This window comes from Lynx rufus, unplaced genomic scaffold (assembly GCF_022079265.1).
Source record: "Lynx rufus isolate CCGP_SWC_20201006 ecotype Redwood Valley unplaced genomic scaffold, mLynRuf1.p SCAF_6, whole genome shotgun sequence".
Lineage (NCBI taxonomy): Eukaryota > Metazoa > Chordata > Mammalia > Carnivora > Felidae > Lynx > Lynx rufus.
The window spans coordinates 2,227,706-2,299,794 of record NW_025814878.1 but is presented as its reverse complement, the minus strand read 5'-3'; the positions used below and the strand labels follow the sequence as shown (position 1 = coordinate 2,299,794).

At 43.8% G+C, this 72,089-nt stretch overlaps 1 long non-coding RNA gene across 3 annotated transcripts; it reads right to left on the bottom strand.

The window, feature by feature from the left end:
- Positions 1–31,244: 31,244 nt before the first annotated feature.
- Positions 31,245–52,913, bottom strand: LOC124528279 (uncharacterized). Of its 3 annotated transcripts, XR_006966139.1 has the most exons (4): positions 52,540–52,913; positions 50,933–51,224; positions 41,397–41,516; positions 31,245–31,423 (listed from the first exon to the last, which is right to left on the bottom strand). It is a non-coding gene; the product is annotated as an uncharacterized LOC124528279 (long non-coding RNA). The 3 variants fall into 3 exon arrangements; XR_006966140.1 differs by lacking the exon at positions 50,933–51,224; XR_006966138.1 differs by lacking the exon at positions 52,540–52,913 and having other exon boundaries at positions 50,933–52,396.
- Positions 52,914–72,089: the final 19,176 nt, after the last annotated feature.

Sequence of the window (72,089 nt, the reverse complement as noted above, 5' to 3'; positions counted from 1 at the left end):
AAGAATAGAGACCTTTTCATACAACCCCGAGCCTCTGTTTTTAAATTCCTCAGGAGCTCCCAGGAGGAAGGCACCGCGGCAGCTCTCCTCCACCCAAGCAAGAAAACAAGAACTCTGCGCGCTGGACACAAGCACCCCCGTAAAATGGAGATCTTAACCTTATTCATCATTTTTAAAGCATGATCTTAAAAATCCTCAGAAAACAGAGCTAATGGACCATGTGGTTCACCTTCATCATTAGAAGAAATACCAAAAAGGAGCATCTTTTGATGAAAAACCCTTTGAGTTTTGGGGGCTTCATAGCACTGGTGTGGGGTGGGGGGCGCTTCTCTGGTGGATCCTGCTGTGGGACCGCGGAGCTTCCAGACACACATGATGACATCATGGAAGATCCAGCCGAGAGGAAGCGGAAATACCACCCAAATACCCTGGCATCAGGCTGGGTAGACTTTCAAATGCCAAGCGATGATTGAGGCAGGATCACCAGAGTTCCCAGAACCTCACTCACCCTCATGATTGGGGGTGCAAAACAACCTGTGGGTCAGGAAGGACACATGAGCTCATATCACAGTAAGAATTATGTTTAATCATTCAGCGCTGTAATAACGTCATGATTACTAAAAGCAGGGTTCAAATCAAATGAACCCACTGCTGTAGAAACCATATCTGCTGGCTGAAATACCCTTTTAAGTTATCAGTTTCTAATTTAGCATTACTTCTTCCCCAAATCACTCAAGTTGGAAGTTTGATTTTGGCTAATCAGTAACTTCCAAAGGAATTATGGGCATAATGCCCTTATTTTCCAAAAATGCCCTGACACACCCCACGTGTCATTCAATCAACAAACATTTTTGCACATATCCACCCTACCTAGGAGACTGAGCCAAGGACAGAGTGATGTAAACAAAATATAAACACATGAAAATTTCAGTAACAATGCCAAACAATGAACACTGGAGGTTGCAATAAGAAGTCTATGTTTTGGAAGGAAGGGAGGGAGGGCAGGAGGGAGGGCGGGAGGGAGGGAAGGAAGGAAGGAAGGAAGGGGAGAAAGAAAGAAGAAAATAATCTATGTTTAATTCGCGAATAGAGCTGGAAAAGACACAGCCTTGAGTTCAGTGTGGGAAGTCAGCAATGTTGCCTGGAGTGGTCAAAAGTCTTTAGAGACAGGTGAGTCTTGATAGGAGTTGTAAAATAAAAATAAAAACAAAAACAAAAAAGAATTTGGAAAATCAGAAAGGCTAGTAAAAGACCTTCCAGGACCAAAAAAAAAAAAAAATGATGTGAATAAAGTCAAGAAATCTGAACAGTGCCAATTAAGTTTCTTAAAGGTAAGTTTCATCACCTGATACCAGAGCCAACCAGTGATGAAATTAATACGTAGGAAGAGTTTATCTGCTGCCCTACCACCTGGCCTCTCTGTTTCACTGCCCCAGCTTCCCAGCATGCAGAACCAGGTACGGAATTTGCGGAACCCAATATAACATGAAAATCAGAGCTCCAGTGGAGAGGGTAAGTAAGCCTCCCTTTCTTTGCAACCCCAAGGGATTGCAACCTTTATGCAGAAATGGTACTGGGGTCCCTGGACCAAGCAGTAAGAGGCTCCACCCCACCTGGGTGTAGCAAGCCCAGGGAAGGATGGCCACTGCCTTGCCCAGTCTGAGGGACTGAAGATGTAAAGGGCAGCAGCAGAACAAGAGCTTCCGTATCCTATGCCCCAGGACACAGGAGGCTCCAGGAGGCAGGGTGCAGGCGACTGCAAAGGTGTCTTAAGGAGGCAGTGGGAGGCCTCTGCACGTGCTGCATCATCCCATGGGATTTCACTTAAATAACATAAACTCAAATAAAATGATTAAGAATGTCAAGATGGTGGGGCACCCGGGTGGCTCAGTGAGTTGAGCATCCGACTTCAGCTCAGGTCACAATCTCACAGTTTGTGAGTTCGAGCCCTGTGTCGGGCTCTGTGCTTACAGCTCAGAGCCTGGAACCTGCTTCAGATTCTGTGTCTCCCTCTCTCTCTCTGCCCTTTCCCCACTCATGCTCTGTCTCTCTCTGTCTTAAAAATAAGTAAAACATTTAAAAAAAATTTTTTTAAGAAAAGAATTTCAAGCTGGCAACCACAGAGCAAGGATCTCTGAGGGCCAGGCCCCATGTGACTGCACAGGTCTCCGGTCCACGAAGCCAGCCAATCTTGCACTTTCTTGAATTTTCTGTCCACTCCCCACCCAAAGTTGTATTACAATCACATTCTAAACTAATCTGAAAAGCGCCTGCTGATCTTTTATGAGCAGAGGTCCCCACCTGTTCTTACGCTACATTCACTATGGGAGTCAGACCTGCCCAAGGGTGTCTGCAAAACCAAAAGCAACTTTGCCCAGAGTCTTCCCCAGAGAGAATGAAGAACCTGCTAGAAAAGAACATTTCTTGGAGAGCTGGGTGGTCCAGCAGCAACGCACCAATTTCTGGGAAGAGGGAGCCCCACCATCAGTGCCAATGCGTTTGCCTGCAGCATCCACACTGACCAGGGAAGGCTCAGACAATTATTCTTGCTCAAACTTAGGTCACCCTGAGAGTTCCAAGCAGCTGGGTGACACCTTGAAGGGAGCCGGAGTTCCCACAAGTTCACTGGTAGTGAGCAGGGTCAGAGAAATAGAGTTGGTAGTGAAACAATGACCTTACTCTCACCCCTGGCTTGTGTGTCCGGGGGTTTCTGGAATTCTAGCTTACCCACATGCCACTTCACGTTGGCTTTCTGGAGGCAAAAGTCTTCTAACATAGAGGGATGACCATTTATGGGACCTCAAGGCATTATTGCAGTTTGGACAGGAGGATCATCTTTTTAAATAAACTTTTATACTCCATCATATTATAGCAGAAGGAGGTTCCGGGGAGAGCAAGGTTGATGGTATATGACACAGAGATACATCATCACCCAGGTGCAATTCCTCTCTCAGTCACAGAAGAAGAAACTACAGGACAGTCAGGCAAAGACGGTGGGGGGTCAAACTGCCTTTTCAACACACGACACAGGTGGGTTCTGGTCATCCCCCTCTCCTCCAGACACGACCAGAACGGTGGCTCTCTCTGCCCGGCTGGCCACATCCTGTCGCTCTGTAAGAAATAAGCCTCTGTTTGATGATGACAGACAACATCAAATGCTTTTCATACATCATCAAGTGATTTAATGTGCAAAGGCTGTGCTGATAACATCAAACCTCAGCTCGATCTGTCACAGTTTAAGTAACTTTGAGAATTTTCCCATTTCTGTGCCTCTCCTTTTATGCCACCTGCCGGAACAAAAGGCCAACTATCATATTTGGAACAAAGAGTCCTTGAGAAAGGAGTATCAGTCTTTTTCAGCTACTTCTGTCACGTCATTCAGTTATTGGTGGATTGCTCCATTTTTAAGCAATATTTCATATCTCCCAAGAAAAATGTTCATCACACCTGAGAGAGTTCTAGAATTCGACTGTGTGTTTCAGTCATCCAGACAGAAGAAGGGGGGCCCAGGAGCTTCCTCAAAGGGGAACAGAGTCCTGATTCATGAGTCTGGGGTCACCCGACACAGTTCCAAGAGTACCTAGAAACATGTCTGAAGTTCCACAGAGGCCGGGTCCTCCCTGAGAGGCTCTGAGGGCTGAAGTCCCTTCAGGGACAACAAGTACCATTCACCCATGAAAACAATACCTCAAGTTTTCCACAGCAGGAAAAAGACACAACTGCGACATGCAAATTATGCTCTGGGTTGTTGCAAAGACCTCTGACTAACCTTGAAAATACACAAAATATACATATGGGCCAAAGAATGCATCCTATTCCTGAATTAACCAAATAGTCTACAGTTGAGTCTCTCATCCAAACCTGCCACTAGTCCTTTAATCTCACAACAGAAAGTTTTTCTGAAGGCAATTTGAAATCATACAGTATTTTTTGGCTAATTTTTTTTCTAACTTTTTATTTGAAAATGCTTATGCCTACAGTAAGATGACAGAATTGATGCAGTGAACACCTTACACTTTCCACCTAGAAGTACCGACTGTTAACACATGGTCACTTTTGTTTGATCCAGCGGTATTTAACCAGGTAGTCACCCTTGGAAAGGGTGAAATGAGCCTCCCTTTCACCAAGACACTCTTGTTTCATCTGAGAGCAGATATTTGCCTCCATTAGGGGCAGTAAGATGTGGATGGGCCTCTCCCCAGTGGGGTTGGACTGCTCTTCATGAATTCAGAAGCAAGGGAGATTAGTTGAGGAAAAGCAGGAATTGCACTTACGCTTGCATACTTAAGAAAGGTAGGGGCGCCTGGGTGGCTTAGTCAGTTAAGCATCCGACTTGGGCTCAGGTCATGATCTTGTGATCTGTGGGTTCGAGCCCCGCGTCGGGGCTCTGTGCTGACAGCTCAGAGCCTGGAGCCTGCTTCAGATTCTGTGTCTCCCTCTCTCTTTGCCCTTCTTTCCCTGCTCATGCTCCTTCTCTTTCCCACAAAAATAAACGTTAAAAAAAAAAAAAGATTTTTAAAAAAAGAAAATGTCAATAAATTCAGCAAATATAAAGTTTCTTTTCATTTACTGGTGTCCGTTATAAAAGCAAAACACTTCTTTAAGTATTTTCAAGGATCATACATTCATTCACCAAAAATACATGAAGCTCCTGCTCTGGGGGTGCCGGGCATTATGCTGGACGCTGGGGACACAGCAGTGCACAGAGGAGGCTCAGATCTCACGAGCTCCCCCTAGAGGGGGCGAGGACAAACAACGAACTAGTACAGAAATATCCCATCAGGGATCACATTAAGTGTATAGACTGCTTTGGGTAGTATAGACATTTTAACAATGTTTGTTCTTCCCATCCATGAACATGGAATGTTTTTCCATTTCTTTGTGTCCTCTTCAATTTTTTTCAAAAGTGTTCTATAGTTTTCAGAGTACAGATCTTTTCCCTTTTCGTTAGGTTTATTTCTAGGTATCTTATTGTTTTGGGTGCAATTGCAAATGGGATTGATTTCTTGATTTCTCTTTCTGCTGCTTCATTATTGGTGTATAGAAATGCAACAGATTTCTGTACGTTGACTTTATAGCCTGTGGCTTTGCTGAATTCAAGTATTCTAGGTCTAGCAATTTTTGGTGGTGTCTTTCAGATTTTGTACATACAGTATCATGTCATCTGCAAATAGTGAAAGTTTGACTTCTTCCTTGCTGCTTTGGATGCTTTTTATTTTTCTTTTTTCTTTCTTTTTCTCTGATTTTGAGACTAAGACTTCCAGTACTATGTTAAATAGTAATGGTGAAAGTGGACATCCCTGTCTTCTTCCTGACCATAGGGGAAAAGCTCTCAGTTTTTCCCCTTTGAAGATGTTATTAGCTATGGGTCTTTCATATACGGTTTTTATGACATTGAGGTATGTTCCCTCTAACCCTACTTTGTGAAGGGCTTTTATGAAGAATGGATGCTGTATGGGGAACCCGGGTGGCTCAGTCGGTTGAGTGACCGACTTTGGGTCAGGTCATGATTTCACAATATGTGAGTTCAAGCCTGGCATTAGACTCTATGCTGACAGCTCAGATCCTGGAGCCTACTTCGGATTCTGTGTCTCCCTCTTCTCTCCGTGCTCTGTCTCTGTCTCTCTGTCTCTCTCTCTCTCAAAAATAAATAAACATTAAAAAAAAAAAAAAGAATGGATGCCGTATTTTTTCAAATGCTTTTATGCATCTATTGAGAGGAACGTATGGTTCTTACACTTTTATTAATGTGGTGTATCATGTTGATTGATTTGCAGATATTGAACCACCCCCATCCCAGGAATAAATCCCACTTGAAATACCACCAGCACTTTTCACAGAGCTAGATCAAACAATCCTAAAATTTGTATGGAACCACAAAAGAGCACAAATAGCTAAAGTAACCCCGAAAAAAAACAAAACTGGAAGCATCACAATCCCAGGCTTCAAGCTGTATTACAAAGCTGCAGTCATCAAGACAGTATGGCACTGGCACAAAAACAGACACATAGATCAATGGAACAGAATAGAAACCCCCAAAATGGACCCACAACCAAATGGTCAATTAATCTTCAACAAAGCAGAAAAGAATATCCAATGGGAAAAAGTCTCCTCAACAAATGGGTGTTGGGAAAACTTGTCAGCAACATGCAGGAGAATGAAATTGGACCACTTTCTTACACAATACACAAAAATAAATTCAAAATGGATGAAAGACCTAAATTTGAAATAGGAAATCATCAAAATCCTAGAGGAGAACACAGACAGTAACCTCTTTGACCTTGGCCAGAACAACTTCATACCAGACACATCACCAGAGGCAAGGGAAATAAAAGCAAAACTCAACAATTGGGACTTCATCAAGATAAAAAGCTTCTGCACAGTGAAGGAAACAATCAACAAAACTAAAAAGCAGCCTATGGCATGGGAGAAAATATTTGTAAATGACATAGTTGATAAAAGGTTAGGGTACAAAATTTATAAATAACGTATCAAACTCAACACCCAAAAAAACAAATAATCCAGTGAAGGAATGGGCAGAAGACATGAATAGATACTTTTCCAAAGAAGACATCCAGATAGCTAACAGACCCATGAAAAGATGCTCAACATCACTCAACATCAGGAAAATACAAATTAAAACCATGGTGAGATACCATCTCACACCCGTCAGAATGGCTAAAATTAAGAACTCAGACAACAGATGTTGGCAAAGATGCAGAGAAAGGGGAACCCTCTTGCACTGTTGGTGGGAACGCAAACTGGTGCAGCCACTCTGGAAAACAGTATGGAGTTTCCTCAAAAAGTTAAAAATAGAACTACCCTATTACCCAGCAATTGCATTACTAGGGATCTACCCAAAGGTACAAAAATTCAGATTTGAAGGGGCACATGCACCCCAGGCTAAATAGTAGCATTATCAACAATAGCCAAACTATAGAAAGAATCCAAATGTCCATCAACTGATGAATGGATAAAGAAGATGTTCGGGGCACCTGGGTGGCTCAGTTGGTTGAGCCTCTGACTTCAGCTCAGGTCGTGATCTCATGGTTTACAGGTTCAAGCCCCACGTCGGGCTCTGTACTGACAGCTCAGAGCCTGGAGCCTGCTTCGGATTCTGTGTCTGCCTCTCACTCTGCCCCTCCCGCACCCCCCCCCATGCTCTGTCTCTCTCTTTCAAAAATAAATAAACATCAAAAAAAAATTTAAGAAATTAAAAAAAAAAAAAGAAGATGTGGTATAGGGGTACCTGGGTGGCCCAGTGGGTTAAGCATCTGACTCTTGATTTCAGCTCAGGTCATGATCTCACAATTAGTGAGTTCAAGCCCCACAATGGGCTCAGGGCTGACGGTGCAGAGCCTGCTTGGGATCCTCTCTTTCCCTCCCTCTCAAAAATAAATAAACATTTTTGAAAAAAGGTAATTAAGGGTGCTTGAGTGGCTCAGTCAGTTAAGCATCCAACTTCAGCCCAGGTCATGATCTCATGGTTCATGGGTTCAAGCCCCATGTTGGGCTCTGTGCTGACAGCTCAGAGCCTGGAGCCTGAGCCTACTTTGGATTCTGTGTCTCCCTCTCTCTCTGCTTCTCCCCAACTTGTGCTCTTTCTCTGTCTCTCTCTCCCTCTCAAAAATAAACATTAAAAAGTTAAAATGTAAATTTTTAAAAGGTGTGGTATATATATATGTGATGAAATATCACTCAGCCATCAAAAAGAATGAACTCTTGTCATTTGTGACGTCATTAATGGAGCTAGAGTGTATCATGCTTAGCGAAATAAGTCAGTCAGAGAAAGACAAATACCATATGACTTCACTCATATGTGGAATTTAAGAAACAAAACAGACGAACATATAAGAAGGTAGGGGGAAGAGAAGAGAGGGAAATGAGCCACAAGAGACTCTTAATGACAGAGAACAAACTAAGGGTTGATGGAGGGAGGTGGGTAGGGGGATGGGCAGGATAGATCATGGGGACTAAGGAGGGCACTTGGGATGAGCACTGGGTGTTGTATGTAAGTGATGAATCACTGAATTCCACTCCTGAAACCAATGTTGCACTGTATGTTAACTAACTAGAATTTACATAAAAATTAAAAAGAAGAAAAGAAATGTCACATCAGGGCAAGTGCTCTGGAGGGAATGAAACGGGGTAACATGCAGGGCGAGGTTAGTGACTGCAGCTGATTCCTCTGGGGCCACAGGAACAGCAAGTGCAAGGATCCCATGTGAGCAGATCAGGTCACAGATGCAAAGAGGTTGCCTGTGCTGAAGAAAAGGAACAAAAGGGAAGGATAAGAGATGAGGTCAGAGTTCTTGGAGCCAGATATGTGAGGACGCCTTGCCCCTGATGCAGAGTTTGGACTTTATATACTAAGTTCAGGGGGAAGTCGGTAGAGGTTTTTATACAGAAGAAGGGCATAATCTGAACTGGGTTTCAAAAGGTGCCTCTGGCCACTGCATAGAAAGGTGATTACAGGGCTTGTATTCACGTCCTAAAGCCGCAGTAGCAAAGTTCCACAAAGTCAGGGGCTTCAAACAGCAGAAACTGATTGTCTCACGGTGCTGGAGACCGAAGGTCCCAAATCTAGGTGTTGACAGGGCCACACTCCCTCTGAAGGCTCTAGGGGACGATCTCTTTTTTTTTTTTCCAGTTGCATGGTCTCAATTTATTAGGTGTTTGTTCTTCTGCAGACCTCAGCTCAAAAGGTTGTGATTTTAACTTTGTTTATGGCACATTATCATTACTGGTCTGTGCAGTGTATCTAATTATTAACAACGTTTTACGTAGCACTTTACAGTGGAAGGATGCATCTACATCCATAAATTATGGCAAGATGGGATGTTCCCGTTGATGCTAATTACTAGGACAGAATTCCAGCCACATTGAATACAATATTGAAAGACTCGGGGCGCCTGGGTGGCGCAGTCGGTTAAGCGTCCGACTTCAGCCAGGTCACGATCTCGCGGTCTGTGAGTTCGAGCCCCGCGTCAGGCTCTGGGCTGATGGCTCGGAGCCTGGAGCCTGTTTCCGATTCTGTGTCTCCCTCTCTCTCTGCCCCTCCCCCGTTCATGCTCTGTCTCTCTCTGTCCCAAAAATAAATAAAAACGTTGAGAAAAAAAAAAATTTTTTTAAATAAAAAAAAAAAGAAAGACTCAACTACATTTTCTTACTTTCTTTTTTTATATACAAAATGTAGGTCTTTTTAAAGTTTTTTGTTAATTCCAGTTGGTTAACAGTGTTATATTAGTTTCAGGTGTACTGATATATATTTATATATTAGTTTCAGGTGTACTGATGTTATATGCGTTTCAGGTGTGCAATATACTGATTCAGCAATACCAGAGGAGGGTCTTCTTCAACTTCCACTCCTGGTGGGCCTGGTATTCCTGAGTTTATGACAACATCACTCCAAGATCTGCCCCCGTCTTCACATGGTGTCTTCTGTGTGTGTGTGTGTGTGTGTGTGTGTGTGTGTGCGTGTGTGTGTGTGTGCGTGTGTGTGTGTGTGTGTGTGTGTGTCCTCTGATAAAGACACCAGAGGAGACCAGACTGGACTGGGGCCAGCCCTGAGGATGTCATCTTAACTTCATTGCACCTACAAAGACCCTATTTCTAAATAGGGCACATTCAAAATTCCCAGGGGTTAGGACTTCAACATATTTTGGGGCTGGGAGCACAGTTCTACCCACAGCAGGGGCACAGGAATAGAGGCAGGGGCTGTTTGGGGCAGCTGCAGGGTGCAGGCAGTGGAGTTGGCTTGGGGAACACAGAGCGAAAATGCGAGAATGCAGGTAAGATTTGGGTCATGTTTTGTAGCTCTACCCACAGACTTATGAGGATGAAGGTGAGCAAACATCAAGTGTGACTTTCAGAATTTTGGAGAGTCCAACTGGGAAGATGGGAAAGTTAAGAGAAAGATCAAGTCATGAGGGCAAATCAGTAGCTGCATTAAGAACGCGTTCCAGGGGCGCCTGGGTGGCGCAGTCGGTTAAGCGTCCGACTTCAGCCAGGTCACGATCTCGCGGTCCGTGAGTTCGAGCCCCGCGTCAGGCTCTGGGCTGATGGCTCAGAGCCTGGAGCCTGTTTCCGATTCTGTGTCTCCCTCTCTCTCTGCCCCTCCCCCGTTCATGCTCTGTCTCTCTCTGTCCCAAAAATAAATAAACGTTGAAAAAAAAAAAAAAAAAGAACGCGTTCCATCGGAGATACTTCTCGAAGTGCACATAGAACTGCCAAGAAAGCACTCGGGTACAACCTGCTGGATATCAGGTGACAGATCAGAACTGGACATTTGAATTTGGAAATAAGCAGCATATGGATCCTCATTTGAAACTGAACTTCATCGCTAATAAGGCCGTTGACATTTTGAATGAGGGAATAATTTTCAAATAAATGATAAAGACTATTTTAATCATCTCTTATGTTTCCAGAGAGTCATGACTTGAGGCTTCACGTTGCCGGAGCGCTTCTGGAGGTCATCTGCTGATGGCGGAGTTCACATGGGGAGTCTCAGGAAGTGAGGCGGGCTGTGTTGCTGGCTTTGTCATCCACGGACTTCCAAACCCTGGAATTGGGTTATCAGTTAAGGATCGGTAATCTCTCGGGACGCCTGGATGGCTCAGTCGGTTAAGCGTCTGACTTCAGCTCAGGTCATGATCTCGCGGTCCGTGGGTTTGAGCCCCGTGTCGGGCTCTGTGCTGAGGCTCAGAGCCTGTGCTCAGAGCCTGGAGCCTGTTTCAGATTCTGCGTCTCCCTCTCTCTGACCCTCCCCCGTTCATGCTCTGTCTCTCTCTGTCTCAAAAATAAACATTAAAAAAAAAAAAAAAAGGATCGGTAATCTTGTCTGATGTGACAAAATGTTTCCGTATTTTGAACAACTGTTCTTAAATCCAAAATAAACCTATAATTGAAAGTATGGCTCCCTTTTTTGATGTTCCCTCACGGCTTTTAAGCCTCCCACCTCCCCACTGCCCCCCACCTCCGCCCACACCTGAGGGAGCTGGCCTGCTTGGCCCTGGTGGGAGAGTCAAACCTTCACCCCAGCTGTCCCCTTAACTGTCATGAGCCCTAAGCCAGGCCCTCCCTCTTCTCTCCAGACATTTCAGGCAAGCAAGGGGAGACTGCCAGCTCTCTCCAGAAGCCTCCAGACGTGTGTGATCAACGTTTCATATACCCTCTGGGTGTCAGTGTGGCATCATCCGCCGTCTTGGCATCCAGATCAAATTTTGGGTAGGAGGCCGTCCTGCTTCTTCAAAGTGGCTGTAAACAAAACCCAGGACTCAGTCGTAAAGTGCTGTTTAGGAAAGAAAAGAAAGGCTTAGCGCTGCAATCGAAAAGATGAAAAGCAGTTTGGAGGACTGATGAACAGGGACCCATAAAACAGCTGGTCCCGGACAGAGGCACCCCTCAGCCCCCTTCTCGAAGGAGCAATGGGGTGCCATCTCCCCCAGAGCCGCGCCAGCGAAGCAGAAGCATGACTTGAGGCCGGCTGGGGGCAATTCTCCCCCACCACCATTAGTATGCTAAACGGGAAAGGGAAATGTTAGTACATTACAGAAACTCGTCCCCGTGGGAGCCAGAGGCTGGGTCGGGGAGGACGGGAGGACAGGAGACCAGGAGTCGGAGGAAGGGCTGGGAAGCAGGGGCCAAGGTGGAAGGTAGGCAACAGCACCCTCCAAGTTGCCAGAGAACAAGTGCAGCTGCGCTTTGAATAGCGGCTTCTCCAAACCACGCCCATTTTCAGGGTCAGCCCTCTTCGGTCCACAGTCCAGGTTGTCGGATTCTACACCCTGCTTTGTCCTTGTCTGGAGGGGGCGCCGTGGCCTGGCCTGTGGGAAGGCCTGGTGCGTGAGTCTCTGCAGAGGAGGTGAGCAAGCACGCCCTTGGTGCGGGGGGGGGGGGCTCTGGCTCTGGGTGACACCGCCGACAGCAGTGGGGGAGGCACCGCACCCCTACTCCTGGCCGTGGAGACTCGTCTAACACCCCGCCTTCTCGGTTTCTCCTCCATGAAAACGAGGTTAGGTGGATGATTGCCGAGGTCTGAAATCACCACGGTTTTAATTCCGTCTCTAAGCCTAAGGCAGCAGGCTCCGCAATTAGAAAGGGAATAGGGCGGGGTGCCCCAGTGGCTTAGTTGGTTAAGCATCTGACTTCGGCTCAGGTCATGATCTCCTCGTTTGTGGGTTCCCAGGAGGGGCTCTGTGCTGACAGCTCAGAGCCTGGAGCCTGCTTCAGATTCTGTGTCTCCCTCTCTGCCCCTTCCCCACTCGCATTCTCTCTCTCTCTCTCTCTCAAAAATAAACATTAAAAAAAAATTTTTTTTTTTTTTTTTGTAAGAAAGAAAGGGGCCATGGGGCAGGGAGGGCACGTGGCCAAAATCAATTCTTCTCCAGCGCGGACTTTTTGGGTTTTTTTTTTGTTTTTTTTTTTTTTGTTTTTGAGAGAGAGAGAGAAAGAGAGAGAGAGAGAGAATGCTGGGGGAGGGGCAGAGAGGGCAAGAGAATCCCAAGCAGGTTCTGAGCTGTAAGCAAAGCACCAGATGCAGGGTTAGATCCCACCAACCCTGGGATCAGGACCCCAGCGAAAATCAAGCGCCACTTGGGGTCCCTGGGTGGCTCAGTTAATAAGCATCCCACTCTTGATATCGGCTCAGATCATGATCTTGTGGTTTGTGAGATCTAGCCTGCAAAGGGCTTTGTGCTGACAGTGTGGAACCTGCTTGGGATTCTCTGCCTCTCATTCTGTCTCTGTCTCTCTTTCTCTCTCTGTCTCAAAATAAATAAATAAACTTAAAAAAAAAAAAAAAGAGCCAATTAACTGACTGAGCCACCCAGGCACCCTGACTTTTGTTTTTTAAACCTGTGAATCCATCTCAGTGAGACTCCAAGTCTCCCACCCTATGAGACCCCCCAGTAAACCCTGGCGGTGGGGGGCACAGACACTGTTACTTCCAGGGCTGGCAGTGGATGGGGCCACTTCTGGTCTTGCCCCACACAACCCTTGGGAAAGCACCAGTCCCGAAACGGCTGGGAAACAGCTCGGTCCTTCCAGCTCCCGGGTATGTTGCTCACGGTTTCTCCACGCAGTCCACCAAAGGCACTGAGCCCTTTCCCGCAGGTTCCCATGGCCACTCCCTTCCAAAGGGAGACAGGAACAGGACAAGGGAGGCCGCGAGGCCTGCTGCAGCCACCGGCCCGAAGCCCAGGCCAGGCCACAAGATGCGCACCAGGGAAGGAAGGGCTGGTGTCCTCCCCACTCTGAAGGCTTGCAAGCAGCTCCTGAGAGCTACTGAGAGTGAAACGAAGAATACTTTGAAGAATACGTTTTTTAATGTTTTTTACATCATGCCACTGGCTAGCAGGCCACTTGGAACATCTGGTTCTAGCTCTGAAACCGTCGTGGAAAACACTGTGGCCAACGTTCTGTTCCCGGAGCCCTCGCTCAGGCCACCCCCTCACCTCTGGGACCATGTGAAAACCAAGACAAAGGTGGCTGGCCCGCTGGTGAAAACCCAGCTAGGTTCTAAGACTCTGCACTTAATTCACATCTAAGTGGCATTCAGTTACACCAGGAAATAGACAAGTTTTCCTCCTTGACATTATGGGTTTCTCTCCTTCGTGCCGAATGTCATACACCTTGTCCCTGAGCCATGCTGACCTCCCTAGTGATGGGTATAGTGCTGTGGAATTAGCTTTCCCTTCATCTTTGCAGTAGAGAGGCCTTCTCCCTCCCCAGTTTTTAAACCCTTTCATCCCCTCCTGTCATAAAGGTCTTCATCCACCTAGAATAGGGTGACAGGCCTGGGAAGCTGAAAGACACCATGCCTGGCTGAGAGAGAAATGACATTGTCATTTCCAGTTGTAAAGTATGCCCACAGGATTAGTACTTCCCTCCTGCTGTTTACATAACGTTATGAAACAGTCACATACAGAAAGGGCGCTCAGTGTCCAGGAAGAGTGAGAAGGACCCTCTGGCTTCTTATCTCTGATAAGAAGTTCCCCTTCCAGCAAGATTGGCCCCCCAAAACACGTGTGCACGTATGCGTGCACACACACACACACACACACACACCCCACTTTGACACACACATCAGTCAGGAAAAGAAGTCCATGCCCTGGACGTGAGTGGTAACAGCAAAACATTCAGCAACAAACGATGGCGGCCACTCCCATTTGTTCTGGGTATCACCAGCTTGTCGTATTGGTTGATTTCCACTCTGGTTCCAGATTCTTCACCTTGGTCCACATCTTTCCTTCCCCTCCACATATCCTACCCCAAGCCCTAAGACCCATACCCAAAAGTGCCCTCTGATGGATATCAGTGCATTTCTATTTAAAAAAAAAAAAAAAAAACAGTATTACTGGGCGTCCCACATATTTGGGACCAATTCTTCTAGGAAAACAGCGGTCATCCCAAGAACAGTAACAACAACAAAAATCAATGAACAATGCCATTTAGACTTGCAAATTGGTGATAACCTTCGCTTTTGCAGAGTCTTTAAGTCACATCAAAATATACCATCACTTAATTCTTACAACTATTGCCAACCCCATTTCAAGGATGGGAATATTGAGACAATAGTGAATATAACTGTATAGCTGCAAAGATTTGTCAAGTGTGAGCGTAAGACTGTGTTCCAGCCATCCGACTTTCTACACCTGTAAAACAGTGCACTACAAACAGAGGCTGATATCACCCATCACATGCTGTCTAACCCACACACCTAAGAAGAGTTATAATATAATGAAGGAAAACTTTTATTTGCTGAACAGCTGGAGCCAGGATTCTCTGGAGGGAGGAAAGTACCCTGACATGTTGCTTCGAGTGGAAGGTGAAATATGTGCATGGTGTAACCTGAACCACCGACAGATGCTGTGCTGGAGGACGCGGGAGGAACCAGAAGTGCTTTGCTCCTGTCCAGGGGAGGAGAGACAGGAAGAAGGGAGGATGTCAGGAGGAGGGAGAGGAGGGCAGTGATGTGGCACAGGGGTTGAGGCAAGCCTGCGTGGAGCAGAGCCGTGAGAAACCCCCGTCTCTGGTGGCTGAATAGGCTCTAATGATAAATATGTCCAGGGGCTCCCGGGTGGCTCAGTCAGTTGAGCATCCAACTCTTGATTTCGGCTGAGGCCCTGATCTCACAGTCTGTGAGTTTGAGCCCCATATCGGGCTCTGGCTGACAGTGCGGAGCCTGCTTGGGATTCTCTCTCTCCCTCTCTCTCTGCCCCTCCCCCATTGGTGTTCTCTCATTCTCTCTCCCTCTCTCTCTGCCCCTACCCCACTGGTGTTTTCTCTCTCTCTCTCTCTCTCTCTCTCTCTCTCTCTCTCTCTCTGTCTCTGCCCTCCCTAGCTCATGCTTTCTCACTCTCAAATAAATAAACATTAAAAAATAAAAAATTTAAAAATTTTTAAAAAGTAAAAAAATAAATATGTCCAATGTGATTTCTAGGTTCAGTGCTGTGGTTCTAAGATTAAAATTTACATGAATGTTTCAAATGTTACTTCCTTTCTTTCTTATATCACCTCTCCCCTGACTTTCTAATCCCATTCACCCTTGATGGTGCACACTTGAATTTGCCAAATAGGGTAGCTCTGTCTTTCCTGGTGTGAAACTTGGTCTGTTTCACCTTACAACCGTCTCTTTACAAATCTTTCCTCACCCCCGCCCCCCGTCTCCTCACTTTCTCCCTAGTGGCATCTCGCGGGTGTGTGTATGAGTGTGTATGTGTGGGGGTGTGTGTTTATGTGAGTGTGCATATGTGTGAGTGTATGTGTGTGACTGTCAGTGTGTGTACTGTGTGTGAGTGTGTGTTTCTGCAGGTGGGTGTGTGTTTTTGTATGTGAGTGTGTATGTGTGAGTGTGTTTCTGCAGGTGTGAGTGTGCGTGTGTGTGTGTTTCTGTAGGTGGGCACGTTTCTGAATGTGAGTGTATGTGAATGTGTGTTTCTGTATGTGAGTGTGTATGTGTGTGACTGTCAGTGTGTGTGTGTGAGTGTGTTTATGTGGGTGTGGGTGTGTGTTTCTGTATGTGAGTATGTGTGTGTTTCTGTAGGTGTGCGAGTGTGTGTGTGTGTCTTAAGTGGATGGGAACACCTGTTCTGGTCATCATCGCTGCTACGCTGATGTCTCAATGACATGCTTCTACCCCCACCAGCAGCTTCTCAGAGTTCTTAGTGTCTGATGCACGTGGTGAATCTCGAGCTGGATGGCGCTGATTGGCTGGCAGGGGCACCGCCGGACCTCCCCATCAAGTTCTCTCCTCTTTAACCTCCCTAATGAACCTCCTTGGAAGCCTTCCATTGCCTGCAGAATCATGAAAGACCACGAATGAAGACCAAACAAAGGCTGAATACCAACCCCGGGAAAATGAACCCCGAACGGTCCCCTGTTACTACGTGTGGTGTAACAGCCCCCACCGGCAAGGGATGAAACTAAACGCAAGTAAATGACTAGCGGGTCTTGGTGTAAGTGTCTGTCCGGCTGAGCCCTGAAGTACGGGAGGTGCTTCTTATCGTGAACGCTTTGAGCTTGGAGGCTGTCCTCGCTGTAGAGTTACAAAGACACTCGTCTCAGCGGACTAAGATTCCACGTGTTCCACCCTAAGGTGTAATCTCAGCTAGAAACCAGAGCTTGGATATCTATCACTCTGCAAGCCCAGAATGAGAGTCTATTGCCAAAACCCTGGTTGGGTTTTCCAGAGAGAGCCCGTTTGAAGGTTTATGGATGCCTCATCTTCCTCTGATCGCCTCCTAGCCTCTTCCCCACTTCACTCCTCCAGGTCCTTCCAAAAAGGAGGAAATGACCAGAGCGAGCCTACTCATGTCTTACCCAGAGCAGGCCTGTAGTAAATGTTTGTGGCTAATAAATATGCTGAAACCTGCCACCCTGGGCCAATCTCCCCCTCGTCAGAACCAGGGGAAGAAAAGCGGAAAGTACTAACTTTAAGGTATACAAGCAGTGCTGTGCAGCAACAAAGCATAGTTTCTTTGTTCGTTATCTCTGTGTTACCGAGGAGAGTATGCACGCTCAGAGAGGCTCTTTAACAAGTGCACGAGCACAGCAGTGGGAAGGCTGTGGTTCCATAAGTGTTCTGACCCAGCAGCTTATGCTATTTCCATACTATCCATCACTCTGCGTGTATTTGACTCTGAGGCAAATGAGAACAGAAGACATTTTGTACAGACTGCTTTATCAGGTTGAGGAAGTCTCCTTCTGTTCCTAGTTAACTGAGAGATTTTATCATAAGGGGATATTGAATTTGGCAAATGCTCTTGACAATATGGTTTAGTTTTTGGTATGCGTGTGTGTGTGTGTGTGTGTGTGTTAGTTTGTTAACATGGTGAATTACATATGTTAATTTGCAAGTTTTAAACCAACTTTGCATTCCGGGGATAAATATAGTATATTCCTGGCCATGATATATTATTGTTTATATATTGTTGTATACAATTTGCTCTAAATTTAAGAATTTTTACAACTATCCCCATGATGTTAGCCTGTAGATTTCTTTCCTTATAATGTCTTTGTCCGCTTTTTTTTTTATCATTTACCCGTAATGTTTGGGGCACCTGGGTGGGTCAGTCAGTTGAGCTTCCAACTTTGGCTAAGGTCATGATCTCGTGGTCGATGTGTTTGAGCCCCGCATCAGGTTCGCTGCTGTCAGCAAGGAGCCGGCTTCCGATCCTCTATCCTCCTCTCTCTCTGCCCTTGCCCAACCGTCCTCTCCCTCAAAAATAAGTAAAACATTTTTTAAAAAAGAGATAATGTTAGTGGGGCGCCTGGGTGGCTCAGTCGGTTAAGCATCCGACTTCGGCTCAGGTCATGATCTCGCGGTCCGTGAGTTCGAGCCCCGCGTTGGGCTCTGTGCTGACAGCTCAGAGCCTGGAACCTGTTTCGGATTCTGTGTCTCCCTCTCTCTGACCCTCCTCCGTTCATGCTTTGTCTCTCTCTGTCTCAAAAATAAATAAACGTTAAAAAAAATTTTAAGGGGCGCCTGGGTGGCGCAGTCGGTTAAGCGTCCGACTTCAGCCAGGTCACGATCTCGCGGTTCGGGAGTTCGAGCCCCGCGTCGGGCTCTGGGCTGATGGCTCAGAGCCTGGAGCCTGTTTCCGATTCTGTGTCTCCCTCTCTCTCTGCCCCTCCCCCGTTCATGCTCTGTCTCTCTCTGTCCCAAAAATAAATAAACGTTGAAAAAAAAAAATTTAAAAAAAAAAATTTTAAAAAAAAGAGATAATGTTAGCTTCATAAAATGGCTTACAAAGTATCCCCTTTTCTTCAATTGTCCACAAGAGCTTGGGTAAAATTGATGTAAGTTTTTCCTTAAATGTCTGGTATGATTCATCAGTGAAAGCATTTGGGTTGGAAGTTTTCTTTGTGGGAAGATTTAAAACTATAAAATCAATGTTTAGTTTTAATAGGACTTTAGGTCTATCTCTTTTTGAGTGAGTTTTAGTAGTTTATATCTTTCAAGGAATGTGTCCATTTCATTTAAGTTGCCAAATTTATTAAAATAAAATTTGTTCAGAATAGTCGTTTATTATCCCTTAATATCTGTAGGATCTGTGATGATATCATGTCTCTCATTTTTTTTAAGTTTGTTTATTTATTTTGAGAGAGTGCAAGAGAACAGGGGAGGGGCAGAGAGAGCGAAAGACTGAATCCCAAGAAGGCTGTGTGCTATCTGCGAAGAGACCAATGCGGGGCTTGAATTCACAAACTGTGAGTTCATGACCGGAGCCAAGATCAAGGGTCAGATGCTTAACCGACTGAGCCACCCAGGTGCCCCAACTCTTGTAAACTCCTAAGGGATAAGAGCACAAAGAGCATCTTTTGTTCTAATGAGGTGACTCTAGTGGGCTCCTGGATGGGGGCTGGTCACCAGAAAGACCAAGCCATTGGAAATTCCAGCCCACCTTTCACTCTCCTGAGGGGAAAGAAGGGCTAAAAACGTAGTTCATAATTGACTATGCCTACTTGAGGAAGCCTCCCTAAAATCCCAATAGTGCGGTGTTCAGGAGGCTTCTAGGTTGGTGAACATATCCACACTAGGAGGGTGATGCCCCCCAACTCTGCGGGAATAGAAGCTTCTGCACTGAGGACCCTCCCAGACCTTGCCCTATGTACGTCTTCATCTGGCTGCGTATCTGTGTTCCTTTATCACATCCTTTGATAAACTGGTAAACGGAAATAAGTGTTTCCCTGAGTTGTGTGAGCTGCTCTAGTAAACCAATTGAACCTGAACTACCAATCTGTAACCAAACTAGACAGAAGTTTGGGATAACCTGGGGACCTACTGCTTGCATCTGGCACCTGAAGTGGCGGGGGCAGGGGGGCGCAACCTGTGGGACTGAGCCCTTACCTGTAGAATCCGAAGCTTTCTCCGGGCTGATGGTGTCAGAATTGAGTTAAACTGTAGGTCACCCCGCTGGTGTCACAGAGGATCGCTTGGTGTGGGGAAGAGCCTCCACACACTTGATAACCCAAAGTGTCAGAAGTGAAGTGTGCCATGCGGGTGGTCAAGGAGACGTGCAGGAAAGCCACACACAGGCGGCAAAACCAAGCCTTTCCCTGCACACTATAGTCTTTGACTCCACCTCGAAGTGGGGTCCCGCCCTCCCCGTCCCCACTTCAATTAGGGTAAATAGAGATGGGACTAACCCTATTCTCCCACCCCACTCTACCCCAACAGGAGTACTTGTCCCACCTTTCTGTAAGACTCCGCTTCCTGCTAACTTTTCAGACCCGCATCACACTCTGCATACCAGATACTTATTGCCCTGGCACTGGTCTGGCCTTCAGAGATATTGATTGGACCACCCGCGGTATAGTTACATCCTTAATTTCTATAACTTTAAAAATCAGGAGTTTTTTTTACATTCAACATATCGATTCTCAGCCTCTCCTGAAAAACCAGAAGCTATGACAACACTGCATTGGCCTTTCTCAATGGCAGCTCCCTTCAAATGAGCCCTTGTGTCCAGGTGGCCGCAGCCTCCACCTGTTGGCTTCGCTCACATAATTTACTGCTCGGTCCACATAGGCATTTGATATTGCCACAGATGGAAACTTGTGCAGGATAAATATGGGCAGACGCTTTTTCTCCCCTCTCTGTGGAAGTCACAAACATAACGTCCAGATGGAAGAATCATTTTCAAGACAGCAAGAGGATTAAACATTTGTACTAAATTATGACCTGTAATGACACTGCATTGAGAAATACAACTTTAAAGCCTTTTCCTTGAGGCTCCTCACCTGCCTTAATTCTAAGAACTATGATTCAGTCTTGTGTTTATTCTTCAGGGTTTTTTACTCTTAAAAGATTTGTTTTAAAACACTTACATACTGACACACGTTTTTGGCCACAGTATTGTCATTCTCTGCTTTTAAATCAAAATGGTATGGAAAGTACACCACAAGAAAATTTTGAACCTTAAGAAAATGCACACTTTAGCACATGTTTTCAATTACGTTGGAATGAATTTGAAGCTATGGAGACCCAGCTTGGCACAGTGAACAAGTGGCCTGGTGACCATCTTCACATCTTTCATCATGTGATGTGCATGAGCCTTCCAAACAGAGCTTTCTGAAGTCAGCCTCCAAGTGTTATCTGGCCCAACCCAGACCTTTTAGGAAAAGAGGAAGATATGTATTATCCACCCCTCGAGCTCATACACCAGTGAGTAAATCAGGACATGAGATTCTGACGTTTCATTTGTCCTGAACACTGCATCTCAGAGATGCCAGCCTGCCTTCCCACCGTCTTCCAAGTTTCATTTTCCATTTGAAACAGAAAAGCCAGTTAGGGTAAAACTTCGTTTTTCTCCACATGTTGGCTTAGAAGATGATTTTCTCTGAATGCTCACCTGGGTTGAGTGAGTCTTCTGTGAGTCAGAATCGGCACAGTGTTATTTTATGGCCAAATGTCATATTTCTTTGATGGCAAGAGGGTTCCAAGGGTCAACACTAGGCTTCAGGGATACTTGATTAGTCCAGGACGGGTCTAATTCACATGGATCAGGTAGATTCCAAAGAGTCACTCCTTTCTTTTTGTTTGTTTTTTAAATTTTTTTTAACATTTATTTATCTTTCAGAGACAGAGACAGAGCATGAGCAGGGGGAGAGGCAGAAAGAGAGGGAGACACAGAATCCGAAGCAGGTTCCAGGCTCTGAGCTGTCAGTGCAGCTCTCACAAACCGTGAGATCATGATCTGAGCTGAAGTCGGATGCTTAACTGATTGAGCCACCCAGGCATCCCAAAGAGTCACTCCTTTCAGCGAAAGGCCTCCCAACCATTTCTTAAGAGGCAGACCGTTCCACAGAAGTGCTCATGCACGGATCCAAGAAGGAAAAACCAAGAGTGAAGGCCCAGTTGCCAACCCAGTTTTCGATTCATCCATCTTAATATTCGCTTACTGAGAGTAGTATTTCACTTGAAGAAAACTCTGATGGATAAAAAATTTGAAAACCACAGCTTAAGGGCATTTGGGCAACCTTTGTTTTAATAAGTAGCACGCATGATCTACTATAACTATCCCTCACTCTCCAGAGCTATTTGCTTCCTGAACTTAGTATCAGGAATCCAGATAGACACAAAGGCCACTTCTATTGGGTGACCACTACAAGGCTCACGTTGGCAAGCTGGCATTGAATCTTCACTTACTGCTATAATTTTGAGCCTTTCATGTTTTCATCACTAAACCTCAATCATGAAGATTAGGAAGGATTACTGACATCAGAAAAAGGATGTGACCAGACTCCACTCATTTGACTCATGTTCAAGTCACATCTAATACTCAGACCCCCTCAGATCATCATTCTTTTTTTTTTTTATTTAAATTCGTATTAGTTAACATATAGTATAATATTAGTTTCAGGAGTAGAATTTAGTGATTCATCACTTACATACAACATTCAGTGCTCATCCCAACAACTATCCTCCTTAATGCCCATCACCCATTTAAGTCCATCCCCTCACCCACTTCCCCTCCAGCAACCCTCAATTTTTTCTCTGTATTTAAGAGTCTATAACTTATGCTTTGCCTCCCTGTCTTTGTCTTATTTTTCCTTCGCTTCCCCTATGTGCCTCTGATTGTTTCTTAAATTCCACATTTGAGTGAAATCATAATATTTGTCTTTCTCTGACTTATTTCACTTAGCAAAATACACTCTAGTTCCATCCACATTGTTGCAAATGGCAAGATTTCATTCTTTGTGCTGGCTAATTGTCCATTGTATATATACACCACATCTTCTTTATGCACTCATCAGTCAATAAACATTTGGGCTCTTTCCATAATTTGGCTATTGTTAATAGTGCTGCTATTGCGGTGCATGTGCCCCTTCGAATCAGCATTTTTGTATCCCTTGGATAAATACCTAGCAGTGCAATTGCTGGGTCATAGGGTAGTTCTATTTTTAATTTTTGGAGGAACCTCCATACTGTTTTCCAGAGTGGTTGCATCAGTTTGCATTCCCGCCAGCAGTACAAAAAGTTCCCCTTTCTCTGCATCCTCACCAACATCTGTTGCTTCCTGATTTGTTCATTTTAGCCATTCTGGAATGTGTGAGGTAACATCTTATCATGGTTTTGATTTGTATTTCCCTGATGATGAGTGATGTTGAGCATCTTTTCATGTGTCTGTTGGCCATCCGGATGTCTTCTTTGGAAAAATGTCTATTCATGCCTTCTGCCCATTTCTTAATTGGATTATTTGTTTTTTGGGTGTTGAGTTTGATAAGTTCTTTATAGATTTTGGATACTAACCCTTTATCCGATATGTCATCAAATCATCATTCTAATGAAGAAAATGTTAACAACATTCACATACCTTTGGATTTCTGAGCATGTCTGTGACCCACAATTAAAAACACAGAAACCGGGGTGCCTGGGTGGCTCAGTCGGTTAACTGTCCGACTTCGGCTCAGGTCACGATCTCACAAACATGAGTTCGAGCCCTGCATTGGGCTCTGCGCTGGCAGCTCAGAGCCTGGAGCCTGCTTTGGATTCTGTGTCTCCCTCTCTCTGTGTTCCTCCCCTGCTTGCTCTCTCTCTCTCTCTCTCTCTCTCTCTCTCAAAAATAAATAAAGATTAAAAAAACACACACACAGAAACCCTTGGTTACCCCTGAGTTGAGAAATTGGCTTACCTGCTATAAATGTGAACCCTCACGCAAGCTCACCCAATAAGCCATTTGGACCACTAGCACCGTAGGTAAGAGGGTGTGGCAACAAGCTGAGCTCAGGTCCTCAGGGAATGGGATATCTCAGGCCAATGGGTCCCCACTATCCATGTAAGCCTACATCCATGTTTCCCAAGACTAAAACTAGAATTCATGATCAAACATGCTTCGGGGAACATTTACACCAAATCTTTAAAATGAGAACTGTTTTAGAATGTCCTGATTGCACACTTGCCAAAAGCCCTGAGTCCCTGTGTGGAAGCCAGAAGAGAAACAAAGCAGGAAGGGGGGGCCTGGGAGCTGAGCAGGCCCACACTTGGCCTCCCCCTTTGTTCATCATGAGCCCCAAGTTTCACAACCGCTTCTCACAGGTGGTGAAACAGAAGCCCAGGAGGTTACTGCACAGGTGTTGGCTAAGTTGGGAGCTTGCTCAGGACCATGAGCAGGAACTTGTGTTTGGAGCCAGTTCTTAAAACTCTTCCACAACCCAGAAAATTCTATGTGGTTTTTCTTTGGAAACAAAACCAATATTTCTCACTCTGCTTTCCTTTTACCAAACATACAGGTTTCTTTTGAACATCTGCAATCTGACCCAATGCTGGTTAATCATTATCAAGTATTTTCAGATCAACTTCACCAGACACTCCCCATACGCCAGCATGAAGCAAGACCATGCACATGAGGTGGGTTGAGAGGGGCACAGGAGCACATAGGAGCTCAGGAGAAACTGAGACCCAGGGGGTGAACACTGCCAGGATGACCGCGGTGAGAAGGAAAGGTCATGGGCAAAGGAAAGCCCTTTCCCCTATCCTCCACCAGTCACCAATTTCAACTTATGTTTGAGGTTGTTCATGCTTTTATTATTATTATAGACAAACAAGTAAAGATTGCGTCCTTGAATCCGATTCATTTCACCCTTGACAATTAGTTTCTCCTTCTGGGAGTAGACATGAGTGTCACAGCATCTACAACTGGGACTGTGGGGTGGATGTCTGTGTTGAACTAGAGAATAGTCAGGTAGCATGACTTTCTTAAGTCATTACATGGAGTTGTCAAACTTTGTCACTAAGAAGGGGCACCTGGGTGGCTCAATCAGTTGGGTGTCCGACTTTGGCTCAGGTCATGATCTCACTGCTCGTGGGTTCGAGCCCCACGTCAGGCTCTGTGCTGACAGCTCAGAGCCTGGAGCCTGCTTCGGATTCTGTGTCTCCTCCTCTCTCTGCCCCTCCCATGCTTGTGCTCTGTCTCTCTCTGTCTCTCAATAATGAATAAATGTTAAAAAAAAAAAATTAAAAAAAAAAAACCTTGGCACTAAGGAAACTAAGATTTTGGTGAAAGTCCAAGGGAGAAAAAACATCAAAATGTAAAAATTCAATTTTTCCTTTTTTCTCCCATTTTATGAAATCATTTGTTTTCTCTCTTTTTGTCTTTCATTCTGGGATCATTTATTTAATCACCATGTACCCCCCACCCCCATGGCGAAGCCAGAAAACTACAGAATCTAGCATGAGGGTGGGAGTTGACATATAATTTCCAGACATCCATGCTGGACCCAGAAAGGCTGCCAATATGTCTAATTGCCCCATAAGTCATATTTATGAAGCCCTGAACCCTTATTTCCCATATCCAGAAAGTGAATTTTGTCAAGAAAGTCTTTCCAATACCATCATTAATTCTCTTCTCCAGTTTAGCCAAACACTAAACTCACAAGGTTAAGGGCTGAGTCTCAGGGGCTGGCGATGGGTGAAGAAAACAACTTAAAAATCGGTAGAGAGAAAGAGGGTCCACTTCTCATCAGCCCCAGGCTCTCAGGCACACAGCTATTGGGTCACAAAGGGACACAGCTGAGTGTTGTTAATGGTCAAAGGGAAAACAGAGCAGAGGAAATGAAATTAAAACAACCAAAGTGTTATCACTGTATATAATCACATGAAACTTAGGGAGATATGCTCTCTTTCCTGATTTTGTTAAGTGAAATGCTTCTGTAGCTAATGTTGCATTTGCTTTCTTCATTTCCTTTTTCCTGTTGGTATTTCGATTCTCTGGATTAACGTAGGGGTGCTAGACCAGTGCCATGGAGCCAAATAAGCGTGTATATTGGATGCCAGAAAAGGTTAAACATTAGTTCATGACTTCACAAATATTAGCATCCTAATTTTAAAATAGGGAAGGTAGAGAAGGAGATAAGTGCATCAGAGGCTTCCACTTGTTCCAGAAGAAAAACTGGGGAAATAAGGATGAGGATGAGGGTGTAGACGGTACAGCGACACGCTCCAGGGCACGTTGTTCTCTGTGCATCACCCCGCCAGTGGCAGGCGGCCAACTGCTCCTTTCATGGGATCCTCACCTGCCTAGGCGGGGCCAATGCATTTCATCCAGAGTAGCATCTTCTCCCAGGAAGTGCAAACAAACAAGCAATGATTGCTTATCCTTTCAAAGTATGGGCAAAGAAAAATACACAGTGGACACAGAGACACTGCACATGAAAGCCAGATTTTTGCGTCTTTTGCTAAGACTGTTTAAAAGATGATACGATCTCCATATTGTATATTAATGAGCACTTGGCTTTCAGTATTGTTTCCATTCTTATAACACCAGCTCCAGACCTGTGAGCTTCTGATCCCAGAGGGGCTGTGGAGTTACCACCTTCAGGCAGGAAATCCTCACATCTATAGACCTAATAATAAAAGTAAATAAATTGAGGGGCACCTGGGTGGCTCAATAGGCTAAGCGTCCGACTTTGGCTCAGGTCATGATCTCGCGGTCTGTGAGTTCGAGCCCCGCGTCGGGCTCTGTGCTGACAACTCAGAGTCTGGAGCCTGCTTTCGATTCTGTGTCTCCGCATCTCTCAGCCCCTCCCCTGCTCATGCTCTGTGTCTCTCTGTCTCTCAATAATAAATAAACGTTAAAAAAATTTTTTAACTAAATTGATACCATGTACCACTTTTTCAAGTGTTTTTAAATGCTTTATAAATAATAAAATACAAGTTTGTAGAAGCATTGCCAAATCCATGCCAGCTTTTACATTTATGTATTTGTCAGTGATTTGACATAAAAACTGTAACTATCATAAAACAGATTGATTCACTGGGAGTCTCACGTTTATTTTCTTTCAACTTCATTCTGATTCTGAGGTCCCATCCCTATGGACAAGAAATTCAAGCTGTTTTTCTCTGGGTTCCCCTCACCCACAATGCAAAGCTAGTGTTATATCATCAATTCTCATCCATTCTCTCCAGTCATTTCGTGAAGTATGGAAATCTTCAGTGAACCTGGGGGTCAGCTACTTGGGACCGAGTCCCGCTGATGCAACTAACTCACAGCTTCTGAGGGCTGGCACCTGTCGGGACCAGGACAGAGGCTTCAAATAAGAAGGAAGTAAAATGTATAAGGGAACAAACTCAGTATTTCTATCAATTATCCCTACTATCATCTTGTATCAATAGGTCTAGTTAGGAGACAGAAATCACACAATAATTTTAACAGGGAGACTTTAATATAAAGAATTATATAACCGTAACAGGGAGCTGACTGTCAAGGGATAAAAAGAACTCTAGAGGATATCCAAGGGATGAAGGAGAATGCTCAACGAAAGAACACACTTGAAAAAGAGATCACCACCCACCCCCCCTTTCTAAGGCTGGCATTCAGATCTCATTGAAAAGGTGTGATTGAAGCCCACTGGGTAGTGGGGAAATTCTCCAGGAGGACCTGAGCCAGAACTGATCCACAGTGGCTGGCCAAAGGTTGGAAGGCAGGGTAACATGGGCCGGGACTGGCCAGCAGAAAACACCCCACCAGTGTGTAGGAGGCTCAAGGCCGAGAAGACAACCTCTAGGGTACCTGTGAGGCTCCCTGAGAATCTACTGGGACAGATGCTACTGAAACAGTGGAGGGGGCGCCTGGGTGGCTCAGTCGGTTAAGCATCTGACTCTGAGTTTCAGCTCAGGTCCTGATCTCACAGTTTAGTGGGCTCGAGTCCCAGGTCAGGCTCTGTGCTGGCAGCACAGAACTTGCTTGGGATTCTCTCTCTCCCTCTCTCTGCCCCTCCCCCACTCGTACTGTCTCTGTCTCTCTCAAAATAAATAAATAAACTTAAAAAAAAAAAAAGAAATTCAGTGGAGGGGAGTACCACTGGGTGTCCACCACTCATGCCACTGACTACCACAGTAGCACTTAAAAAACAAGCAACAAAGCACAGAATCACACCAGTATGGGAAGTGATGCCCATGTCCCTTTATTTGCTGCAATGCCCCACCTCAGCTGCCTTGTGCTGTGACGGTGCCCCAATCGTTCTGAGGCAAAATGAGGCAGGATGCTTCACCACCCACTGGAGTTCGTGTGGGCGAGATTACTGGAGAGATTCCATGGTTCTCCATTCCTTAAGGGGCTGTTAGTAAAACAGCTTCCAGGACCCAGAGATTTAACCAAGGAGACAAATCACAGCATGCGTGATGAAACCCGGAAATGCTTCTCCCCTCCCATGATGCCAAGTTTCCAGCCTTGCCTGCCCCTTCTGCAGACTCGGGCAAACATACGTGCACCAGCCTCTCCCATTGGCAGTCTGTCAATATGCCCAATCTCCAGCATGGTCACAGCTCTATCCCAAGAGGCTCCTCATCGGTGGGGTCTCCATGAAGGGGCTGAAAGTAGTGGTCTTCCTTCCCTCACCCCACCCCATAGTCCTGGCCAGTAGCCCTCTCTACATTCTCTGATGAATAAAGGAAAGATCGTCTCAATATTGTATAAAGCACCATGCAAATGCAGCTGTAAGTTAGGTCCCCCGCCCTATGCCCTTCTAGCTTAATGGCTATCCTAGGCTCATCCTTAGAAAATTCAGGCATCACTGCCTCCTAGAATTCCCACCCACCAGAGAGGCTTCAGTGGGGCCTGTCTAACCTGGGTGATGATAGACTTGGAGGGACACATCTCAGTCCTCACAGATTGGAGCTAAGAACCCTCCAGCACCCACAGCTGGGTGTCCTGCCATCCCATTACCAGACACTTTCTGAGCAAGCAGGGAGCCAGGAAAGCAGTGCCTTCCGAACTCGCTCCTCCCTTCCGCTCTTTCCAAGGTAAGCTTTCTAATGAAAAGAATTTATGATAGTAAAGAGCTGGAAAATTATGAATATTTAAAAGATAAGAATTTTAAAAGAGTTGCTCAGATCTGAATTTCCATTTGGCATGTTCAGAGATGTACTCTCTCTATAGAGCAGGAGGAATTTGGGGAAAATGTTGTCTGGCTTTGATCCAAAATGAAGACCTGATTTTTTTGGAGAGGTTTTTGGTTAAATTTGAGTGGGTTTTGGTTGGTTTGATCCTTTTTTTTTTTTTAGGGAGTGGATTTTTTGGCTCATTGGTTGGTTGGCATTTTAAATCATGGGACTAGTTTAGTTTTGAAAGACAACTTTGCCCATAGGTGCTGACTTAAAAATACAAACTCAGTGACTCAGAACTCGGAGGCCAGAAAGGAATAGAAAACGTCCAAACATCTTTCAGTGTTCTTGGATACACATTAAGGGATTATTTCCCCTTAAAGTAATCTAAAAAAAAAAAAAACCCAAAAAAAGAAAAGGAAGGCAGGTAGGCAGGAAGGCAGGAAGAAAAAGGAAGGAAATAAAGAAAAAATTGGTTCTTAGAGTTCCTTTTTGGACAGGGGTAAAAAGACTTCTTAAAAACATTACTAATATATATATATTCCAAAAACATAAACAGATGTTAGAGGAGGATTAAGAATTTAGCACAATTTGCTGTTTTAAAACCTCAGCCCTGTAGAGATCTCTCCTTAAAAAGAAATAAATATCTAAAGAAAGAAATAAGGAATTGGGGGTAAATTTGGAAAGGACAGTTGGGTGGTATGGCCAGAACATTAAGGTGAAGGCAGAGCTTTTTCTAAACACAGAGAAAAGGCTTAGCATTGTAGTTATAGTCAGCAAAGAAATAAGAGCACAGCTGTTAACATTCAGATTTGAAACATATGACTGCTTTGGGATTTATTTTTTATTGGACTTTGCAAATTGCTAAAACCAGGCCCAATAACCATTCTCCTTGGCAATGATTTTCTTCTGTTCTTAGAATGCACCTCTTTGGGAGTGGCAATCAGCAGCCACTTCTGACCCTAGAGAAGCCTCAACAAAGTGGTCACCTTCTGGAAGTGGGGAACAGCTTCATGGCCCCAAGGACAATACAGTGGATCAAGCATTTAGCTAGAAAATCAAGTTTATTGGTCCATTTGTCCAAATTCTTCTACTGATGCTGAGTGAAACAGGGGGGCATAACGGTTCCTACCCCCTAGGGTTGAGAATTAAATGGGCGGACAGTTGTACAGCACACAGCTGTGTGCCTGGCACACAGTAGGCACTCTCTTTGGGTTCGCTCTGACCTTACCCAGCATGCCTGGGCACCCTACTTTAAAACTCCATGAAATCAGGGCACCTGGGTGGGTCAGTCAGTTAAGCAATCCAACTCGATTTGGGCTCAGGTCATGATCTCACGGTTCACGGTTTCGAACCCCATGTCGGGTTCTGCACTGGTATCACAGAGCCTCCTTGGGATTCTGTCTCCCCACCCCCTGCCCCATCCTCTTTCTCTCAAAGGTAAATAAGTAAACAACAACACCAACAAAATAACCCCATGAAATCACTCTCAGCATTTTCTAACGCTTCTACAAAGGTGGACAATTCCAGCAACCAGAGGCTACAAGATTCCATCATTCTGCTGTTATATCTCCCATATGAAAGTGAGAAATCTGTTATAAAGACTTTAAAGCATCTTAGATGTACACATAACTCTAAACAAATCACCCAGAAGAAACACAAGCAACTGTCATATAAGTTTTTCCTAAATTTCATCACATCAATCTCAAGCATCAAAAGGGGAAGCACTTTTTTTCTCAAAGAAAATAGCTTCTTTAAAACAAGACCTCATCAAAAGTCTCCTACTTTAATTCCTAATAAAGAAAATAAAAACAGTAAACTCTTCTCTTTTTTTACTTTTATTTACTTTTGAGAGACACAGAGTGCGAGCAGGGGAGGGGCAGAGAGAGACAGGACACAGAATCTTAAACAGGCTCCAGGTTCTGAGCTGTCAGCACAGAGCCCAATGCAGGGCCCGAACCCATGAACCATGAGATCATGACTTGGACTGAAGTCAGATTTTAACCGACTGAGCCACCCATGTCTCCCCAGTAAACTCTTCTTTGAAGCCATTCAACAGAACAAGGGAGGGCATCTGAAAGATGTGTTCTTTGCCTTTTGTACAAGTGTCTTCTATCTGTTTGCCCAAGGAAATAATTTCTCCCATGGGCCATCAACCTGCTTTGAGAGAATGCAAAGGAAAGAAAAAAATACAACAAGCTTGAAACAAGACAAGTAACATAGAAATGCAAATATTTCAGGGCGCCTGGATGGCCCAGTTTGTTAAGCATCCGACTTCAGCTCAGGTCACAATCTCCTGCTTCATGAGTTCAAGCCCCACATCAGGCTTGCTGCTGTCAGCACGGATCCTCTGTCCCCGTCTCTCTATGCCCCTCCCTGGCTCGTGCTTGCTCACTCGCTCTCTCTCTCTCTCTCTCAAAAAGCACTCTCAACAACAGCCAAATTATGGAAAGAGTCTAAATGTCCATCAACTGATGAATGGATAAAGAAATTGTGGTTTATATACACAATGGAATACTACGTGGCAATGAGAAAAAATGAAATAGGGCCTTGTGTAGCAACGTGGATGGAACTGGAGAGTGTGATGCTAAGTGAAATAAGCCATACAGAGAAAGACAGATACCATATGGTTTCACTCTTATGTGGATCCTGAGAAACTTAACAGAAACCCATGGGGGAGGGGAAGGAACAAAAAAAAAAGAGGTTAGAGTAGGAGACAGCCAAAGCATAAGAGACTGTTAAAAACTGAGAACAAACTGAGGGTTGATGGGGGGTGGGAGGGAGGGGAGGGTGGGTGATGGGTATTGAAGAGGGCACCTTTTGGGATGAGCACTGGGTGTTGTATGGAAACCAATTTGACAATAAATTTCATATATAAAAAAAAATAAATAAAAATAAATAAATAAATAAATAAACATTTTTTTAAAGTTTCAAAAATACATGTATTTCATACTCTGTTGTACAAAAAGCAATATTGTATCTAGACAAGAGGTTTTTCCTCACTTCACTTCCTCCCCCTGATATAATAGGGGTGCAGTGTTTCCATTCAAGGTCCACAAAGTAATCAATCATCAGATTGTCAAGTTCTTCACCAACCTGTGTAGACAGATGACATAAGGGCATGAGAAATGCTGTACGGACAAAGAGACGTCTTAGCCAAGTCACTGCTCCTCAGACCCTCTGCTTCCTGCTGTCTTTAAACTTTCCCCTCTTTGCAAATACTCATCTTAAGTAACTAATCTAAAACATGGGAAAACATGCATGCATACTTCCAGCTTCTATAGTATTTGCGATAGAAAAAAACCCAAAACAATCTAAACACACAAAAGTAGAAGAATATTTAAATTATGGGATACCAACCCAATAGATTACTATGCAAACACTTTAAAAAATGGTGATAAAGACCATGGAAAGTGGAAAAATCAGAGCATCTGCTATCTTGAGCTGTCAGGTCGCCCTAAGGTCTGGATACACAGGCAAATTAACATGGCAAGTAACTTATTGATATTACATTGCAATACACCACACATGAAATGGCATCATGTGTTATATTCAGTGTCATTTCTCTTAATGCAATTCACAGACAAATTGCAACGGACAAAGTGCATTAGGGCAGCATTTCATCCGGCCCCTGTGCCTGCATCACTGATGCGTTACTTCAGATGATCTGTGTCTCTGATTTTCACTGACTAAACCCGCGCTTTTAACATAATATCCCAGAAGAAGTAATCAGGGCATTCAGATCTAGCAAGCATGTGGCCCTCTCCTCTTGGCCGCATCACCCACTCTGGTTTGGGAAATTAATCTTCTTACCACTTTGGTGTAATGGGGTGATACGTTCTTCTGTTGGAACCACTCAGTGACCTTCCCCAACCTTTAAGTGCATACATTAATGATCAACCACTTAAAAGTGGCCGAATATGTCAGACAGCTGCTTGTGTTAGCAGACTTTATTGGTGTCCCATCTGTGGACCCGGGTATTCTGACATATCTGGGCATGGGCTGAGCATTCTTTCAGGTGTCTCTTTGCTTGAAGGATCAAAAGCCTCCTGGGAAAAGACTCCTCTTCAAGATGAAAGGGATAGGTGTTTAGAAGCTTGGATTAAGATTAAAGGGAGGCAGGGGCGCCTGGGTGGCGCAGTCGGTTAAGCGTCCGACTTCAGCCAGGTCACGATCTCGCGGTCCGTGAGTTCGAGCCCCGCGTCGGGCTCTGGGCTGATGGCTCAGAGCCTGGAGCCTGTTTCCGATTCTGTGTCTCCCTCTCTCTCTGCCCCTCCCCCGTTCATGCTCTGTCTCTCTCTGTCCCAAAAATAAATAAACGTTGAAAAAAAAATTAAAAAAAAAAAAAAAAAAGATTAAAGGGAGGCACAATTATGAGGACCTATCTCCCTGTTCCCCGAAGGGCTCCTTAAGAGCAGGCTTTCCTGCGTTCTAAAGAGTTCAGAGCTATAAATAAATTAAGTTTTATGTATGTTTTTATTGGGGTTTTTTGTGGGGGTTTTTTTAAGTTTATTTACTTATTGAGAGAGAGAGAGGGAGAGAGAATCCCAAGCAGGGGGCTCAAACCCATGAACGGTATGATCGTGACCTGAGCCAAAATCAAGAATCAGACACTTAGCTGACTGAGCCACCCAGGTGCCCCCAAAATTGAGGAAGTTTTATCCTGGGAAGACATTGTGACCCAGCCATGCTGTCTTAAGATCATGTAGCATGCGTTGCCTGACTATAACGACACCAAGACCTATCACCCCTGTAGCTATGGCCCCAAATGTTCTGAAGTCATGAAAACTTAAAAGCACAAAGAGCATTTGACTGGCAGAATCTTAAGAGAATCATATTATGAGTGTCAAGAAATATGTGTGATTCTCCTCCATAATTTATGAACTCCAAAATCACAAGTTCCTATCCCTTCTAGCACATACCATCTTCAGCTCAACATACACTGTGGCCCCAGGCTGACTGGGTGTTGGAAGGGGTGGACTGAATCTTACAGACAACATGGCCATATGACTTATCACCCAAATCAGGAAACCTCTGAGGTTGTAAAGGAGCACTATCAGAATTATGCCAGGACAGGTGTAAGCCAGGACTGTCCCAGGCAAACTGGCATCTGATCACCTATGAAAGAAGGTGAGAGAGAACATTTGTGTCTCTAACTTCAGCTTTTTGCTCCAATCAACTTTTTATCCCATCAGATGTTCCTGCTCTTGTAGGTACATCTTCGGCCACTCAAAGCAAAAATCCAGGCTTTTCTAGGCATTTTGATGAACCTGCCAAAACTAGAAAGTCCTAAGTAATAATCCTATCTTTACCCTTGACCTTTCCTCCCTGTACCCTTACTTCACAGAGATTCAGAGAGACATGTATCCTAAAAGGATCCAAGTGGCTAGCCATTCAAAACAATCCTACCTTACAGTGCTGCCTCTTGTTGGTCCAAAAATAATAATTATCATTATTACATGAAAGACACACTTCTAAGTATTGGGTGACATCGCTGTTAAAAACACAGGACCAGCACCCAGCTCAGAGGATCTTACATGAAATGAGGGAGGCAGACAATGAATAAGTAAGCATATAGATCACTGCGGGTCTACCCGACAAAGGTGTCACCTGAAGGGTGGGTGGGGGAAGAGTCTACTCCAGTGAGAGAGGTCCGGGAAGGCAACTCAGAGAAGTGGCATTCCATCTGACTGCAGGACAGACACTGGCCAGTGTGACAAGCCCCTTTCACAGATCAACATCAATTTCTTTTCTGGCCCCGCACTACCTTTCCCTGTTTCCTCCCAGTTGGTGAAGATCACGTGTGTCAATGGTAGTGGAAAGACCCCTTTATGGCTTTCTCATGAAATAGAATGAATACAGATGAAAAGCACACTCGAGAAATCATGGGAAATGGAATTATCACCATCAGTCAGCATAAGGCAGCCCCGGGGTGCCTGAATGACCCACTCCTGAGTGTGGTTTTAATCACAGACAAGGTTTTGTGCTCCTCGCGCAGTCCTGGGTGCGGGGACTGGCCGAGTCTGTACCCGGAGAATTCCAGAGGACAGGCACCTCGCCAGGCTTAGCTGACCACCGTGTTTTCTCAGGGCAGCTTGGAGCTCGTGTTTACGCCAAAGTCAGCCTGAAAGGCAGTTGTCTGAGCCCATCATGTTCCTGGCATCATTCCTAGACCCTGGTGGTCGCCTGTCCCACTGACGGATCCGTTCTGTGGTTAGGTTACTCCCTCGTTCAGTGTCTGTTGCCCCCGCTGGCAGCATCACACTGCGATTTCTGACCCCACTCTTCTTGACTAACCAGAATGATCGAAGCCTCTCTCTTCCAAGCACAAGCCACAAGGCACTGTCAGCATCAAGCTGCTGCTTATCATAAGCTTTCCCTATCCCTCTTGCTCTCCAAACTCCAGATCAGGATCCCTGCCCTCCTCTCCACATTCTGCAACATGTGATTTTCAGAAACGTTAAAAAAAAAAAAAAAAAAAGTCTGCCGAGGGCCCTGCAAGAGCCAAAGGAAATGAAATGGAATAATGAAGTATGCCCCACTATTCAGCCTGGGTTTGTTACCACACCCAAATGTGGTTTTGCCTTTTACACTATTTAGATCATATTGTTGACTCATGTTCCATAAGAACACACTGATTTACCCATGGAGCCTCTTCTATTCACCACTGCCCTTCTTACTCACCATCCCTCCTTTTCTCTCCAGGAACCTCCTGCCCAAAGCCAGTTTTCCTAAGGGCACATTTGATTGGACTATTGTTCACAGTTAATACACTTAATTGTTCTTTATTAACTCTCCTTTGATTGCTTTCAGATGTTTTCTTCTACTTGTCAAGATAGGTGATACATTTTTCATTCCTCTTTTACATATTAAAATATTGCTATTGGCCATATCATTTGGATCCTCAATAGATTTTTATTTCAGGTATTCTTACCACTTGACATCCAGGTAACGTCTGGTAACAATTAGCAAACTCGTAAACAGCACTTACTATATTCCAGGCACTGTTCTAAGTATATTACATTCACCAACTCATCAAATCCCCAACACCCTAACAAGTAGGTATTAAAACTATTTACAGATGAAGAAATGGAATCACAGGATTAAGTAACTCACTCTCTGTCACACAGTTAATAGTGCTAAGCCCATAACATTTCTTCCTCGGCTCTCACACATAAGAGTAAAATTTCACCTTGTTTTTGTTCATGTTTAATTACCATCAAATTCCTATCTATCTCTATTCTAAAACAGGAGAATTTAAAGTGAATTTAAAGAGAATTCAAAGCATTCTAAGGTCACTGTCTTTTCAAGAGTAGGAAAGAGACATTTATTAGCTTTAGATATTGTTAGAAATATTAAAATTAGAAAAAAATATATATATGTAAATAGAAACCAAATAAATAATTTCCAAATCAGTAAAGGAACAAGACAGAAAATGTTAAAAGAGAGAGAGAGAGAGAAGAAAGGAAAAAAAGAAAAAACATCTCTACTTCAACAGAATGTGGTAAAGAAAAAACGAGAACCAAAGAAAAACATGGTGGATATAAAATGAAATGATAGAAAGAAGTCCAAATATAGAGTAACTATAATAAATATAAATGTATTCGACTCACCATTTCAAAGACAAACTCTCAGATTTATTTCTTTATGTTTTGACTATCTAGTCTTTCACTTGAAAGTTTGGCATTGAAAAGATGAATATTGCCAGTTTAGCAATATTAATTTGGTCAAATAAAATTAAAGAAAAAAATATGAATGAAGAGAAAGGCAGAGATTACTTAATAATAAAAGGGATAAGCAACCAATAAGATGTAAAAATCATTAATTTGCTTTACCTAACAAAATTCCCTTCAAATATATGTTTGTGCTTTTGTGCTCTTATTATACTTAATGTAACAGTTTCTGATGGCCATGTGTTAAAAAAAAAAAAACCAAAATTATCAGAATTAAAAGGAGAAATTGACAGGGGTGCCCGGGTGGTTCAGTTAGTTAAGCATCCAACTCTTGGTTTCGGCTCAGATCATGATCTCATGGTTCGTGAGTTCAAGCCCGCTCATGAGCCTGCTTGGGATTCTCTCTCTCTCTGACTCTCTACCCCTCCCCCACTGGTGTGCACTCTCTCTCTCAAAATAAACTTTAAAAAAAAGGAGGAATTGACAAATCCACCATTATAATGAGGGTTTTTTTTAACACATAGCCATCAGAAATTGTTACATCAAGTATAATAAGAGCACAAGTGATTAAAGCAATGCAATCAAGCAGCTTGATCTTCATCCCAGTAAACAGATAATATACAATCTTTTATGAAAACAAAGAAATTCTCAACACGCTCCAAAATATTCGTATCATGAAAACCAGGATCTGTGATCACAGTGCAATACAATTGGAAATAGTACATTTTTTAATTGAAAAAATTAAAAATATTCTTGGAAATTAAAAGGCAGATTTCTGTAAAAATTCATGGGTTAAGGTTAAGGAAAAACTCACATGAAAGTTCCAAAATACTTAGAACAAGCGACAGAAGAACTACATATCAACATTTATTGGATGCAGCTAAAACAGGAAGCAAATTTTTTAAAAATGCAAAAATTAATGAAATAAATTTCAGGTCGAGAAGCTAGAACCTATAGCTACAGAGAACAAACTGATGGTTGCCAAAGGAGAGAGGGTGGGGGATGGGCACAGTGGGTGAAGGGGAGTGGAAGATACAGGCTTCCAGTTATGGAATGAAAAAGTCACAGGAATAAAAGACACAGCATGGGTGATATAGCCAATGGCATCGTAATAGCAATGTAAAGTGACAGATGGTGAGCACAGCATCACGTATAAACTTGTTGAACCACTATGCCATGCACCTGAAACGTAACGCTGTGTGTTCACTATACTCAAACAAAAATAAACAAGGAAATAAAGAAACACTAAATCAATGCAAAAAAAAAGAAGCTAGAACCTATAAATAGAGAGAACTATGAAATGAAAAACTAAATACGTGCAGTGTCTTGTATGTTAATTATACCTCAATAGAACTGTTCTAAGAAGTTTATGGTTGGTGCAAGAATTGATACAAGGTTCAATGAATCAGAAAGAGAGCCCAGAAATTGATCTGTTTATATCTGGAAACTTGGTGGATGACAGGATAGCAATATCAACCAGTGGAGAACTGATGAACCACCCAGTAAAGAGTATTAGAGCAGTTGACTATCAATATTAAAAAGTTAAATTAGCACACTTACTGTGATAAGAACTGAGTCATGTACAGAATTGTTGGAATCACTGTACTATATACCTGACACTGATATCACACTGTATGTTAATTATACTTCAATTAAAAAAAAAGTTAAATGTGATGCATACCTCCAAAATCAACATCAGATTGATCAAAGACCCAAATGTGGAAAGAAGCAAAATGTCTTAAAATTATTAGGAAAAAGTGTAAGAATATATTTATGACTTCACGGTAGTAAGGTTCTCCTAAACGTGACACAGAAAGCATGAATGAGAAAGGAGAATGTCTGACTCTGTCAAATTAAAACTTCAGTTTTTCAGGAGATGCCACAAACAGAATTAAGAGAGAAGTCACAGACTGGAAAAAGTCTTTGCCCTACATAGAACGAACTAAGGATTAATTTCCAAATACGATACTTTTTAAAAACTTACAAATCTAAGAAAACCACACCCCCCAAAACACGCAAAGGCAAGGTCCATGCAGTTCTCAGAGAAAGGAATCCAAACAGCCAATAAATTAATTGGGAGAAAGAAAAAAAAAGTGCTCAATCCCACTGGTGATCAGAAGAGTTCAAATCAAGTTAGAGACAGCACTTTTTACCCATAAAACTAGCAAAAAATTAAGATGAATGTATCCAGAGTAGGAGACAATTGCTTTGGAGAGCAAGCTGGCACTCACTGTCTAATAAAATTGAAAATGGTTTTATCTTAGGACCCAGAAATCGTATTGGGGAGCGGGGAGTGATGACAGTCCAGTGAGTTTGCACCATCTGCATTCCCTGGGAGATCTAGACTTTCTTCCCAGGCTCCAAACTATGGGCGACTGGTTACGTCACTGCGCTAAGGAAAGAGACAGGGCCAGGATGGGGTCACACAGGAGAGGATGAAATGCAAACCCACTCTGTCATTGTTCCCAAAGCTGCTACTTGCTCATCCCCGTTGCCTCTTTGGAACCTGGACGCCATGCGTGCCTCTCTTCCTGCCACGCTCTGGCCCGCGTGTCTAGGCCTGCCCTCTCCGTGTTTGTCACTGTGGCCACCATGCTGCTCGGCCCTGTCAGATGGTAGTGAGACTAAGCTCAAGATGTTAACGACAGGCCTGGCAGCACACCTGGTCGGGTGAAACTAGGGGAGACGGCCTTCCTCCTCACCCACAGAACTAAACAGCTTTCCCCCAAGAAAAGAAACAATCCAACTTTTCCATTTGTAGAAAACAGCAAAGAAGCTCCATCAGTCTGTGGCACGGAGCATGCCGGTCTCATGTGAAAATGAGAACGACCCACCCTCACGACAGCCGAGAGTTGGAGATGTTTCCTAGTCAGTGAGGTGGGCCCGGGCCAGTGTACCCACACATGTCACCGGATAGCCCTTGGTGTGGCTTGATGTGGGTGTGGGATGAAGCAGAGCCCACAGCCCTGACCTCACCTGTGCCCTGTCACGGCCCCCAACCCCCCCAGACAGCCCCCCCAGATGCCGACGCCTTCACCATCCTGTGATGTAGGACACAAGATCACAACCATCCCCGGGCACTCAGCACTGCCAAACAGATTGCCTTTAAATGTTTGTTTCACACTTATGTATTGATTTTGTATCAGTGAAAGTGTATATATATAAACAGACTCGTTACTAATGCATTGCCACAGGCCAACCCAGAGTCAACGTTTTGGGGGAAAAATAAATTGGCAATTTTCCCACTTTTCTGCAGTTCTTTTTCTCTCTCTGGTTTTCCTTTGGGACTTTCAGGATTAGAGGATTCCAAAAGGCAAACAAAAGGGTTCTGACTTAGGATAGTATAACCGGTTCCTGGTAACAGAACAAGTGCATCAGCATTTCTGCTAGCCTTGACTTTCAGCTGGTAACCTCTAGAGCCTCTGGAGCACCCCCACGTCGCAAAAGTACGGGGATGGCCGGTGTTTCTGGGCTTCGTGCTCCACTCCCACACCACCTTGCTCCAGGGCACTTTCCACTCGGGGAGCAGAACCAACATGTCTTGTTCTAGAAGGACACACCTGTCCTTAAAATGACCTGCATTCCCGCTTCACCCTAGTGATGGTGCAGTGCTCTCTACGATCAAATCTCTGCCCAGGTGACCTACCCATAACTTCACCTCTTATTTTAGTCTGAACCTTCCAACACTGTCATGTCAGGCTCGCGCATGAGCAGGCAGGACTGCCAGATCGAGGGCCTCCAGGAGCACACAGGCTGCCATGTACAAATGTAAGAGCCCCCTGTGGGCGGACAAGGCTCAGCGCTGCACCACACAGTAGCTGACCTCAGCCCCGCTCACCCCTCGACTGGGCACCTTTGGGACATGCAGGAACTTCACCATTTTCCAAGGTATGTCTGGCCAGAACCCCTTCCTTGGCTTTAAGGCCATCTGTCAGCCCAGTTTTTCCCAACCTTCTTATCATCACCATCCTTCTCCCCAGAAGCCATTTTAGGCATTTTGTTCCTAATCGCCCCCTTGCATAAAGTTTTAATACCACAGATATACTATACATCTCTTCGTGGACTGAGGCCGTTTGGAGGGCCATAGACCATTGCAATATCTAAGGCCTTTTTGCCTCCCAAGAACAAGCATTTGTGATATCCTCTCCCTGTCACCCCCCACCCCCACCCCCACTAAAAATGTATATATTAGCTGTGACTGCAGTAGAGTCTATCCTCTGTCACCAGAGGAATCTACCTGCCCAAGGAGGGTAGAACCAGCTCGTCAACAACACTGAAATGACCTGTTTCTCACACCAGTCCCAAGCTCACTCCCCTCCAGGCTGCCCTGGACAGGGCACCGACCCTCACCTCCTGCCCTCTGCCCACGTTCTCGGTACCCTCGCTAACCTCCACTCTTCACCCGGTTTCCTTTTCTTTCCATGTGCTGCTTCCTGTGTGTAGGAGAGAGATTCAGCCCACAAGGGAATTTCATAATATTTGAACATTTGGTAAAGCAAAAACCTCCTTTGTCTCTAAGCTGGCAAATTGATCCAGCAGCAAATGTATTCGCTTCTTTATATATTGGTTCAGTTAATCAATCAATTAACATAAGGAGAGGGCTCTGTGAGTTGGATGAACAAGAAGCAACCCTGAAGTGCAGGACGTGAAGGGTGAGGAGCACAGTGACTCCCAGAAAGAGCTGATGTTTGGCCAGTCCTTCGGGAGCAAACATGACCTGGTCTGGAGAGTCAGAGGGACATTTGTGCAAAGACCAGGAGGACAGATGGAGCATTATCGACAGGCTTGGGAAACTGTGCCAGAGTTCAGTTGCTAGAGGGCAAGCAGAGGGCATGGAGAGCAGGGTGAGCGAGGAAGGCAGAGAAGAGGCTGAGAGAGGGAGTGTCAAGTCAGTGTGTGCTCTTGTATGGATATAGAAAATATGTGTGTGGCTCCCAGAGAGAAAGGATACTTCAGGCTGTGCCCACATGGGAGACTGCAGGAGTTAAGGAGGGTCTAGCAGTGGGTGGGGAGAGGTGGGGGGAGAGACAGAGAGAGAAGGAGGGAAAGAGATGGCCCATCAAGTTCAGGTGGAGCAGGATGGGCTGATCAGGAGAACTAGAACCAGAATCCACACAGACTCATGGGAAGGATGAAGGCTGAGGTTCTAGGCATAAGCACACTATCTAATTTTAATTACTTCTGGAAGTCACAAAGGCATATGCAGGTTTGAAAGTGAAAGATGAACCCACCAAGAATTTTAAAGGTAAGACATGACTACTCTAGCCAAGGGTCTAAGTTAAATCTAAAACATCTAGTATCTAAGCAGCAACCATGCAGGACAATCCAACCTCAAGACTGGAACAGAACCAGCAGCAAGAATAACTAGATAGTGAGCTCATGAACTTCTGACTTACAGTTTTCTGCATTTTCCTCATTGGACACAGGACTTCCAAGAATCTGTGATGGGAGTCAGCCAACAGACAGGGGCCAGGTGGATGCAGATTCCCAGGTTAAGAAGGGAGCTGGACAGAACACTGGATCAGGAGAGAAAAATATCAATGCAGACAGAATAACTTACCTCTGACCTGAGTGTGTTCATTTCTATTTTACCTGGGTATGTCAAGTTCAAAGCATATAAACCCTGCGCAACAATTCTCCAATTCTGGAGTTATCACTATAGGATTCCAACAAATGAGATATTGACTAAGGGAATTGATTTTAATATAAGAAGTGCAACCATGCTGAAAGAACATCCACCCCAGCTAAGATAGTGAGAAAGAACATAGTTCGAAGTCAGTCGAGAAGGAAAAGGCAACCACTTGAGAGTGAACACTGGTAACAACAAAACACATGCACGCAATAAAGTCTTGAGTGATCTGAGTAATGGACGAAAAGATCACAGATTAACCCAAATTGGTCACACTGTGGTACAAAATGGATATATGAAACAAATGATTAAATTTAAATTCTTCACAAAAATTAACTCAGAATAGACCCTAGACCTAAAGGTAAAATGCAAAACTACAAAACTTCTAGAAGAAAATATAGAATGGAATGTATGTGACCTTTGATTTGGCAATGACTCTTTGGGTATAATACCAAAAGCACCATCCATAAAATAAAAATTAATAAGTCAGACTCATTAAAATTTGAAAATGTCTGCTCTAGGAAAGACAATGTTAAAAGAGTGAGAAGACAAGCCACAGGCTGGGAGAAAATATTTGCAAAACACATATCTGATAAAGAAGTTGAACCAAACATGTATAAAGAACTTTTTAAAAAAAATTTTTTTTAGATTATTTATTTATTTTGAGAGAGTGCAAGTGGGGGAAGAGGAGAGAGAGAGAGGGAGAGAGAGAATCCCAACCAGGCTCCATGCTGTCAGACCACAACCTCACACGGGGCTCGATCCCACAAACTGTGAGATCATGACCTGAGCCACAATCAAGAGTCAAACACTTGGGGCGCCTGGGTGGCGCAGTCGGTTAAGCTTCCGACTTCAGCCAGGTCACGATCTCGCGGTCCGGGAGTTCGAGCCCCGCGTCAGGCCCTGGGCTGATGGCTCAGAGCCTGGAGCCTGTTTCCGATTCTGTGTCTCCCTCTCTCTCTGCCCCTCCCCCGTTCATGCTCTGTCTCTCTCTGTCCCAAAAATAAATAAACGTTGAAAAAAAAAATTTAAAAAAAAAAAAAAAAGAGTCAAACACTCATATGACTGAGCCATCCAGCCGCCCCTACAAATAACTTTTAAAACTCACAGTAAGAAAAAAAAATCCAACTGAAAAACACACAAAAGATCTGAACAGACACTTCACTGAAGTAAATATACAGATGGAACACTGCAGATGAGCATATTCTAGTAAAAGAAAAATTGACATATTCAGGTCAGAGGTAATTCCTTCTGTCTGCACTGATGTTTTCCATTCCTGATGCAATGATGGGATATGAAAAGATGCTCAAGATCACTGGTATTAAAACAGTACAATAATGAGATGCCACCACACACTAATTAAAATGATCAAAATCCAGAGTTAAAATGGTGGAGCAGTGGGAGGACCCTACCCTTGCATCATCCCTCAAACACAGCTAGATAAATATCAAATCATTCCCAACCCCCAAGAAATCAATCTGAATGCTGAAAGGACAAACTGCAGAACTAGAGGGAGAAAAGAAGCCACATTGTAGAAGACAGGAGCTGTGGAGACATAATTCTGGAAGAAAAGAATCATGGATGCTGCAGAGGGGAGGGACCTTTGATCTTGGAGACAAAAGGGAGACAGAGAGAGAGAACAGAGAGAAAGCAGCACGCAGGGGATTGCACAAGAGAAACACTTCTCCCAAAACCATTGACTGGGAAAATGAGAGCAACTGATTACCACAAAGTTTTACAGGCAGTGGAGCCCAAAGTCTGAAGTTTTAGAAGTATGCACCACCACCATGTGGCGCCTGGTGGCCACACCAGTGATCCCGTGGAAAAGGAGGACAGGGGCCCAGGAGCAGACAGAGTGGTTTGAGGATCCTCTGGGTCGCACTAGGAGAGCAGTTCCCCCTTCTTGGAGTGCATTTGGGAGAGGTGGCATGGCCTCTCTGGGAACAAAAGAGCTGGTGAACGTGCTGCCCCGTTCATTAGCTTAGGAATAGAGACACCCGCTGAGGGCAGAAAACCTTGGTGCTGACCTTTGGCCTCACTTTACCATAAACTCCCGGGGGACTGTGTGATGGTTTTTCTGGGACTAACTGGCACCAGCCACAGCGTGGGGAGACCTTCCCCCAGAGGATCAGTGTGGGTCCTCGCCATGCCAGGTCCCTAAAATTTGGAGTTTTGAAACGCGGCCACACATCTGGGATAAAACACAGGAGTACTACGCTGCCTCGGAGGCATACAGCTCGGACACAGACAGAGTGATGGCAGGGATCTGACAGAAGCTGGGGACACAAGAGGGGAGATCGTTCACTCTTCTGTGAGGGTTTCCTAAACAGTAGCCAGTGTGAACTCCCTGCTTAGGAGACAAGAGAGTAGGGCCACGCCATTTCTGCTCGCAATCCCTGCCCATCAGTGCTCACAGACCTCAGTGAGCAGCATAGCACCCCCAGTGGAGGTTTGAGCTGCTTACACCAAGCCCCACCCCTCTACACTCTGCAGGTGCATCTTTACTAGGGAAACTCAGCCTGAGAATCAGCACAGCAGGCCCTCCCTCAGAAGACCAACACAAACGCCTCACAGGCACCAAGTCTACTGATCACAGAGTGGTGCAAAGCTTTAACTCTAGGGGGAATGGGATCTAGCCTCTTTGTTTTTTATTTTTTTAATGTTTATTTATTTTTGAAGGAGAGAGAGACAGAGCACGAGTGGAGGAGGGGCAGAAAGAGAAGGAGACACAGAATCCAAAGCAGGCTCCAGGAGCTGAAGTGTCAGCACAGAGCCTGACATGAGGCTCAAACTCACGAGCTGTGAGATCATGACCTGAGCCAAAGTCAGACGCTCAACCGACTAAGACACCCAGGCACCCCAGATCTAGACTCTTTTAACAAACAGACCAAAATACACCTAGTTAAAACTCACCACACACTGGACAAGATACAAACACTCCCCACTGCAGGCCAGGAGAAACTCTGCAGAGGACTGACCTAAGGGAAAGAGCAGCCAAGACACCACGGCAGGCTGCACACTCTGAAACACTTTCTGAAGCTCCAGGCCCTGGACAGTATAGGACCTCTTCTTAATATAGCCATATTCTCAGGAAGAGAAAGGATAACAGGCTTTCCTAACACACACACACACACACACACACACACACACACACACAGTGACCTAGACAAATGACAAAACAGAGTAATTTACCCCAAAAGAAAGAATAAGAAAAGGTCACGGCAAGAGATTTAATCAAAACAGATAAAAGTAATATGCCTGAACCAGAATTTAAAACAGCAATCATAAGGATACTAGCTGGGCTTGAAAAACCATAGAAGACACTAGAGGATCCCTTACTGCAGAGACAAAAGAATGAAAAACTAGTCAGGCTGAAATTTTTGTAAAAAATGCTATTACCAAGATGCAAAACCAACTGGATATAATGACAACAAGGATGGACAATGTCGAGGAATAAATCAGTGATATAGAAGATAAAATTAGGGAAAATAATGAAGCTGAAGTGAAGAGGGAAGGTAAAGTATTACAACACAAATGTAGACTTAGGGAACTCAGCAATTCCATAAAGCATAAAAACATTCATATCATAGGAGTCCCAGAAGAACAAAAGAGAGCAAAGGGGGCAGAAGATTTACTTGAGCAAATTATAGCTGAAAACTTCCCTAATCTAGAGAAGGAAACAAATATCAAAATCCAAGAGGCATAACCCCCAACAAAATCAACAAAAGCCAGCCAACACCAACACATATCATAGTAAAATTTACAAAATACACAGACAAGGAAAGAATCCTGAAACAAGCAAGGGGAAAAATGTCCTTAATCTATAAGGGAAGAGAAAGCAGGTTTGCAGATCTCTCCACAAGAACTTGGCAGGCCCAGAAGGAGATGGCATGATATATTCAATGTGCTGAATGGAAAAAGTATGCAGCCAAGAATACTTTATCCAGCAAGGCTATCATTCAGAATAGAAGGAGAGATAAAGAATCTCCCAGACAAACAAAAACTAGAGAAGTTCAGCCCTGCAAAAAATATTAAAATTTCTTTCCCACAAAGACTAGAAAGGAACAGGGAACATCATCAGAAACACCAACTTTACAGGTAACACAATGGCACTAAATTCATATCGTTCAATAATCACTCTGAATGTAAATGGACTAAATGCTCCAATCAAAAGACATACAGTATCAGGGGCACATGGGTGGCTCAGTCAGTTGAGCATCAGACTCTTGATTTCAGCTCAGATCATGATTTCATAGCATGTGGGTTCAAGCCCCACATCAGGCTCCACACTAACAGCACAGAGTCTGCTTGGGATTCTCCCTCTCTCTTCCTCTCTCTCCCTCTGCCCCTTCCCTAGTGTCTGTCTGTCTGTCTCTCCCTCTTTCTGTCAAAATAAATAAATTTTTAAAAAAAGACATAGGGCATCAGAAGGGATTAAAAAAAAAAAAAAAAGACCCCTCTATATCATACCAATAAAAGACTCATTTTAGACCTAAAGATACCTGCAAATGGAAAGTGAGGGGACTCTATCTATCATGATAATGGATGTCAAAAGAAAGCCAGGGTAGCCATACTTAGATTAGACAAACTAAATTTTAAAACAAAGACTATAACAAGAGATGAAGAGAGACACTATATCATAAGGGGTCTATACAACGAGAAGACCTAACAATTGTAAATTTTTATAACCTCAACTTAAAAGCACCTAAATATATAAATCAGAAACAAACATAAATAAACTCATCAATAATAGTACAATTAATAGTAGGGAACTTTAACACCCCACTTACAACAATGGACAGATCATCTAGGCAGAAAATCAACAAGGAACATTTCATCCTAAAGCAGCAGAATACACATTCTTTTTGAGTGCACACAGAACATTCTCCAGAATAGATCACATACTGGGACACAAATTAGGCCTCAACCAGTACAAAAAGACTGAGCTCATACGGTGCATATTTTCAGACCACAATACTATGAAACTTGAAGTCAGCCACAAGAAAAAAATTGGAAATTAGATAACACCGCAAAAATACGAACAATCATAAGAGAATATTATGAAACATTATACACCAACAAACTGGGCAAACTGGAAGATATGGATGAATTCCTCAACACATACAAACTACCAAAACTGAAACAGGAAGAAACAGAAAATTTGAACAGACCCATATCTGGCAAAGAAATTGTATCAGGTAATCAAAAGTCTCTCAATAAATAAAAGTCCAGGGCCAGACGACTTCCCAGGGGAATTCTAGCAGACATTTATCTATTTTTTATAGATGGTTTTTAATGTTTGTTTTTGAGAGAGAGAGAGACAGAGCATGAGCAGGGGAGGGGCAGAGAGAGAGGGAACACAGAATCGGAAACAGGCTCTAGGCTCTGAGCTAGAGCCCAACACGGGGCTCGAACCCACAAACTGAAATCATGATCTGAGCCAAAGTCGGACACTTAACTGACCCAGGCACCCCTACCAGACATTTAAAGAAGAGTTGGTATCATATTAACTAATTAATTAATTAATTAAAGAAGAGTTAGTATCTATTCTTCTCAAAGTATTCCAAAAAATAGAAATTGAAGGATGACTTCTAAATTCATTCCATGAGGCCAGTATTACCTCAATACCAAAACCAAAGACCTCACTAAAAAGGAGAATCACAGGCCAATATACGTGATGAAAACACACACAAAAATTCTCAACAAGGTACTAGCAAATCAAAGCCAACAGTGTATTAAAAGAATTATTCACCACAATTAAGTGGGATTTATTCCTGGGCTGCAGGAATGATTAAATATTTGCAAGTCAATCAATATGATACACCATATTAATAAATGTTTGTTTATTTATTTTGAGAGAGAGAGAACACCTTCAGGCAGGGGAGGGGCAGAGAAAGAGAGAGAATCACAAGCAAGGGCTTGATTTCATGACTATGAGGTCACAACCTGAGCCAATATCAAGAGTCAGACACTTAAATGACTGAGCCACCCAGGTACCTTCTGATGCACCACATTAATAAAAGAAAGGGTAAGAACCATATAATCCTCTCAATAGATGCAGAAAAAGCCTTTGACAAAATACAGCATCCATTCTTGATAAAAACCCTCCACAAAGTAAGGATAGAGGGAACATATTTCAACATCATAAAGGCCATCTACAAGAGACCCACAGCTAATACCCTCAATGGGGGAAAACTGAGAGCTTTTACTCTACAGTCAGGAACAAGACAGGGATGTCCATTCTCACCATTGTTATTTAACGTAGTATTGCAAGTCCTAGCCTCAGGAATCAGACAACGACAAGAAATAAAAGGCATCCAAATCAGCAAGGAAGAAGTCAAACTTTCACTATTTGCAGATGACATGATACTCTGTATAGGAAACCTGAAAGTCTCCACCAAAAATTCCTAGAACTGATACATGAATTCAGCAAAGTCACAGGATACCAAATCAATGTAAAGATATCTGTTGCATTTCTATACACCAATAATGAAGCAGCAGAAAGAGAAATCAAGGAATTGATCCCATTAACAACTGCACCAAAAAACAGTAAGATACCTAGGAGTAAACCCAACCAAAGAGGTAAAAGATCTGTGCCCTAAAATCTATAAAATACTTATGAAAGAAAATGAAGATCACACGGAGAAATGGAAAAACATTCCATGCTCATAGATTGGAAGAACAAATCTTGTTAAAATGTCAATACTACCCAAAGCAATCTACACATTTAAAGCAATCCCTATCAAAACAACACCCCAGGATTTTTCACAGAGCTAGAATTAACAATCCTAAAATTTGTATGGAATCACAAAAGATCACGAGTAGCTAAAGCAATGCTGAAGAAGAAAAACAAAATGGGAGGCATCACAATTCCAAACTTCAAGTTATATCATAAAGCTGTAGTCTTCAAGACAGTATAGTACTGGGACAAAAACAGACACATAGATCAATGGAACAGAATAGAAAATTCAGAAATAGATCCACAGCTATATGGTCAACTCATCTTTGACAAAGCAAGAAAGAATAGCCAATGGAAAAAAGACAGTCTCTTCAACAAATAGTATTGGGAAAACTGGACAGCAACATTCAGAAGAATGAAACGGGACCACTTTCCTACACGATACACAAAAATAAATTCAAAATGGGTGAAAGACCTAAATTTGAGACAGGAAACCATCACAATCTTAGAGGAGAACACAGGCAGCAACCTCTTTGACCTCAGCCATAGCAACTTCTTACTAGACACATCTCCAGAGGCAAAGGAAACAAAAGCAAAACTGAACCATTGGGATTTCATCAAGAGAAAAAGCTTCTACACAGTAAAGGAAACAGTCAACAAAACTAAAAGGCAGCCTACGGAATAGAAGATATTTGCAAATAACATATCTGAAAGAGAGTTAACATCCAAAATCTGTAAAGAACTCACCAAACTCAACACCCAAAAAACAAATAATCCAGTGAAGAAATAGGCAGAAGACATGAATAAACATTTTTCCAAAGAAGACATCCAGATGGCCAACAGACACACAAAAAGATGCTCAACACCACTCATCATCAGGTAAATACAAATCAAAACTACAGTGAGATACCACCTCACACCTGTCAGAATGGCTAAAATTAACAACACAAGAAACAACAGATGTTGGCGAGGATGTGGAGAAAGGAAAACTGTCTTACAATGTTGGTGGGAATGAAAACTGGAGCAGCTACCCTGGGAAAATGAGTGTGGTCTCCTCAAAAAGCTAAAAATGGAACTACCATATGACCCAGTCATTGCACCACTAGGCATTTACTCAAAGGATACAAAAAGACTGATTCAAAGAGGCACATGCACCCCAATATTTATGGCAGCACTATCCGCAATAGCCAAGTTATGGAAAGAGCCCAAATTTCCATCAATGAATGAATGGATAAAGAAGATGTGGTGTGTATATATACCAGAATCAATCAGCCATCAAAAAGAATGAAATCTTGCCATTTGCAAAGACATGGATGGAGCTGGAAGGTATTATGTTAAGCGAAATAAGTCAATCAGAGAAAGACAAATACCATATGATTTCACTCATATGTGGAATTTAAGAAACAAAACAGATGAATATAGGGGAAGGGGAAAAAAGAGATGGAAGCAAAATATAAAAGACTCTTAACTACAGAGAACAAACTGAGGGTTGCAGGAGGGGAAGTGGACAGTGCATGGGCTAAATGGATGATGAGGATTAAGGAGGGCACCTGTTGGGTTGTGCACTGGTTGTTACATGTAAGTGACAAATTCTGCTACTGAAACCAATATGACACTATATGTTAAGTAAAGAGAATTTACATAAAATTTGGGGGGGAAATGGTCACAATCCAACACACGGACACCACCAAGTGCTAGTGAGGATGTGGACCAATAGAAACTCTCACTCACGTCGGTGGGCGGGCAAAATGGTGCATTGACTTTGGAAGACAATCTGACAGTTTCTGACAAGGTAAACAGTCTTACCAATGGATCCAACAGTTTTGCTCCTAGGTATTTACCCAGCTGATTTGAAAACGTGTATCCAGATAAGAGCCTAAAAATGAACATTATAGAAGTTTTGTGCAACCAAGGTGTGCTTCAATAGGCAAATGGATAGACAAACTTTGGCACATCCATACAATAAAATATTAGTCAGCAGTGAAAAGAAATGAGCTATCAAGCCACAGAAAGACATAAAGGAAATTTAAATGCATATTGAAAACTGAAAGAAACCATTCTGGAAAGGCTATATACCATATGATTCCATTTATACAACATTCTGGAAAAGGCAAATATGTAGACACATTTAAAGGATTAGTGGTTACCATGGGGCACCTGGAGGGCTCAGTCAGTTAAGCATCCAGCTTCAGCTCAGGTCATGATCTCACAGTCTGTGGGTTTGATCCCCATTTCAGGCTTCATGCTGACAGCTCAGAGCCTGGAGCCTGCTTCAGATTCTGTGTCTCCCTCTCTCTGCCCCTCCCATGCTCATAATTTGTGTGTGTGTGTGTCTCTCTCTCTCAAAATAAATATTTTAAAAAAATACATAAATAAATAAATAAATAAATAAATAAATAAATAAATAAATAAGAGATTAGTGGTTATCAAGGGTTCAGGCAGAGGAGTGGGGATGAAAAGGTGGGGGGTTTTAGGATGGTGAAACTATTCTACATGACACTGTGCATTTGTCAAAGCCCAAAAGACCGTACAGCACAAAAATTGAGACTTAATGTATACACATTTAAAAAAATCATTTAGGAAGTCAGAGACCTAACCCCAGAGATCTGGGAATGTGACCCTACCTGGAAATAGCGTCTTTGCAGATGTAATCAAGTTAACACAAGGTCCTGCTGTAGTAGAGTGGGCTCTGAAACCCATCTGACTGGTGTCCTTCTAAGAAGAGACGGACACACACAGGGAGAAGATGTGACGACAGAGGCAGAGACTGGCATAACGCTGCCACAAGACAAGGAGTGCCAGGGATTGTCAGGCACCACCAGAAGCTGGAGGAGACAGAAAAGGATCCTTCCTTAGAGGCTGCAGAGGGAGCCTGGCCCGAACAACACCTTGATTTCAGACTTGAAGGCTTCAGAGCTGTGAGACAATGAATATCCATCGCTTTAAGCCAAGCACTTTGTGGTATTGTGTTACAGCCTCCCAGGAAACCAACACACCCCCTCTGTTACCTGGCTTGAGATAGAAGGCATCACCCCACCCTTCCCAGCAGAGAAGGAAAAACACCACAGCTCTGTGACAGCTCTCTGCACAAAAACCCTCCTTTTCCTCACCTCTTGCACCTTGATTCCATTCTAGGCTGGAGGCGTGTGGTTCACTAACACACAACTCACCTGGGGCCATTCCCTTTGCAAGTCTCACACACAAAGCGCCCCTCGTTTCAAAACATGGGGCACCTGGGCTTTGTTTTGGCTTTGGGAGCCCCTGCTGAAACTGAGGTTTTTAAAGTTTCATTTTAACATCTTGCTGCATGTTATATTTGATTCGGTCTCTCCTATTCACTGGATTTCTTCTTTGCCTCTTAATTCAATCAGAATATTTGGGCCGGAATTTAGCACATATTTCCTGGATGGTGTCATGCTGTGGCCCGCTCCCTAATGTCCACAGCTGAAGCCACATGAACCCCATCAGGACCCGAAGCCCCACTCCAAACCCCGCTCCAGAGAAAGGCAACAACATCAAAAGGGCTCTGGCGAGATAGCCCATCTGCTCCACGTTAAGTCGGTTTCCTCACTTATTCTTGGTATCCTCGGGATTCTGAAACTGAGATATAAAACTTCCTATGCCCAGCACCTTTAGAGACAAAACTCCTCTCCCAGCACACAGGCTCGCCAATTTGCAATGACTGCATTCCTGGCTCTGACCCCAGCCCCGTGAGATTAGGTTTCAACTATCTCTGCTCAATCCTTAACTCACCCTTTGAAGAGAAAGCCTGGCTATTGGATCAGGTCTGTACCTATTGCTAAGGAATAGCATTCATATCTCACCTACCTTTCTCTCTTCCCTCCCCATCCATTGTGGCCCACGTCAGAGAACACAGGACACCAGACCTCCCTCCTGCTGGATGTGAATAGACAGGCATGAACACTCAACTGAGCTGTGACCAAACCACAGCTACTCAGAAAATGAGCCTTTACGTGAAGGTGATACTGAGATGTCAGAGTAGACAGAAAATATCTAGACCCTTGGGGCACGTGCATGGCTCAGTCAGTTAAGCACGACTCTTGATCTTGGCTCAGGTCGTGATCTCACAGTTCGTGAGATGGAGCCCCGTGTCAGGCTTTGCACTGACAGTGTGGAGCCTGCTTGGATTTCTCTCTCTCCCTTGCTCTCTGCCCCTCCCCTACTCACACACTCTCCCTCTCAAAATAAATAAACAGTAAAAAAAACCAACCTGGATCTTTGAAGACCACATGAGCCACTGGATCAACCAGCCCTGAAATCCACCGTATCTTCAGACTTCTGTTCATTCGTCACCCAATGTTCTCATCAGTTAGCCAGTATGAGTCGGGATTCTTTTTTCTCTGCAACTAAAACACCCTATTGGATCCACCCTCAACTCGGACCAACAATCAGACTCATGGCTCCGCACACTTGTCATCAGATGTTCAACTGAGAGTGCGTGTTTGTCTACACATCTATCTAAACACCTTGAAAAACATAAAATGCCAATTGGAACTTCTAGCATGAGGGCCACCTAGGTGGCTCAGTCAGTTAAGCATCTGATTCTTGATTTCAGCTCAGGTCACGATCTCACAGTTTTTGAGTTTTATCCCTGCATCAGGCTCTGCACTGATAGTGTGGAGCCTGCATGGAGTTGTCTCTCTCTCTCTCTCTCTCTCTTTCCTTAACCTACTCTCTCTCTCAAAATAAATAAACTTAAAAAAAATAAAATCTTAAAAAAAAAGAAACTTCTGAAATGAATTTTTGTATTTGCACACTCTACAATGTGTCAGTGAATCAAATAGCGACAGATACAATAAATATGTCATAACCGCAAGAGTTGTGTGCAACACACAAATATAGATTACTTAACATAATCTTAACTAGAGAAAAAAAATTAGTGTTTTATGCCATGAATAATGATACTTTACCAAAATTACTTTAATGGTATCTGGCATTAAAATGTAAATGCTTTTGTGTAAAGTTTTAGGATGGGGTTTTAAATGCCATCCTAGGGGCACCTGGGTGGCTCAGTCAGTTAAGCGTCCGACTTCAGCTCAGGTCCTGATCTCACGGTTCATGAGTTCAAGCCCCGCATCGGGCTCTGTGCTGACAGCTCAGAGCCTGAAGCCTGTTTCAGATTCTGTGTCTCCCTCTCTCTCTCTGACCCTCCCCCGTTCATGCTCTGTCTCTCTCTGTCTCAAAAATAAATAAAAACGTTAAAAAAAATAAAAAAATAAATGCCATCCTAATAACCATTAGGATCCCAATAAAAATAATGAGCAAAAGTTGTGGTAAGCAAACATGGCACTGAAGCTATCACAATGGCCAACATTCTGTATGAGTAAATATGTCTATTAAGTCTGCTATGCTATGGCCAGCATAGGGCTAATGCCAAACATCTGATGGCAAACTGAAAATAATCAAATGACAATGGGTGTCTCCAAATAGTCACGGATTTAGACTATGAAATAGAATTTTACATATTAACATTTTTATTCCATGGTCTAACTGTAATACAGCTTTGTTCTTTATCGAAGTCAAAATTAAATTTTAACACTGAATCTTAACATTCGTATATTTCACTAATTAAGAGCTAATGTATTTATTTGCAAACCACTAGAATTGCTTCTCTGATAGAACTAGAAAGTAAAACTGGGAATTGAATCTGGTCCCTACACTTTTTGTTAATATGGTCACCAAAACCCTGAAGCTCTCCTACATTTTCAAGCCAATGATTCCACATTAATGTCACAATTTGGTTTTGAAACAAATGCGTTTCAAATGTTCACAGATGTTAGAGCTCAAAAACTCACATTTAAGGCACATACATTCTTCGGCAGTAGTAAAGAGTATACTGGACTTTTGAAGAATTTACAAAACACCCCAGAAAACATTTGTATAAAGAAAAAAAGTAACTTGACATCTTAACTGAAGTCAGCCTCATGACAATTACAAAAAACTAAAAACAGATAATTAAGCCATTTATTATCATCCAAATAAACACCAGTAAGGTTTAGATAAACTAATGAATAGTCTAAAACATAACACAATGGTGAACACCATCTCCAAACGCAATTTTAAAATATTTTACTTAAGTGGAAAATAAAAAGCAATAGTCTTGGCATTTGCCCAAGACATGCGTTCTCAAATTCTTGTATTTATTTACTAGAACCATACAGTATCTTTCATCTTAAGAATTCCAACTTAATGCTAAGAATCTTGAAAATAACCAGAGGCAAGCACACTGCTTAATTGTCCTCAGACATCCCCATAAGAAATTATGTACCCATCAAAATTTAAGGACTAGCTTAAAATAAACAATTACACTTACATAATAACTTCTCTCCCTCCCTCCCACCCTCCTTCTCTCTCTCTGTCTCCCACACACACAAATACACAACCCCCCAACCTTCCCCACCAATACACACACACACACACACAGAAAGAAAAAGTACCAAATTGATTATTTGTGTCTGAATGAATAGGCAGTAAGTAACTATTTAGTCTAAAGTTTTTAAGCCATAGTCTTCTGATCTATAATTGGTCACCCTTCATTTTTTTCTACACAAATTAGTAAATTATTAACTGTTTTCATTTCAGTTGTAATGCAAAAAAATTTAATGTAAGCACTTTCTCAGTTGGAGTGTCTGCTTTATGTCCAAGGACACAAGGGGACTTCACCCTGCCGTTAGGCTCATCAATTACATAGTCATTGAGTGATACCACTTTAACAGATAAATGAAGCATTTTTAACCCAGTCAAGGTAAAGGGTGTATTGCATTGCAGATGGCAGAAGAGATATATATCTTGCCATATTCTGAGTAAGAAGAATGTTAGGAGAACTGCATCGCCTTAGGGAGTGGTGTGCAAATCTGCCAAGGGAAACACAGGAAGAGGGTGCAGGGCAGTATTTATGGGGAGGCACGATGTAGGTTCGCTGATGTGGTTCCTTTGAATTATATCAGCTTCATAGTTATGTTTGCATTAAGTGATGTGTTTACTTGGTTTTATAGTTGTGTAAGATCCATAGAGGTAGAAATTTTTATATAGATTTGTATTTCTACATATATGAATACGTAAAAGTTGAGGCCCCTGGGTGGCTCGTCAGTTAAGCATCTGACTTCATGAAGCTCAGGTCATGATCCCACCGTTCATGAATTCGAGCCCCGCATCGGGCTCTGTGCTGACAGCTCGGAGCCTGGAGCCTACTCCGGATTCTGTGTCTCCCTCTTTCTCTCTGCCCTTTCCCCAAGCATGCTCACTTGCTCGCTTGCTCTCTCTCACTCAAAAACAAATCAACATTAAGAAAAAAATGTTTTAAAGAATCATTTAAGTTAAAAAAAAAAAAACACTTAACTGAGTCTCCTGAATCCTTTCATTTACATACATACACACACACACAAATGGGTTTTCGTATCAAATCTTACCATTCCCCTGAGATCTTCTTGTGTGACTTACCAACAAACTGGCAGAGAGGAAACATTTCAGACAATTGCTACATTATGACAAAAGCTGAGCCCCATGGCCCACATCTTGTTGGCACAAAATTCAGTCTTGCAACATATTCTTAAACAGATAGATTTTATCCAATAATATAATTGCCCGTGGCTCTGAGAACACAGGTTTCATGTATGGCTCTAGCATTATGGCAGCAAAGAAAAACAGAAATTATCACACTGATCCAATGTATTCACTCATCAAACCAATATTTATAATTATGCAGGGCTTCATAGTGGCTGCTGGAGATGCAATGCTGATTTTTAAAACAGCACCATGACCCTTGCCTTCATGGAGCTTATGGTCTAGTTGAGGAAACCGCTACTAACCAAACGATCGTGCAAAGACAGTAAAAACCGCTGATGGTGTGTGCTCTGAAGTCACCCCCTGCCGTGAGGAAGGTGTACAGATAACCAAGTAAGTTTTCATCAACCTAATATTCTGTTGCCAAAAGGGCCCTTGCTTTGACCTGAAAGTAGATGTAGACCAGCTTTCTGGATGTCAGCACAAAGAACACGGCCTTGGAGGTCACACAAGTCACATTTTTCACAGTCTTATCTGAAAACCAACGAGTTACTTAGGAACATAGCTGACCTAATACTGCAATTTGAAGAAAAAAATTCCAGTTCATATACCAGAAGGAGGAGGAAGAGAAGAAGAGGAAGAGGAAGGAGAGAAGGAAGGAGAAGGAAGAAAAAAGGAGAGAGGAAGGAAGGAAAGGAGGGAGGAAGGAAGGAGAGAGGGAAGGAAGGAAACAGAAAGAAAGAAGAAAAGAAAAGAGGACGCCTGGCTGGCTTGGTCAGTAGAGTGCATGACTTTTGATGTTGTAAGTTTGGATGTTGGATATAGAGATTATTTACAAATAAAATCTTAAGGGGCACCTGAGTGTCTCAGTCAGTTAAGCTTTGGACTTCAGCTCACGTTGTGACCTGGTGGTTCATGAGTTCGAGGCCCCCATCAGACTGTCTGCTGTCAGCACAGCACCTGCTTCAGATCCTCTGTTCCCCACCCTCTCTCTCTCTGCCCCTCCCCTGCTCCCTCTCTCTCCTAAAAATAAACATTAAAAATTAATTTATTTATTTAAAAAAATTTTTAAAAGAGGAGGGGGGGGAGGAAGAAAACAGTGAGACACAAGTTGAACGACATATTCCTCGCCCACACCCCCCAGTGGCTCTCATCATATTCAGGGCAAAAGCCAAAGTCCCTCCAGAGGCCAACAAGCCTAAGTAAACGATGCCCCAACCCCAGCCTCATTACCCCCTGCTACCCCCTTGCTCTCCAGCCACATTGTTCTCCTGGCCATTCCCAGAGCACACCAGGAACTCACACCCACACGAAGGCTTCAGTGGGGTGCTCTTCTCCTAAGCATCTGTACCCCTCACCCCTACTTCCTTCAAGGGTTCACTCAAGAGACACCTTCCCAGTGAGGCCCACTATGACCACATTCTTAAATGCACCACCTTCCCCCACATTCTTATTCTGTTTCCATAGCACCCTCCCCTTCTAATGTACTAAATAATTTACTTTTTTGTGCTTTGTTCATTGCTCCACCACCAGCAATAAGAATTGTGCCTGGCAATAATATCAACAAATACTTGTCCAATAAACCAATGAATGAACATCTTGGCAAATCCCTACCACGGTATCACAAGGGAACTCTGTCATAACGTTACCCCTGTGAATGCCAACAACAGTTCTCCAATGTGCAGTTAATAATTATGTCAAAAGTTTTAAGTAGTTGTTTTCTTTTTTGAGAGCAAGTATGAGCAAGGGAGGGGCAGAGAGAGGGGGCAGACAGGGGAGAGAATCCCAATCAGGCTGTCGATGTCAGCACAGAGCCTGACTCGGGGCTCAGTCCCACAAACCATGAGATCATGACCTGAGCTGAGATCAAGAGTCGGACATTTAACTGACTGAGCCACCCAAACGCCCCAAAGTTTCAAGCAGCTTTTAAATATATATATTGCATAGTCATGATGGGCCAGGCACTGTGCCAAAGGCTGCAGGTCAATTATTTAATTGTTGCCACAACTCTGTCAGAGGCAATCTTCCCCTATATTACAGATGAGGAAGCTGAGACCTGGGGAGATCAGGTTATTTGGCAGTGGTCACACAGGTGGCAAGAGGAAGAGCCAGGGTTAGAGCAGGATTCAAGTCAAGAACATCTGTATCCGATGCCCAAGCTTTCAACCACTGTCTCGTCCCGCTCACCTGTTCAGCTAAGAAGGTCTACAGAAGACTGAAATATTGCAGTGCACATGAGCAGCGATCCAATCATCTGCCTCATCCATGAACAATTCTAGACAACAGGGGACTGCATCACCTTTGTTATAATTATTATCATAATGACAAGGAGGAGGAAGCAGGTGATGGCGAGGGATCAGAGCCTATCACTCATGACGGATCTCCATGTGATGTACTAAGCACTCATGCTTCACATAAATGTCCATAAATATTATTTCTTGATTTTTATAAATATCAGTCAGCAGAGAGTTTGGGGTTTTACTCTGACAACTATCTAAAGTGTAAATTACATACTGCAAAGTACAGGCAGGGCCACACCCCTTCATCATCCAATGGGTTTAAGTAGGATTTGTAGAATAAACTACAATGTACCTGAACAGAAGGCGGTTCACTCCACAGGAAAGAGGCCCGGGGTCATCATTTTCCCCACAGGACACTTTCTGGGTCCCACACACAGACAAATGGACCGTTGAAGTCCAAGTTGTGGGGCATTAAGGATACCCACAATAATTCTCACCAGGTAAGTGTTTTTAAATGAATCTTACCAATGCTATTTGTAGCCATTGTTTAAAAAACAAACAAACAAACAAACAAAAAAAAAACCTTAGTAAAGGGCCAGAAATGTCTTGAAACATTTTAAGCTCAAGTAGCTTAAATAAATGGAATGGACTATTGTAGAGTGGTTAAAAATAAGCTTTTAAAATGGCAGTTTGGCTTTTCCGGGGCACGTGGGTGGCTCAGTCGGTTAAGCACTCTTCGTTTTGGCTCAGGTCATGATCTCACGGTTTGTGAGTTCAAGTCCCGCTGACGGCATAGAGCCTGCTTGGGATTTTTTCTCTGCCCCCCTGCCCACCCCTTCCCCACTCAAGCTTGCAATCTCTCTCTCAAAATAAATAAACTTTAAGAAATATTTAAAAATAAATTAAATTAAATTAAATGACAGTTTGGGTTTTCAAAGAGACTCTTCTGTTCTGCTCTCTGACGATAATTAAATGTCTATCTATTACGGCAACTTCTACTTCTTGATAATAAAGCCAGGTCATCAACATATGGGATAATGCTTTCTATTCTGTTTTCCGCAACCAAAAACATATGCCATGTAAACTGAGGAAAATGCCAGACTAAAACGTGAGGAGACAATAGCTAAAAGGAAAGAGCTGTTGAAGGCGCCCCTGTTTACTTAGGTTGATCATGAGGCAAGTGTCAAGCCCTGTGACAAGCTCTAGGGACACAGAATAGATGAAGGTCAATTCACACCCTGGAAAAACTTGACGCCTCTTGGAGACACAGACCTAGAAGCCAATTATTATGATGTACGCCAGTACGTTCCAGAACAGAGGTGGGAGCGGATAGGGTGCGAAGGCCTGACCACTTTGGCCTGGGGGCATCAGGAAGAGGTACCATTTGACCGAATCATAGAGACTAAGTGGATTCTGCCAGGAAGAGAAAGAGGTGGAAGGAAGCAGCCGAATATTTAAAGAAACAGGAATTGAGAGTTATGACCTACAGAACTGTGATCACCTTCTAGAGGGAAGAAACTCCTTGGCAAGAAGTGGGGGAGAAATAAAACCAGTAGTCAACATCGTGGGTGACACCCACACGCGGTTTCCCTTGATTTCCCTTGGGGTCCTCTTTAAAATGCCTGAAAACTGTGCATGGCACCTTGAACCTAAATGAGTCAGAACAAAAGATTTTGGGAAAAAAACATGACACAGGACCTTTTGCCTAAAGGAAATTTTTTTTCAAGGGGTGTGAAAGATGGGAACGGAAACCATGAATTCAAAGGGCAGAGCACAGAATCTCGCCGCGGGCAAAGTCAGAAATCTTTACAAGACGGTGCATACAGGCTAAAGACTCTGTCCAAGGCTATTGAAGTACAAAGCAAAGAGAAGGGTGTTTTTCCCACGATGACCATTTGCACAGGGTCCATGATGTGAGGGCTTCTACTTACACCCCAAGGCAGCATCTAAGGCAGGTTCTAAGCAGCCTTCATTCTGGATTGTCAGAGGCCAGAGCCAAGAACAGCCGTCTGATCACATGACCTGTGCAGATCCATAGGGACCAAAGCTCCGAAGAGCCCCACACTGTGTTTCACGCTGTGGTGTCACCCCTCGAAATTCTTGATAGTCTTGTTTTTTAATTTGTGTTTTGGAAATGAAGTCTAACAGGACCACAGAGCTTAGAATAAACAGAAGAGAAATGCGCAAAGCATGTCTGTCATTCCCTAACGGCCCCTTCGCCCCCTTCACATGAAGCATCCGCCAAGCTCCATGAGCACAGATTCCCACGGACCCCTTGGAGTTCAGTTAGACTCCAAGCCAGCACAAGGGAAACATGTTCTGTCTGTGATTGACAGGCTCTGAGAGCCACACTTTCCATTTGGACTAGAACTTGCTTCCCATGTAAAGAAGACATGGTGTTCTAAGAAATACAAGACCAGGGGCGCCTGGCTGGCTCAGTCGGTTAAGCATCTGACTTCGGCTCAGGTCATGATCTCACAGTTCGTGAGTTCGAGCCCCACATCGGGCTCTGTGCTGACAGCTCGGAGCCGAGAGCCTGCTTCAGATTCTGTGTCTCCCTCTCTCTCTGCCCCTCCCCGGTTCATGCTCTGTCTCTCTCTCCTTCAAAAATAAGTAAAAAATTTAAAAAAAAAGAAATACAAGACCATATTCGTTCTTACTCTTGTTACACTGTATTAGCCAACCAACTTTGAAAATAGTGACCTAGAAGGAAAAGGAAAGAGATGGCAATTGCCAGGGAGAAAGAAATATTCTTCTGTCCGAGATGCTTCTAGTTGAACTAAGAATGAAATTTACGTGAGGCAGATTAAGAGAAGAAAAACGAAGATTAATTCCATGCGCATGGAGGCCCAGTAATAAAATGGAGACCTAAAGAGTTGACCAAGACAGACAGCTTTTACACTTTTTAGACGGAGACAATAAATCTGTGAGGAATTAACAGGACAAGGAAAACAACTTGCAGAGCTTCAACTAGTAAGGAATTCTCAACAGAATTTGGGCCAGGGTAGTAATGAGTAGGAAGTCACAAGAGTACATTACAGCCTTCTTGGCTAGAAATTCCCAGTCTCTGGTGATGGGATGTCTCTCCGTCCTGGGACAGGGAAGGCACCTTTCACATGGAGATTTGTTTCCTGCTGTCAGGGAGACAGAAGGGTCTGAGGGTCCTTGCACTGGCCATCTCTCAACATAACTTGGATTTAAAATAATCTATAAGCCACACTGGCCCATCTCGAGGAAGCCTGCCCCTGGCCCCCACACAATTTATAGCTCTTTCCCCTAAGACCCTCCTTGCTCATCGGTGAGCCTAACCCGAGCAGACAGTGTCGGTAGAACGCGTACACGTCAGGAGGAGAAATAAAAACAGTTAAGTCAATTTTGTGCGGTCTTACAGCCGTTCTGGTAAAAACAAAATGCACGTGCCTATACAAAATATGTATTGTGTCATTCTAGGTGATTCCACACACAAATTAAATGCTTTTGTATCTGTACTAAAAACAAGCATTACACAATATAAAGATGACTAGTAAAAATTCATGCTAATAATTTAAATTTTTAATTATTCTTTCCTTAGAGTGACATTGACTAGCAAATAAGAAAACATCATGACAGGTTGAGAGAGACTGTGGAAAATAGGAAAAAGCTTTATATTTCAATGCCTTAAACTTTTTTTCTTTTTTGAACAAGCAACATCACATTTTCCTTTTGCACTGGGACCCACAAATTAGTCAGCTCTGATGTGAACTCCTAGTTTTTAGTCTATATAGATACAGAAAAAATTATAGATGTGTCTGACATATGTACATAGGTATTTTCATATATGTGTGTATATGTGTGAACACGTATGTAACTGTGTGTGTAAATGTGTGTGCACATCTGTGTGTATCTAGGTGCATATGCATGTATGTATATGGATGTCTCTATGTGTATATCTATATGCATATGTGTGTTTATTTATGTGTGTGTACATACTCACATCATATTTACATATTCCTTAGCTCTGTCCAACAAAAAGACCTGGGAGTGGGGTGCTTCGGCTCAGGTCATGATCTCACAATTTGTGACTTTGAAGGCCCCCCATCAGGATCTCGACTGTCAGCACAGAGCCTGCTTCAGATCCTCTGTTCCCCCCTCTCTTCCCCTTCTCTGCTTATTCTCTCTCTCAAAATAAATAAATAAACTTAAAAGAAGAAAAAGAAAAGACAACCTGAGAGCAATGACACTCTAAAAACAATGAGCTCATCTGGCTCCTAGATCTGGCTTCTAAATGCCATTCTCCACTAAAGAACCCAAAGAACTCTTAGAAGAAATGGCAGATTAGGGGGCAAGGAAAGTACAATATAAACTTTGCACATGTTGTGCCAGAAATTGATGATGGGGTGTGTCAAAAGGATGCAGAAGACACCCTGAAGTGGTTCTCGCTGACTAAATCTGAAAAAAATAGCCCATTGAATAAAATAACAATTCATCAGTCTACACTGGTATAAACAAATGAGTAATTGGAAAATTTGATGATGAACATGCAATTTACATAGTCTCAAAGTACCTCTTCCCCAAAGTCTTGTTAGTTACAAAGGGAAAAAGAATATCTTTCCAATGGAGGTGCCTGCCAGACACCATGGTAATCAAGTGCTCAAAGGGAATAGTAGCTAACCCATAGCGGTACAAACTGAAACCCTGTGCCACCTGATAGGATGTGGTGACAAGAACACATACCACTTCTGAGCTTTTCCTGCCAAACATGCGTATATTGAGTCTAATATAAGGAAAGAGATGTACTGAGGGACATTCTACAAAGTCACACCTGTAATCTCAAAAGTGTCAATGTTGGGGCGCCTGGGTGGCTCAGTCGGTTGAGCGTCCGCATTCAGCTCAGGTCATGATCTCACACTGCGTGAGTTCAAGCCCCACGTCGGGCTCTCTGCTGCCAGCTCGGAGCCTGGAGCCTGCTTCGGATTCTGTGTCTCCCCCTCTCCCTGCCCCTCCCCTGCTCATGCTCTGTCTCTGTCTCAAAAATAAATAAAAAACATTTTAAAAAAAAGTGTCAATGTTGTAGAAGACAAAGAAGGACTGTGGAACATTCCAAGCTTTAAAGATATTAGGAGACACATAACTAAATACAGTGGTAATCCTGGACTGGATCCCTCTCCTGTAAAGGGCATTATTGGGACAATGTGTAAAACTTGAAGGGTAGGTGAGAATCACAAAACAGTAATGTACGGTTGTTAATTTCCTGACTTCGAAGGCTCTCTAGTGACTATGTAGAAGAATGTCCTTGTTTGCAGGAAATACAGATAAAATATTCTGTGGTGATAGGACATCATACTGGCAACTGACTTTCAAAAGATTCTGAAAAAAAACAAGTTTCTATAATTGCGACTTTTATGTAAATTGAGATTGTTTCAAAAGAAAAAGGTTAAAATGAAAAAAAGTAAAAGATTGTTCTCAAGTGAACAAAACAAAAAAGTCTTGTCCTCCTTTAATACTATTTCAACACCCTGAACCCACTCGGGTTTTACAGAAATCCTGCTTTTAGGAGAGTGCATGGGAAGGAGAAAAGTGTGGCAATACTGCCACCTACTGGTCTTAGAGCAAATATATTTCGGGTGATGGGGGCGGGGTGGAGGTGGAGGGGAGGCCATCCTTGAGGTATCCCCTGCACTGGGAAGAATAGAGCTTTTTATAGGGATTGACTTTTATTTATTTTTTTAAATATAATATATTGTCAAATTGGCTAACATACAGTGTGTAAAGTGTGCTCTTGGGTTTTGGGGTAGATTCCCATGGTTCATTGCTTACATACGACACCCAGTGCTCATCCCAACAAGTGCCCTCCTCAATGCCCATCACCTGTTTCCCCTCTCCCCACCCCCCAGCCCGCCATCCACTCTCAGTTTGTTCTCTGTATTTAAGAGTGTCTTATGGTTTGCCTCCCTTCCTTTCTGTTTGTAACTATTTTTTCCCCTTCCCCTCCCCCACGGTCTTCTGTTAAGTTTCTCAAGATCCACATATGAGTGAAAACATATGATATCTGTCTTTCTCTGACTGACTTATTTCACTCAGCATAATACCTTCCAGCTCCATCCACGTTGCTGCAAACGGCAGGATTTCATTCTTTGTCATTGCCAAGTAGTATATCATTGTATATATAAACCACATCTTCTTTATCCATTCGTCAGTTGATGGACATTTAGGCTCTTTCCAAAATTTGGCTATTGTTGAAAGTGCTGCTATAAACACTGGGGTACAGGTGCTCCTATGCATCCGCACTCCTGTATCACACCTAGGGATTAACTTTTAAAAACTGTCAGAGAGCTAAGGAAACAGGTCACTGCATCTTGAGGCCTGCCCAAGAATCCAATCTGACACTCGGAGCTGGTGGCAGATGGCTCTTTGTGTTTCAGATGAGCCCAGGGCATAGTCTGGACTGAGTTTAAGAGGAAGGGATACATTTATGGGGTACGATAAAGACGCAAAACTTCATTCCCCAGCGGGCTTGGAGTCGGTGAATCCTCTGGGAAAAAGAAGAAATAAGAGAACTGGCCCAGGGATAAGGTACCAGGCCAGGACCCTGGGAGAGAGACAGCTAGCAAGATCTAAACTGGCTCACAGAGCAGCTCTATGGGAATTGAGAAGACACAGCTTCCAGGACAGGAAAAGGCTGGATCTCAGCCCACACTCACCCTCCCGGCCTGACATCCAGCTTGCCGATCATACACAGGGGCTCCAGCTACTGCTAAGATTCTCCCCCACGGTGGGGTGAACACTGAACCACCTAAAAGTTATTTGTTAGTCTTTTGAAATTCCATTTCTACAAAACTAAATAGTCTCACTATGTGATCTAGCAATCGCTCTCCTTGGTATTTGCCCAAATGAGCTGAAAGCCTGTATTTACACAAAAACCTATGCAAAGATATCTCTAGCAGCTTTATTCATGACGGCCAAAACTTACAGGCAACCAAGATAAATTGTGGTACAGTCACACAATGGAAGATTATTCAGCATTTAAAAAGAGATGATCTATCAAGACATGAAAAGATGTGGAGGAACCTTAAATGCATCTTACTAAATGTAAGAAGCCAATCAGAAAAGGCTACTACATTCTGTATCATGCCAAGTATATGATATTCTAGAAAAGGCAAAACTATGGAGAGAGTGAAAAAAAAAAACTCAGTGTTTGCCAGAGGTTTGTGGGGATACAGAGGACTTTCAGGACAGTGAATCTATTTTGTATGATACTCTATGAGGCACCTGGGTTAAGCATCTGACTTCAGCTCAGATCATGATCTCACATGGTTCGTGGGTTCAAGCCCAAGTCCGGCTCTGTGCTGACAGCTCAGAGCCTGGAGCCTGCTTCGGATTCTGTGTCTCCCTCTCTCTCTGCCACTTGCCCTCTTGCTCTTTCTCTCTTTCAAAAATAAATAAACATTTTAAAAAATTATTTTGTTTGATACTCTAATGGTAGATGCATATCATTATATATTTATCAAAACCCATAGAATATGCAACACTGAGAGCTAACTCTAATATAAACTGAGGACTTCGGGTGAATATGACTTGTCCATATAAGTTCACTGAACATAACAAGTGTACCTCTCTGGTGAGGCATGTTGATGGCGGGGAGGCGGGAGGAGTCGGGGAGGGTGGGTAAATGGGAAATCTCCATATTTTCTGCTCAGTTTTGCTGTTAATCTAAAACTGCTCTAAAACACAAAGTCTAGGAGAGCCTGGGTGGCTCAGTCGGTTGGGCGTCTGACTTCAGCTCAGGTCATGATCTCACAGTTCGTGGGTTCGAGCCCTACATTGGGCTCTGTGCTGACAGCTCAGAGCCTGGAGCCTGTTTCAGATTCTGTGTGTGTGTGTCTCTCTCTGCCCCTCCCCCACTCGTGCTCTGCCTCAAAAATAAATAAACATTAAAAAATTTTTAATAAAATACAAATTCTATTTTTCAAAATTCTCTTTATCACCAATAACCATAACGACAACTGAATATAGTCAAAATAAAGAGAGTAAGAGATACAATTGCCCACACCCTTTCAGCACTGAAAGTGTCACAAATTCATGCGTTTGAGGGGGGAAAAAATGAACGCCTTACAAGTATTCAATTAAAACAAATTTTAAGATGAATTTCATCTATTTCTTACCCCTGTAATCAAGAAATATGCAAGAAATCTTATACTTAGTAAGGGGAGAAAAAAAAAAGACTAGAAAAACACGTAAAGCTTGTGCTTAGTTAAAACCTCAAAAGGTTGGATATTCTCCAGGTTAAATTCTTTAAGTGCAAACATTCCTTAAACATTCCTTAAACTTAAAGGAATTCCTTAAATTCCTTTAAGTGCAAACATTCCAGGTGTTTGGGTATGAGAAGGTTTTGTTGTCTTGAGGTTAAAAATGTAAGTGTAAGTGTTAAGTGTATTTCCTTTGCCTTATTTCTTGCATCATTAAGGACTTGACCTGTTTATGAGCCTGTAGTATTATGAGCCATACAAAGATTCATCTCTCACCCAGAATTCTGAGGTCCTGGGGGAAAAGGAAGAAGAACTTAGAGTTAGACTGCAGTGGACTGAACTATGTTCCCCTCAAAGTTCCTCTGTTGGAGTCCTAACCCTCAGTGTGACTGTGTCTGGAGACAGGGTCTTTAGAAGGTAACTGAGGTTAAACGAGGTCATAAGCGTGAGAATGAGGTCATAAGCATAAGAATAGCACCCTAATTGGATAGGATTGGACCCTTACAAGAAGAGGAAGAGATGGGAGGGGGTGGAGGATATGCAAAATAGGTGAAGTGGAAGAAGAGGTAAAAACTTCCAGTTATAAAATAAATCTTGGGGATGATAAGTACCGCATCGGGAGTATAGTCAATATCATAGCATTTTGTATGGTGACAGGTGGTAACTACACTTATCATGGTGAGCATGTCACAATGCACGTAACTGTCGAATCATGATATTGTACACCTGAAACCAACATAATGTTCTATGTCAACTATACTTCAGTTTAAAATAAAGTCAAATAAAATAAAATAAAATAAAATAAAATAAAATAAAATAAAATAAAATAAAATAAAATAAGGGCACCTGGCTGGCCTAGTGGGAAGAGCATGCAGCTCTTGATCTCAGGGTTGTAAGTTTGAGCCCCACGTTGGGTGTAGAGATTACTTCAATATGTAAACAAACTTTTTAAAAAGAATGTAAGAAAGGTTTAATATAGGGACATTTCTGGGGTGCCTGGGTGGCTCAATCTGTTAAGTGTCTGACTCCAGCTCATGTAATGATCTCACAATTCATGGGTTCAAGCCCCACATCAGACTCTTCACTGACAGTGCAGAGCCTGCTTGGGATTCCTCTCTCTCCCCTCTCTCGACCCCTCCCCCTCTCAAGCTAGTGCTCTCTCTCTCTCTCAAGTAAATAAACTTAAAAAAATAAAACAAAATAAAATAGGAACATTTCTTTAAAAATAAGAATAAAATAGGGGCGCCTGGGTGGCGCAGTCGGTTAAGCGTCCGACTTCAGCCAGGTCACGATCTCGCGGTCCGTGAGTTCGAGCCCCGCGTCAGGCTCTGGGCTGATGGCTCAGAGCCTGGAGCCTGTTTCCGATTCTGTGTCTCCCTCTCTCTCTGCCCCTCCCCCGTTCATGCTCTGTCTCTCTCTGTCCCAAAAATAAATAAAAACGTTGAAAAAAAAATTAAAAAAAAAATAATAAGAATAAAATAAAGCATATATAAATAAAATATCACACCAACCTAAATGAATATTAATCAAGATATTATATTTGCTTTGCACTTAGTTCATAAGGATCACAAACCAACAGGGACCACAGAGAATTTCTAGTCTGGGGGGTTTCAAGCTGCATTGTGAGGACCCCCTCAGGGCCTGTCACATGATAAGGGAGTTATTTATTGAGCACCAACTATGTGCTAGACACGGGGCCCAGCGATTCAGCTACTATTAGCACACAAGACCCCTGCCTTCTTGAAGCTTAGGTTCTAATGGGGAGAGGCAAGTAACAAACAAGTAAAAAAATAGACAATCACAGACTCTCCTGGGAAGGAAATACGTTTAAATAGGATGGTTGGAGGCCTGTCTGAGGAAGTATGGCCCTGTTGGAAAAGAGAGGAATAACTTCCCTGTGGTGGGAACAGCAGGCACAAAGTCCCAAAGGCCCAGAAGAACTGAGAGGGGTCTGGGAAATGGTGAACCCGGCACCCCAAGTGCAGGGAGTGGGCAGGAGAGGGATGAGAGGTAAGGTTCAAAACCAGGGAAGAGGCTGACCATACAAAGCCTTGAAGGTCTTAGGAAGAATTTTGGACTTCATTCTAAGAGCGAAGGAACGACATTTCAGTTTTCAGCAGAAGAACGTGTCCTTCTGGGATTATTCTAGTTGCTACGTGGGAATAAGTTATAGGGGTGCAAGAGTGGAATCGGAGAACCCCCTTGGGAAGCTCTTGGAGAAAATGCTGGGGAGAGAGAAGAGACATGAGAAGGAAGAAGAAAGCACAAGACTTTCTGAGAAACTGGCCAACAAGATGGAGAAGATTAAGAGTAACTAAGGGTCTGGATTCAAGCCATCAGGTGTTCCACTTAGTGAGGGGAGAAGGGCTTAGAAACGAGAGGACTTGGGAGTGGGCAGAACTCGGAGCTTTCCTTAGAGTACGTTGGTTTTGAGCTGCCTCTTGGTGGCTTACATGGCACAGCCAGTGAGCGAGTGGGAACTGTGTCCCCCAAGTCCGGAGAGCAGAGCGGAGCCAGAACTGACACAGAGCAGAGCGTCAGCTCACGACAACTGTCCTGCTCAACTTGCCTAGGCAGAATAAGTAACGAAACGAAAGTTACATACGGTAATTTTAATGAATTTTCAGTTCACAGAAGCAGTAAACCCAGGCACTGGCTCCAGGCACCACCAGGTTCAGAAACACGACAGTGACACTGACAGTGACAATGGAGCTCTGCCTCTGTCTCCATGGCTTGGCTCTCCCTGCCTCACTCACTGTCTTAATTCTACAACCAGCTTGTTCCACTGTAGAGGGCAAGGTGCCACCACCTTACAGGCTTTCCCAAACAGGAGTCCGAAGAAGAGGAAAAACCACTTTTCCCACTGTCTGTATGCTGAGGCTTAGAAAGATTCTCACTGACACAGTTTGAGTCATGAAACCATCCCTGAACTGATTCTGCACCCAAAAATGGAGAACTTGACCCGCCTGATTCGTGCACCCACCTTGTGGGCCAAATTGGGGAGGAAGGGGGGCAGAGCACAGGAATAGACACTTACCGAGCCCTGATGAGTGAAAAGAAGTTGTTCCCCAGAGAATAATAGGATACTATCAGGCAGAAGGGGAAAACCATTGGGTTAGTAGTATTAGTTGCTATAATAAACAAATCACAACATTTCTGTGCCTTTCCACATTTTTAAAAAAATATTTATTTAGTTTTGGGAGAGTGCAAGCAGGGGAGGGGCAGAGAGAGGGGGACAGAGGATCCGAAGCAGGCTCTGTGCTGAGAGGCAGACAGCAGCGAGCTTGATGCGGGGCTCGGATTCATGAACCACGAGATCACAACCAGAGCCAAAGTCGGATGCTCAACCAACTGAGCCACCCAGGTGCCTCTGTGCCTTTCCACATTAAAATGCTAGTTCTTGCTCCCATAATCTGGGTATTCTTGGTCATGCAGCCTCTTGGTCATGCAGCTCTCTTTGAAGTAATAATTCAAGGACACAGATTTTTTTTTTTCTCCTATGTCTACAGCATCTTCAGCAAGTGACTTCTAAAATAGTAGCATTCATGTTCAGCAAGCCAGCAGAAGGGACACAAGAAGATTAGGAAGCCTTGCCCACTTCATAAGCCTTGCCCGCTTCATAACCACCTCTGGTCACCATCCAGAAGCAACCACGTGGCCCCGTCATTACATAAGGAAGGCTTGGGAAAGTGGCGCCAGCCGACTGGCCACTCCCCAGCGACAGTTGTACACTGTGGGAGGAAAGCCTAGACCTTAGGTGGGCAGAGGCCACATCTGCACAGAGGCTGAGAGGCAGAGGCGGCCGATACCCCCCCTCACACAGCCCTGCAGCAGTCCTGCGCTGGGGCAACAGGGTAGTGTGTGCTCCAGTCCATGCTTCTCTAGGCTCGTCTGTCTGTCACAAAGGAGCTCCGTTCCTGGCTCTCGACCCAAAGTCACCTGATAAACTTTTACAAATAAACCCTTGCCCGGACCATTGGAGTCAGAGCCTTCCATGGGTGCAGCCTGGGCATTATTACTTTCCTAACATTCCCCTGAGGTGACTCAAAAGCGCGGCCTGGATTGAGAACCATTTCACTGAAATAAAGGAAAGACATTTAATAGTTTTAAGAAGTAAAGAGAGGAACCAACTGTCTTAAAAATCCAGTCTTGAAAATTTGAGAGAAGAACTCTGATTAGCCCATCTCGAGACAAGGGGCCATCAGGAGACCATGGACCATCCCTGGAGGATGAGTTCATGAAGAACAGGTCAAGCAAAACCACAAATGTTCCCCTCAGTGTTCAGCACACATCGGGCGTGGTGTTGGATCATCGGAGCGGTGGGGCAGAACCCCAGATGTGGCAGCGTGATCAGCAGAGAAGTAGGAAAACACTGCCAGTACCACACATTCGAGGAGTTTGGCTGGGAAGGGGAGATGAGACATAGGAGACTCTTCCCAGAAGATCTAAGATGATGCATAAAGAAAACTGGCAGAACGGCCTCTCCAAGGCTAAATGTTAAGAAGAGGCCACGTCAAAGAGGGTAGGAAGGGTGGAGACACGACTGGAGCTAAATGGACCTGCAGGACTGTCTGCAGAAGGGGAGGACTGGCGGGTGTGGAGAAGGGAGAGAAACGGACCCTCACACCAGGCGCCCCAGGCCCCCAGAGCATCTGACTTTGAGAAACAGAGGGGCCAAATTTCACAATCAGTGGGGCTTAACACCTAGAACTTAAAATATCAGCTGGGCTCGGCGATGGAGAGCTGACAGGGTGAGAGGAGGCTGAGACCTCACCCTTAAAGAGCCAGCACAACAAACAGCCCTGAGGAGATACAGCATAAAAGCAGCAATGTGAAAAATGCCTGGGGTATGTGGGAGGGAGAGTCGTGCGCTGGAGGGGCAGAGATCTTTAGGAGACTTCTTCCAGGGACAAAGGAGTTGGCCGGCACCATTTCCTTACCCTGGCCCCCAGCCTAGATACACAGACACCTGTGGGAACCAACCCACTAGAACACTCTCCACCTAACTCTGCTAACAGCGTGCCTGCCCCACATGCTTCTTCAGATCTACACCCTGCAACGGGCCAGCCGGGGCAGGAGTCTGGGGCAGCTGCAGGTCGCCCCCCACGGAAGACCTGCACAGACCTTGCTAACACTGCACACCCCACCCCGATGTTCTCCTGCAGACCCGCCTCCGCTAATATGCCCCCGGCTGGCGCCCATCCAAAACAGTGCCACAAGCCTGGCAGTGTGCAAGCAGCCCCCACAGAGGCCAACACCCCTCCAAGTGACTCTTGCCGCAGGGAGAGGGGAAGATAACCACACACACCAGTCTGAGTTTGGCCCCAGCAGTCTACTGGGGGTAGACATCTGATCTACTGCAGGCTCCGCCCACCAATGAAAACTTCTCAGGAGACAACACAGGGCAGGTGCCCTGAAGTTTGGTGCTGCTACATCTCTGGTAAATGCCCGGTCTGACTCAACTCCAGCCCAACATGGCCCCAGCTCAGCAAACCAACACCACAGGGAGCGAACACTGCCCACAGCAAAGAGAGCCATTACAGAAGACTGACTGAAAGCAAAAGTGGCTCAGCCACAACAGCAGGGCACACATATCCCACAGAGGACACACCCCTGAAGTGCCAGGTTCCGGTAAACAGGGGACATCGCACTGCAGGGGCACCACAGGGCCTCTTCTTCATAAGGCCGCTACCTTCTAGAACAAGAGATATGGCCAACTTTCACAACACAGAGAAACGGACACAGAGAGTTAAACAAAATAAGGAGACAGAGGAATATATCCCAAATGAAAG